Consider the following 72,089-nt stretch of genomic DNA (forward strand, 5'->3'; position numbering starts at 1 on the left):
TTACTCACACTACTGCACACAATGAAAAGAAAAAAATGAAGTTGATATTATAAGAAAAAAATCTACATGAAAAGTAACATAAAAATGCAGGGTTGATGTTGAGAAGTGACAACACTTAAAAGGATACTGTATATACAGAAAAATATTTGCTTACGTTTTATTTTCGCACTAAACACAAGTAGCCAAATTTAAGACGGGGCGAATTTAAAGAAAACAGTACAATTTCTTAAAGAGAACCTGGAGTGGGCGAAATTAAAACGGGGAAAAATTGTTTTCAAGTGTGAAAGGGCAAAAATAACACAGGGAAAAATAACCCTGTATACAGAGCAAGGGAATGTCAAAAACTTCTCTCTAAATGCAGCAGGATAAAAAAAGATTATTGCTAGATGAAAAAGTCCTTTTTCGGAATGTCAAAAAACAACCTGTAAGAGACTCTAAAGGATTCCAATGCAAGAACAGGGTGTGATTTGTCATGCATATATATATATATATATATATATATATATATATATATATATATATATATATATATAATAGTTAGAAATGAGGATGTTGCTTTAAAACTTCCAAAACTCAGAGATACACAACATTTCAAATGGTTACAGAACGTCATTTCATTTATAAATTCCGTTGAAGAGTATGCAAGAATTCCCTAAATATGAGGGGAGGGGGGGACCACGACATCTTTCAGGATGGATAATGAGTTTTACAAGCACATGGAGCAAGTGTAAACTATTAGACAAATAAAAGGCATAATTGTGTAACATCAATCTTTCCATTTAGTAGACTGGAAGTACATATAACAAAAGGATCAAAAATACAATGTGAAGAGTATATAATGATGTAAGCAGATAAAGCTTAAACACCATTGGCTTTGTTAACCTTGTTACATCTGCACTTTAGAAGTTGGCTTGAATGCAGAATGTATACACAGCACCGTTTCCAAAGGATGAAATTCTCTAAAACCACATTTCAGATCCCCAGTTGCAAAAGATATATTGAATGATCCCGTGAATGTACAAGTACTACATGTACCAAGTCCCAGTCTGTATAACAGACCGGGTTATTTTAGCGGGGTGCTAATTTTGGCTTATTTCAGCGTTTTGGTACATGTAGTAACCCGCTAAAATTTTAATCGCTAAAATATTCAGTATTCTTCTTAGTGTTCTTTTGCAACGTGTTCAAACCCTGTGTCCGCTAAAATAAATCACGCCAAAATTATTGGCATACATTTGAGCAAGCAATTAAAACGCCAAATTTTACACCCGCCAAGAAACCTGCTATACGGTATATTCAACTACATGTATTAATTAAAATGCGATATCATGTTTAAGAAACGCAAGTTTTAAAGCCTCAACAAACAATAAGTTTTACCATGTGCACAAGTCATAACATCTATGACATCAAACAGTAACAGACAGAAACAGGGAGTGCATGATTGAGAAGTACTTTTTTAACTTCCAGGGATAACAGCATGTGTAAAATAAAAGTTTTTTCCCCTTTAATAACCTTTTGCATCATATATTCTCTGTAATCTTTACAAAAGAATCCCAATTTCGAGCTCAGAAATTAAATTGAATTTCCTTTTTCTTCTGTGAGGTGGTTTAATCCAATTCAAGAAAGTAAAGATGGCAGATTCATCTTTATGCTATTTCTAGTGCGAGGACAAAACATAAAATGCAAACAAAATACTTTTTTGCTTCTTCCTGTGATATCGGTTTTTAAGTCAATGGATAAAAATGAAGACGACACAAATTTAAATATATTCAAATTTTAATTATTGACGGTAGTGAGAATATAAATTTTTTTAACTGCACTAATATTGGTCAAATAAAAAAACTTCCCATAATGTAAAGTTTTACAAAAGAACCAGTGGTCTTAACGGTCACCTGAGTGAAATACATCAATATAAAGAATGTACAGAATTATGAAAGAAAACAAATTAAATTGATTGATGAATATGCTTGCGAAATACGTAGCAACAGGGAAGAACATTTTCGAAGGCATAATACATTTTCACAATATAATCCCCGTCCTAACACTAGAGCCCTGACCCAAATGCCATGAAATCTACAATTTTTGAAGAAACATCCTTGTTTATATAACTAACCAATTAGTTTGTTAAATACCCTGGGACAGAAAATATAATTGTTAAGGAATTTATGCATTTTTGTTTATATAATCAATACAGTCGCTACGTAATACCAGAATCCCTGACCAATGGGTCATGAATTTCACAATTTTGGAGAAGGCACCCTTGCTCATCATAATCATGCACTTATTCTGTTTACTTAATACCTAGGAGCAGAGAACGAAGATTTTCAAGGAGATAATGCATTTTCACCATATTATCATACAGCCCAATCCGAACAACAAAACTCCTGACCACGAGGGGCCACATTGTATGAATTTCACAATTAAGTTTGGTTAAAGAAATCATTGTTTGTTATAATCATGCAAACAGTTTGGCTGTCTTATGTCTAGGAGTAAAGAAGATTTTTGAAAATGGTAAAAATTTTGATGGTTTTGGTCCCACCACTCAGGAGGGGCAGGGACCATGAAAATCATAATGGTTTTTTACCTTGACCCATAGATACATACACACATATACCAAAATTGTTTAACAGAGAGAAGACGATGAAAATGTTCAAAAGTTAATGACCGACGTACGACGGACAACGCAAACCGCACAACGACGGACAAAAAACAGCAATAGGTCACCTGAGTGCTTTAATGTAGCAAACATCTTTTGCTGCATATATAATTGACGAAAGATTTTTAATGCCTACACATAATCTAAAAATTTTCAAGCAATATCATTTACATCGATTTTCATGTTGTCTTTACTTTGGATAGATAAGTGTTTGTTCACTTTCAATCGGGTTATATCCCTGGGGTCTAGATGAAAAACATTTCTGGTTACAGTTTTTACTAAAAAACACTATACACAGAACAAGAAACCCGAAGACGAATATCACAAGGAACGCCACCAAAGTAGTGTATGTAGTGTACTTTATTACGAAGACGCCATGGTTCTCCGAATAATTTCCTTGCTCAGCATGAACAATGTTGGTAGTACCGTCAACAGCTGAAATGGTAATGTCATGTTGCAATTTTGAATTACCGGGTGGCAATAATTACAAAATTTTCGAAATAAAAATGGTATCAAACAAAGACTTCTGATTAATGAGAGACAATATCTTTGACATTTTCATTTATTTTCAAGTTTTATTGACCTACCTGACATCTTTAAAAAATTGCCGTCTTCTTGGTCAAATTTGGATTTGCTTTCTACGTCAGGATTAAACTTGGAGTTTGAACATCTCGGAAAACCAGTGGGTAGCTTCGGCATCTCATCTGGCTCGCCTACTTGTAGAACTACAGCCATTCCAATGGTCATGTGATTATCAATGTGACAATGCACAAACCAAAATCCTAAAAAAATATTTTTATGATATATAAATCCTTAAAATTTTCGATCAATTATGTCTGTAATATTCATTTCACAAAGGGGAAGAAACACGATACCTGGATTGTCTGTTTTGAGTCGAAGAACAACATAGCCTTTGCCAGGTACCACGACTGTGTCTTTTTGAGGTGGATTCTTAATGTTTATATCTGGGACATTACCATATTTCCAGCTCTGATTCCGCCATTTTGCTTTACTAAAGTCTTGTGAATACTCTACATCTTGGTTTGTATCTACCATTAATCCGGTGGTTTCGTTCATAACTGGATATCCATACTTTAGTACATGGAAACGGTTTCCATGGAGGTGGATGGGATGGAAAGTTCCCAATACAGCTAAAATTAAAAGTAAAAAAAATCTAAAGCTTGAAACATCTTGAAATGAACCATCTTTTACAGAGTGTATCACGTGACCTATCCTGCACCAGTAAGACAGTTGTGCGGTTTTCTTGGTATACTGACAGTATATTGTATTACAGAGTGTATCACGTGACGTACCCTCCGCCAGTAAGACAATCTGAGTAGTTTTCTTGGTAGCTAGTTTGATGACGTGAGTACAGCGACAGAATTCCCCACAGATATCCATATGTTCGTTATCACAAACAATGCTCTTGTCTTTCACTATGTCTGGATAAATCTGCAAGCAAAGTGCTAAATAATGAACGATAATAATAACATGGTTTCAACAAGCTCCTTGGACTGGTTACAATCTGGTCATGCATGCATGTAAGTATTCATTGAAATTTTTATACAGATAAATAATTCTTTTTCTTAGATTGCAGCAATGGACAAAATTAATTAATTTAACGGGGATGGGAAGGTGAACTATATATTGCATAGATTATTCATTGAAAGTACATGTATTCTGACTGTTTTGAACAATAGATGTGTACATGCAAAATACCTTCAATAGAAAAAAAGATAGTAACACACCTGAAGAGGAATAGGGGGATGTTTGTAGTGAATTGAGTTTACTGCAGGACGGACACGCTTCACTTTGGTTCCTTAAATGAAATGAAGTACTATTATAGATTTTATTATTAAAATAATATTTAAATACCGAGCTTTCTAAAAAAAAAATATATATATATATATAAAGCTATTTGATTGACACTTGTTAGGAGCATGCATGTGAATGAGGATCTGTACCTATTGGATTGAAATTTAGAAAAATCTCCTGGAAATCGTCACGTGAGGTCGGCACGGCCACAGGTGTCTCTTCAATACTTCGTGACGTTGCTTTTAGATCCGCCACCGACAGGCATTTGGTATTTGGCTCTCTCTTAGCCATTGCCACAGGACTGAAAAAGTTATGTTGGTGGTAATCGAAGCATTAATTTTTTTTACGTAAATCGGTGGTTTAAGAAAACTCTCAAGATACGCCTTCAAACAATGTACTTATTGTCAATGCTAGTGTCAGGTAAGTACTGTCATAACATTTTCTCTCAAGCTTTTACATAAATATAAATTGTTGCTTTACATTGGGCAGTAAAATGTAAGTGGGAAGAATATGATGTGCTTCTGATATACTTCATCTAAACAGACTGATTTATGAGATATTGTAATACTGTTTTTCTTCTGCTTTTTACCTCCAGTGACAGTTTGCCATTACACAAGGTTCCAGTTTCGAGCACTCCCTCTCTTCAGATTCAGGTAATTTATCGTCTGCACCTTGGTAGTGGAGTTGAGCAAAGCTTATGTTTGGTTTGACTGGATTCTAATGAAAATGAAAGCAAGGAAGGCAAAGTGTTGAAAACAGCAAAATTACTGTACAGAAACAAAATCTGATGAAAAATTTGTTGTTTTTTTTTTTGGAGACCCTAATCCTAAATTTATGACTTAAAGCATGCAGTCAGATAATATGCGGCGACAAAACTTGAATATAAATTCATCATTGAAAAAGGCGTTTTTCCTCTTTTTCTTCTTGTAACACACTTATCTGTGTATTTTTAAAAAAAATATGTTTGAAGAAATCAGTTTACATTTATATGGCATTTATACACGGAATGAATATTACTTAGATTCTAGAGTCATCATTGGGATCATTGGGATTTCATGGATTCTGGTCATCATTGGAATCTCTGTTCGTGGATTTCGGTCATATTTAGGATTTCTTTTCGTGGATTCTAGTCATTATTGGGATCTCTGTTTGTGGATTCTAGTCATAATTGGGATCTCTGTTCGTGGATTCTAGTCATCATTGGGATCTCTTTTCGTAGATTCTGGTGATCATCGGGATCTCTGTTTGTGGATTCTAGTCATAACTGGAATCTCTGTTCGTAGACTCTGAACAACATTGGGATCTCTATTCGTGGATTCTAGTCATTACTGGGATCTCTGTTCGTAGATTCTGGTCATCATCATTGGGATCTCTGTTTGTGGATTCTGGTCATCATTGGGATCTCTGTTCGTGGATTTCATTCGTTACCTTTTCCCGAATCCCCTCATTGTGTTCATTAAATCTTTTTATATACGAGCTGCTCACCAAATTACGTCTCCACGAACCAGTAAAATTTTGACTGCCCATGAACATTAATACCCCCTCCCCCACGAAATGAAATTATGTCGCAGTAGTGCATATCATTAATCTGTTTATATTTAATTTACATTCATTCAAATTATCTTACAAATCTTTATAATAATACCAATCCGACTCACAAAATGAACATCCATGACATCTGTTGTTTCTATTCTTATCCAATAGTTATCAGGGGTGCGATATGCGTGAAGAATGACGTCATAGCTTTCTCCTCCATTAATTATGAGGAAGTCTATCCAAACAGGGGTTATCTCCGCCCCATCCGTCCCTACCAGCAGAAGTTTATGCTGTGTGGAAAAACAAATCAAAATATTAACAAGTGGCTCATAGGTTATAATGAAATATAGAGATAACGAACAGTATTCAAGCTCAAAGTCCATTTAAACAATACAAATTGGGATTGGAGCAAACATGGACTCCAAAAACATCAGAGATGGGATCAGGTGCCATGGAGGACTGAGCATCCCCTGCCGACCGGTTACACCAACTGTGTGCTCCTTGTCATGATCGAGAAAAATGGAAAAATAAGTAGACATAATGGCCTAACAATTAGTATGAAAATCATCAGTCACCATTTGACTTAATGATAGATTGTATTTGCTGACAAGGTATAGTATCGACCATAAAACTTGTCAAATGATAACTTCAATCAAGACTATACCTAATTCATCCATCTTGAACTGGAAATTTTGATCAATGTGACACAAGATTTACAGATTAACAGGTTTTTTTTTTCATTATCACGTTGCATGAAGTCCATCTTTTAGATCCTTAGTACATGGCAAAAACATCACCAATTTAGCCAAATCACTACTAGTTTCATTTGTTAAAACCTTTATAGTTTTAACTCATTATATACATACAGTTTGCTGACAAAATATAATATCCATGAAAATGGCTAAAATGAAATATTATGAATTTTACAATACACATGTATTGAAAATTTTTAGATCATAGGGTATTGGACGTGGAGAAGATTCTAGAAGATTAAACTTTTTTCATTGTCAGGCAAATAGTAGAGATAACATTTTTTTTTTTAAACATTTAATAAAATTTCAGTATACTAAAACTTAAACCTATAGACCATGAATTTCATAAATCTAGAAAAAGGCTAAGTATTCATTCTAACGATTAAAATATCAAGGTGGGGATTTATGACAACACTAATTTCTGTTCCTCTTCATAGCTGCTATAAATTGAAAACGGTAAAAGTTACTTCAACAATGTCACAAGAGACGCTCAAAATACGAACAACGAACAGAACCTGCAGGAACAAATAGCGATATGACGTCATCAGAGTGACGTAGAATTTCAACGATGACGTGTGCTGCTGAACTAGGGCTTAAAATAGGAGGTATCCATATTAGCACACTAACAGTTAGTGTATATACTGAGGGTAATAAATAAACTTTTTGTAAAAGTCATTAAAATGTACATAACCATTATGGTATTTGACTGAAAATTGATTAGTATAACTTCGGATCATTTTTACTTAAGGAATATACATTAAAACTGAGTTGAAAATATTTAACCTTATCAAAGGAAATTTTGTATTCTCCAGACAGAGCCGAGTTTATCAACCGGAATCTGGTGTAGCTGTTGGGAGTTATGTTGAAGATTTCTAATGGCAGAGCTCGCTGCTGATCAGAGCTGTCACTTGAAACTAAAAATAAGTATACATGTACTTTATTTATGAGGATAACATTGCACTTGAAATCCGAACATTGTAATAAAGTGCATTCAATGTCTTTATAAACGAAGCGGCAAGAAGCCATTTGACGTCATTCGAGGTAAACATTTTATAAATAATTTTTACAAATACAAATCATTATGCGAGGTAAAATCAAGATATTAATACTGTAAACCATTTTTTATTCGCGTGCGAGAAATATCCGCGAGTTTCGCGACCATTTTTAACTCGCCAATATTAATCGCCGCGAACCATTCATTTTGCGTAGTTTGTATTTGTAGGGAATATTTCCTCAGTCACGAAAATTAATCATCGCGGATTTATTTCAAACTGACGAATCGCGAATAAAAGATGAAGCAAATAATAGTTGGTTTACAGTATTAATTCCTAAAATAGACCAGTGCATCTAAAATTAACCAATTCAAAGTGTAATAATAATGCTATATATCTGATTTTGCCAAAGTTTTGAGGTTTATTCTTTAACATAATTAGAACAAAATAGTTTTTTTTACTTACAGTACTTTGTTTTTCCGTTAACCAGGGTATTACTGTACGGCATCGTCATGCTTGAGTGAGAACCATCATAGCTAAGCTTTGCCTCCAAACACTCGTCTTTATTCATATTCTTCACAAACCTAAGACTATATCAAGAGAAGCTTTTGAGGGAATCTGATTTTAAACTTGTTGACACTAAATCTGAAAAAATACTGAAAAACCACCTGCACGTTTTGCATACCTGTGCTTTCATGTTTCTCTACACATTTGTATAAAAACTTAAGAATAGCGATTTGCTTACGTTTGCATGTACCATTCCTCGTACATAACCAACTGTACGTCACTCTCTGGAAAACTCCAGTCTTGGACCATTAATACAACGTCCTTATCAGTTTTTGGAATATCTGTTCTCTAACAAAAACAAAAGTATATCGATATCTGAATAAATCGATGCTTTTCTGTTGAAAAAAAAGTCAAGATAACCATACTGTTGAATGCATTTATTTCCTGGGGTTCCTATTTTTGTGACTTGCTTAAAACTACGGCATTGGATTGATTGATTGATTATTGTTGTTGTACGCCGAATTGGCAATATTTCACCCATATTTCTGCGGTACGACATTTGATGTTTCGAATTTTTAAAAAGAATTTTTTGTTACAACAAAATTTTATGTTGCTGGAATAATACTAATTGAACAAATCGCTCCATTCTGTTCTTGAGAGTAAAGAAAATGATTTAGATTCTTTTCTATTTATCCTTGTGATGAACCTTGCATGCTTTTTTCTGGCACCATTTTAGCGCGTGGCGCCATAATTATACAAATTCAAATGTACTCCATATTACAAGAAAATATTTTGTATAAATTTTCTCCATTCTTTGTGAGAAGTGAATGGAAAAATTTAAATCACCACATCCTTTTATAAAATTTCTTAATAACTATACTATCTGCTTTAGTCAGAGGAGACAAGACTTTACAAAGATCCATTTTGTCACGTTTGATTGAAATTAAAAAAAGAGGTTGTAAGAAAGAAGTTGAAAAATGCAAAAAGTTAAAATTTTTAAGCTAGAAACCAATCAGACAGACGGAATGTCATTCTAACCTTTTTACTTTGTCTCAGCTAAATATAAAGGTACACTTAAGGTTCATAAACCCTCTGCTCACTCACATAAAATGTTTCTTTATCTTTTATGATTTTCCAAAAGAAATGTATTTTTTAAGTAAAGTACAAACAATTATAGCATAGTTTGCGGGACAAAATTGGACAAAAAAGGTATTTTAACATTACAAATTTATAAAGGAATAATAGACATTTATGTCGTGAAGAGTTATCTCTCTTATCAGTGTACTGATGAACCTTAAAACATTTACCTCCTTTTCTTTCCGAGGAAGTACGATGAAGGCGCCTGCAAGGCCTGATGACCTCATTGTTCCGTGATGAGCATGATACCAATGTGTACCTCGGGGACTCGCAGTAAAGCTTAAAAATATTCAAGCAAAGGATTATATTTTTTTAAAATCATGATTTGCATTTAATAATTAAAATATTCAAAGATGTTCATTCATACATGTGCATGTATATTAATATTTTGTCGTGATTAAAATACAGGTATGTTTATTCAGATTATACGTGTAAAATATGTAGGAGGTGTAATGATTAAATATTTGTGAAGTTGTGACTGATATAATAAAAAAAAATGTGTAAATATATTTCTAAAATACATTCAGATTATTAAATCAACGGAGATGCACATTAAGAGCACGTGTTAAACAAACCAACACTAGATTGATGGCTTTTTAGGAAAAACAAGTAATCCTTTAAATTACTCACAGGTATGTAAACTTCTGTCCGGGAAGTATCGGACATTGTGTTACCATGGAAACACCGTCCATCCAAACAGTACCGTTCTGAGATAGTCCGTGCCAGTGAAGCGTGAAGGCTTCATTTACCAAGTCATTGTGGACATGAATTCTCACCTACATATGTATAGAAAAGCATCATAAAACGATACTGAGTTGTATAATATCATATCATTTAAAAAAGTACCTAACAATATTGGATTTGTAAAACTGATAAATTCCCTTATTCCACTATTTTTCAGTATTAAATACTTAACATACTGCGCTTAATTATATGAATATACAAAATTCGAATATACAAAATTCATTATTTAGATACACATATCTCGTTTAATGGAATTTAATCATACTTTCTATTTAAATGTTTTTTTTTGTGCAAGCAAGTTAAAAGGAAATTGTTATAATTACAACATTCATTAGAAATATACACTGTACTATCACAAGTACGCCACGCTGTTAACTTACTCTTTGATTTTCATACACGGTGAGCGTTGGTGCAGGAAACTGATTATTAATGGCGAACATAAATCTGTAGTTACCATCAGCAGTTATCACATCCTTCATTTCTAAAAATAAGATAATTCACAATGAAAAGGAGGAGTAGAAATAATATAAAGAAAAACAAAGCTATATTGTAAGCACCATTCCTTAAGGTGTTGTGGATTTCCTTCAATAAAATATTAAATGTACCTTTTCAAAATGAAATTAAAATCAACGGTATTAGGTTAACAGAATACTGCTAGTACACATTTTTGATAATCATTATCATTTAAACTGAATTAACATTTCTTTCAGGAATTCTATTATACATCAACTAAGTTTTTCCTTTTTTTTCAATTCTGTCATGCCTTCTCAACAATTACAATGAAAGATACAACTAGGCAATAAAAATACCATTAATCTATTGAATACAGATGTTTTTTGTACTATAAATATCAAGTACGATTCCTGAAGAATGTCAACAAGCTCCAACATTCTTTTGATGACATAGTTTCCAACCTAAACCCTTCTAGGGAAACGGACTCTCGATCAGCCTACCTTCTGATGACAAAGACTCCCAGTCTACCTTCTGAGGACATAGACGCCCAGGCTACCCTCTTAGGACACAGCCTCCCAGTCTATCTTCTGATGACATAGACGCCCAGCCTACCTTCTGAGGACAAGCACAAGCTAAAACATTTCTTCTGAGGATATAGAATCCAACATTTTTTTCTGATGACATAGACTCCAAGCTAAGTTCCTGGAACATATACTCCGACCTTCCTTTCGAGAACATTTTCCAATCTAAATTCTAAGAATACAGAGTGCAACCCACCCTTCGCTGAGGATAACGACTTCTTATACCTATATATACCTACTAAAGCAATATAGACGTACAACCTACCTTCTAAGGACATTAGACTCTAACCTTTCCTCTGAGGATGTAGATTTCAAATTTTCTTCGAAGGAACTAGACTCTAACCTACCTTCCGAGGATATCGACTTCCAACCTAACTTCTGGGGACATCGACTTCCAGCCTACATGTACCTTCTGAGGACATCGACTTCTAACCTACCTTCTGAGGACATCGGTCCTTCATCACAAGAATGCATCATTTCCTCATTTTCATTTGAGCTTTTCCTGATAAACATTCCATTTTTGTAGAGAACAGGATTGCCTTCATTAATGGTCCAGTTATAAGTAACCATGGTCATAATGTAGTTCACGTGTAAATCAAAGGTACACTCCTCAGCTGATGCCGGACAGGTTGGTGTCACATCGTGCTTAAAAGCAGATTCAACCCCCCGAAAGATAATAATAATGTGAAGGGAAAATATTCTCAGAACCTGACTGTAGAGGCTCATTTTGGCACTATATAACGATATAATGATAGTGCCGAAAAATTATTTTTTTTTATATGCATGGTGTAAAAAATGAACAAAGATAAATTTTAAAGTACAGGAAAATTTTTAGATTATATGAACTACGTGCAAAGATCAAAAGACATGAAAGTCAGTTTGATGTACAGCAAATAACAAAGAAGGCATTAAGCATATTAAATATGGTATCTTCATTAAATTTGTAATAATCCTTCAATTGTTAATTCTTCTTGGTATTCTAAACAGCTTCTATATACACATAATATCTTTGGAATAGTTTCTATTTAAGGTCAACAATCCCTCTGTTAACTCATATTAAATGATGCTTTAACGCTTATCAAAGGCGGATCCAGCGCCGGCGCGCCGGGCGTGCCCCCCCCCCCCGTTTGATTTTTTTAAAAAACATTTTGTTTGTATTATCCAAAAACCAAGGGGAAAACATCTATTATTTGTTAGAATTCGTCAGTTCGGACCCCCACCAGGGTTTTACCCTGGACAAGCTGGGGACTTCAATGCAGTCCCCCGGCCCCCCGCCAGGGCTTTACCCTGGACCCGCTGGGAGCTTCAATGCAGCTCTCAGATCCCCTGCCTTCTACTGCCCCCCCCCCCCCCCGTTATGAAATTCCTGGATCTGCCGCTGCTTATAATTTTCCACAAGAAATGTATTTTATAAGTAATATGCAAACAATTTTATAGCATAGCATGCGGAATAAAATTGGACAAGGAAAAGATATTTGAACTTGAAAAATTTATAAAATTAAGGAATAATAGACATTTATTCCGTAAAGAGTTATCTCTCTTACAGTGTATCAATGAACCTTAAATCGAGGAATTTATTTATTTTGTTTCTCAGTATTTCTGCTTACGGTTTTTAATATTTACATAGGATTATATGTAATCTAAAGATATCCTCCTGAACTACAAAATATCGCAATAATATAAAACTTTGCTCTAAGCTAAATTGAGGAAATAAACCCTAGAAAGTTTGTCAATTTCTCTGTGTTTGGATGAAATGAATATTGTTGGATTGCAAATATAAGTTGTGTACTAGTCTAGTATTTCCGTTTTAAAAGTTTATGAGGATATGACCCGATCTGTTTGATAAGATCTTCGTGAAATATGCTTGAGAGAAAAAAATTTCACATAATACCTTCATGAACTTTTATTGTACATCATAATTCAATAATTTTTTTTTTTTTAGATATTTGTTAAAAACTAAAATATTAATATGCTGAAAGTTAATTAAACTTTGGCTTATTTAAATTTACAGAAGTCTTTACATTTATTGATTTTTCGAAATCATAAAATGAATAAATTTTTTTAGCGTATTTTATTTACAAAACAACTATCTATAATAAAAAATGCATTGTTTTTGGCTTAATTAGATTGATATAGTTCACAATATCCAAACTGATACCACACAACAGCTTTTTGTCCCCCTGCATGTGTTTTATAATCCCATGCAGCGTAGATATATGGGACCTAATCCGGAACTCTTTTGAAGAGTGTTACGATTCTTTCAATATTGTAGCATAATTAAAAAGACACTCACTATACACAAGAAAATAATATCACTGCTCTTACATCTTCTATCTCTTTGATGAAGCATGTGAGCTATGTTTAATCTTCCTCGTGCCTTTTCTATCAGAACACTGTTTATTTAAGAAATAAAGTCCACGTTATCGTGAATGTTGCAGGATAACCTCCGAGGTCGAGAAATGTTGTCTGAAATATAAAAGCCGAGGCTTTTATATTTCAGACAACATTTCGAGACCGAGGAGGTTATCCTGCATCATTCACGACAACAAGGACTTTATTTCTATTCTACGAACGGCTCTAAAATACAGTTGATCGTTTTCTCTAAAGAGAAACGAATTAGGTCACCATGTCGCAATTCCGCTGTTCCATTTAACACCAGAGGGTCAATCGATTGCATAAAATGCAGACGATTTTAACTTTTGTTGGATTAAAAATATCCTTTAATTATTTATAAATTTGCTTGTAACATAGATTGATTAATTTTTATGAATGAAAAATAACAAAATCAGTTGTCTTTTTCATTGATTTATCAGTAAAATCACGGGAGTGTAAATGTTGTGGGGAGGTCCGTAGAACAGCCCCATTTGGCTATAAAAATGGATATTTATCAGCTGTTTCAGGCAATACACGTTTAGACTGCGGAAGACGACACATCGATGTGGTCTAAATAAGTATTAGAATATACAGTGAAATATTTATTTCAACTGTACAGATTTGACATGTGTTTCTGATCTGATAATTTTTTGATGACGTTCGTGATTTATTGGAAAATAATGTCCGCGGCTTTTCTTTGATCTCGGCAATAACCGTAGTAGAATATATATCATATATTATTATAATTATGTTCTCCAAACGAAGTTTGGGAATATATTGTTTTTACTCTGATTATTACGTCAGGGGACATATTGCTATTGTACACATGGAAACGTTGTCCGGGGACTTACTCGCAGATAACATTGGCATTGTTGCTGGAACTTTCCATAAAAGATGATGACCAGCTGTATATATGTGGAAAAAAATTTCAGTTTCAACATGGCTTCCGTTGCCATTGAAACGTACGAAAAGTGAAGAATTTTGTCCAGAAGTGTTCTCACTGATATCTTAGACAATCTTAATGAATCTTCATAGAAATGATAACCAGTAATTTTAGTTTTGTAAATCGCATTTAAAATTTTCAAACCATCCATCGTTGCCATGGAAACAGAAGAAAAGTAAAAATTGCTAAACTTTGATTTTCTCACAAACTGCTCAGGCAATTATTTTGAAACTTGTACAGATTGTTCCTTACATTCTGTCAAAAGTAATTTCTATTTTAAGAATTAGAATCTTTTGCAAACAGTTGCCATAGGAATGAAAAAAAAAAAAAAAAAAAAAAACAGAGAAAAGTTAATATTCACACAGATGTTTTCCGAGGTGGTTTGGACAATTGTGATGAAAATTTACAGAAATTATGATTAAATACTCTATTTGTTCAGTCAATATTCAAAATTTTTTAAATGCCTATCGTTTCTATGGAAACAAGAAAAATGTGATTTTTTTTAAAAAAAAAAAACAAAAGCCTGAAAGGCTTCAATGACGTCGAACAAGAAAAAGAATTTCAAAAGATAATTTTGAATTTGAAGATAGCGATAAGTCAAGTGAGTGACTCAGGAGACATAATAAAAAAATAGTTTTAAACAAAATATCACAATTACAGTCTGGGGCCTTATGTCATGGTCCGAATGGAGCAAGGTTCGAATTGACCAGACACCGTCGAACATGTTCATGCCAAATATTCTTTTCAGTCAATTATGAACTATGAAGGATTTCATGAATTTATATAATATTTTTTCTAATTGCCAATGTCAAAGCGTTGTATTAGTGATTGCATCTAAACTACAACCAAGACTCTGTTCTGTTACAATTACGATCGAGTTACGAACGGGCGTGGTATACGGTATACTGGGAAATGGAGGAAATGGAGAAATACAGTAATACTGGTCAATATCATCGGTTTTTAGGATAGAGTTGGTTAGAAGATTGTATAAGCTAAGATTTAGAAATTCAATCAATTTAGTCTTGTAGTATTCGTGTTTATGTAATTTTGTAAATATTTTACCTCCTGTTGTGTTGTTTATGTTACACGGTTATAGTTCCGAAATGTTATTCATGTCATTCAACGCACCCTTTCTGTAGAAATTCATCCGCAACAACCATTTTTCTTATGTGAGAATAAAACATAATATTGTTGTTTTGCAATAGAATTAATTGCAGATATAATTGATGCAATTTTATTTTCAAGGTATTATTCATTTTGAGCGTTTTCAAAGAAATTGGTTTATAGCTATTGCTATTTTCTATTGCGGATGCATCGACTGACACATTTGGTCGCGTACATATCCGGTCGCGATTTCAACTGGGCGCTTGCTAGATGACGTTCGAGCTCCAAGAGCTCGACGTCATAAAAATCATTTTCTCTGTAACTAACAAACTTTTCAAAACTTTATTGTTGTAATCCTTTCAATGTATCAAAGTGGTTTCTGCATAAAATGGAATTGATGGTCAGCGGAAGGAAGTCGGGACCACTAATTGTTTTTTATTCACCTTACTTTTGTCTTGGAGCGTTCTCGTAGAAGGCTTAGAAAATGTTTATGAAACTTCACAGAAATAAAGGTCAACACCTACAATTGCGGATATATATTAAATTTTCAAAGGAAGTTTATTTAAAACCTGAAAAATTCATATTTGCAGTTTCTTGATACCAGCAGCCAAAAACGTTGTATAAACGTTTATGCTTGATCGTTTAAAAGCTATACATTATTCAATGTCTTTGTCTTCCTAATTTCATTTTTCCTAATATTCCTAGGGTACGTAAAGGCTAATCTATACAGCTTATATATATTACCAGTTTCTTGTTATGATTAAGTAGAAATAAAATATCTTAGCATTTCAAAAAAAAAAAAAAAAAAAAAAAAAAACCTGGGACCAACGTTTCTAAATCACTACAAACTATTCATTTTATTTTTATTTAAGTACTTTACGGGAACTGAAACGCATCAATACACACGGAACGAAGTGTAGACTGAGTTAAAACTTCTCTGATTACATGTACAGTGAAGAGACGGAAAACCTTCCTAATGCCTTAGAAGCGAGTTTCTAGTAAATAAAAAGGGTCGTATATCGTATATATCTGGTGGGCGCATTTTATTTTTATTTCCCTCTTTTAAATATTTTCTTGGAAAATTTTGCTATAAGAGAAAACTTACATTCCTTTCAATATTCATCCATATATGAACAGCATACTCGATATTATATAGTACTTCCATGTATCGAAACACGATCAACTTAATAGCATTCAAATCATCGCATTTCTCACGATGAGGGTCTAACGCCATTATCTACATTCATGCTCTTGGCGTCATTTCTAATATATTATCTATAGGTACAAGGGTGGATATTTCAAAGGAAATATTGTATATTTGTTTTGTATGTCTTTAAAATATTAAATAAAATAATCAGAAATCAGAGCTAAATAAAACCATTCGAAAATTTAATAGATTTATTGATCCTCTGGGTCAATCTTTAATACTCTGTATGTCGAAATATAAGAAAGCGGATTTAAAAATAACCGAGAACCTCTGTTTTCTCATACAACCGCATTTGATCATACCAGCCCAAACATTTTTATCAGAACATTTATCATCAAATGCATATGGAAATATGTCCAATTTTTCTGTATCCAATGCCAATTGTAAATGCACATGGTTTGGAAAACAAAAACTTTTAGTTAGATTGCATGTCAAATGATTGTAATGCTGCTTCAAAATTTAGGAAATTCATCGTATAATTTTTTTTTCAAACAAAACATATAATGTTTTTCAAGTTTGAAACAAAGTGAGTCTCATAAATTCACGCTATATATTGTAGCCTCATGAGAATGGTTGCTTTCCGAATTTGTACAACATAACGGTTGAATAAAAGATTAATGGCTATTTTGAATGCAATTTGAACATATACTCCAAATATTTTGAACAGTTTTAAATCTGAAAGAACGAGAAACTTAAATTTCTTTGAGATGACAGGGTAAGTTTCCTATGCATAATACGAAGATGAGCTTTGACTTAGGCTATTGCACTGTCGTTAACTTTACTGATTTTGTTTTTCAAATTAAAAAAAAGAACACTGCTTAATAGGTGTGTACCTATTTTAATTTGAAATTAATTATCAGTAAACAACAGGTACCGTAATCATGATTCACACCTAAATACACGCACTCACGAAATGACAAGAAAATGAGATGACGTCATTTTTATTGACGTTAATGGGAACCTGTTATGCTTTGAATCCAAATGTCAGGAGTGCTTAGATCACATAATCTTGAATCACATCTTGCATCATTGATAGAAATAAAGAGCATTTTTTAAAAAGTGAAGTATCTGAAGAATAATAAACAAAAATATAGGTTCATTTGTTAGTACGTTTGCAGGTATATATCTGCAATATATATAGTTTCCGGATTACATTAGGTGCATATGATTTCACGTTAGATGAAGCCAAAGCTATTTAAAAAATGGAATGTTATCTTATGAATCATTGTTTACATGAGGTTTTCTTTACTGAAATTATAAAGTACAGAATATCCTGATGAAGAAATCGTCATTTACTATAGCACTTGATGTTTGTTCAAATGATGTCAACATACTTTAATCACGACTCAAGAAAAAATCCTGACCTCTGGTAGCAAGATAGGTCAAGGGTTTGTCAGAAGAATCTTGGCTGGGGAAGACGGCATTCACTAGTCATGTTTGATGAACATTTGACTTCAGTTGTTTTTAATACAATTATTGACATAGTAAGTAATTAAAAAAAATGAAGCTGTTCAAAATTTAAAGTACAATTTGCAAAGTGGTTTGCTTGATTCCCAGTTTCTTTTTTAAAAAAATAAAGAATTCACAACAATATGAAGTTAATAAAAAAGTAGCATCTTCCACCAGTGCAACTATTTTCCAATGTATAAAGGATATTTATACATGCAAATTGAATTGACAGACCCAAAGCTCCCATACAGCTACTGTAATATCTGGCTAAAAAGATTGTTTTATTTGAATTTCTTTCCTCATACAAGTACATCTGAATTTCAATTAAAAAAACCACGAACGGGTCCGGCTGAACACTTACAGTGATGTAAAAATTATATAACAGTAACTACTAAACAATCTTTCTGTTGAATAAAAAAACATTTTTATGCCAAAAAATCACCTTCATTACAATGATTTTTTTCCTCCGAGTTTTGATTCAACAAGAAAAAAATATAAAGTAATTGATTTCATCACAAGATTTTTAAATTCTCTGCCAGGTGCTTCAGGGGTACAATAAAAACTCGACATGTCTTCTTGAAAAAAAAAAAAAAAAAAAAAAAAAAAAAAAAAAAAAAAAAAAATATATATATATATATATATATATATATATATATATATATATATATATATATATATATGTATATGTATATGTATATATATATATATATATATATATATATATATGGCAATACTATTGAAAAAGTAAAATGTTTAGTCAATCAGTTAAGATTTTTTTTTACCCAAATATACAAATAAAGAAATATTGTAATCTTTTTTCCTCACCAGATATTTATCACAAAACGTTGAATACCAAAGCACTTTTGCTTTGTTGCCATCCTTATTTCATCAACTGCTATCTCTCTGAAAGACTTCACACACCTTTGACTTGTCCAAAACATGATCAGTTTCTGGCTGTATTCAAGCAGTTAGCTTCTATCTTGTAAAAGATTAAGGTTTATAAGATTGAATATGTATTTTGAAACAGATTATGTGAATTTACATATATAAAAGTGAGAAAACTAGAATTATCACATTGATATGATATCCATTTAAAATTAAATGTATTTATAAACTATATTTAGTATGTGATACATAAAGTTAAATGGTATGGTGAGGTCAATGTACTGAAATTGAAAATTTACTAGCCTAGTAGTAAACCATAATTGTCTGTCAAATGCTAGAAATACCCTTTTCAGTTTCTGTTGTCAGGGTTGTTAAGAGAATGGAAACGTTGGACTAAAAACTGTAACTCAGGGTAAAACCTCTGGGACAAAGGTTGTTCATGTTCATAGGAGTGTTGACAAATAGTCATCCAGAGAATGAAGTTGACCACTGAAGAATACGCGATAAATCAAAAGAAAATGTAAATTGATAAAGGGAAATTCTAACCATTTTCATCATGCAGATAGAAAGTACCACAGCAGTCTATAAAAGACAGCTGGCTCCGTATCTGAGCATAAATTGAAATCAATATTAGGTCGTTATTAGCGACTATACACGCATAATCATACTTTAAAAATATCATGTGTATCACACACTTTTTTTCAAAAAATAAATCTATATTTTTATTAACTTGTGTGAATGCAATATCAAGTAAATGCAATTAAAAGTTTTCTATATTTAGAATTAATTTTAAGAGATACATTTTTCAAAAATAAATAAATACATGTAAATAAATAAATAAATTTACACGTGCCCTCCACATCTTTGTCTTTTCATTGCACGTGTATTGTGGGGGAAGCAAGTGGGTCTTCACAGATAAAAGTTCTGACGCCAATGGTGCCAGCACCCTTAATACTAGTATGTTAAAAATTCGATGTGTTTGTGTTACACAACAACAACTCTCCAAAATTATGAAAAACTTGATTTTACTTTGAATATTACTTAGAGGTGGGCATCAAAGCTTATACACTTCAAAAACAACACAAAATCAGATGAACTAGTTTCAATTTAATATGTGAGTTCAAACTGGCTAACGCCTATACATTTATAGTGTACTTTTTTTTTTCATTTGAATGTGAATTAATGCACTTTAAAACAGTTTAAACTCTTCAACAATACTTACTCACCAATGTAGTCTTATCTGATGAATTTGTGTGATGTTCTCCATCGTAAAAAAATCACAAAAACTGTTGTTCAGATTATGTTTTTACTGTTTACTGCTACAGCAAAAACACGTGGTAATCTCGATTCGTATCAACTCTTACAGTGATGAGTTGTGTAAATTTATGCGAGAATTAATGCTTGTTTCAAAGTTGTTTTAATTTAAATTTCATGTCCGTATACCTCTATTTATACTTCATATATAAAAGTTATAAAACGTACAATATGAAATTTGATTGTTTCCGACGTAAAGAAGGAATATACATTTTTATAAACATTATTGTAGTGTAGAAAAAGATAAATAAATTCGTCGTATTAAAAAATACTACCATCACTTCAGGTATACAGATAATACAGATATTATTTGGTTTTTAAACCAATTTACGTTATACGATATAAAAAATTTAAAACAATTCCTGATTTTTTTTTATCGGATCCGCAAAAACAATAGAGATTTGAATAAATCATGATCAGTGTCAATTTGATCGCGTCATTAAATTTAGACAATCAACAATAATGGCGAACAATGAGAACGAGGTGTAGACCAGCGAACACAAGAAGTTCAACAGATTCAGAAAGAAAAGCGAGGAAGAGATAGGCAGATAAAGATAGAATGAAATATATGGAGATAACGAACAGTATTCAAGCTCAAAAGTCCATTAAACATTACAAAATAGGTGCAGAGCAAACAAGGACCTCCAAAACATCAGAGGTGGGATCAGGTGCAGAGAAAACAATGTTATACTAACAATATCATGTGCAATTATACCTCTTCTTCCTTTATAGCTTAAGTGCTGTATTTTCCCCGGTCACGCGCGTGGCGGATCTTATTAATATTTAAGACAATTACATTTAAGGTTAAAGTCAATTTAACTATAGAGACATGAGGTTATCTGAGTCAAAATCGTTGAAAATTTTAATTTGAACGTACATAACAGATATCAGATATCATGTATATGTACACTCAGTTTCGTATCATTATTTTATAGCGCAAATACGCCATGTATAGCTTTTAAAAAAGCAGAGAAAATATGCTTTTTAAATATATCAAACTTTCTTTATGTAATCAAACGCGGAACATCTGCCACGCGTCAGGAAAATCATCTTTGCTCTGAAAATTGCGCAATTTTCAAAAAGTCATGATTCTTTTTTTAAGAACGAAAAATCTATTCAATACCGACGCATTACGCATTGAATGTTAACAGGATTTTAAAATAGAAAATTTTTCCTAAAAGATGATATATAGATTATATACCTCGATGCTAGCATAAAAAAGTACTGAGATCCTGTTTTCGCGAAGTCGTTTTTTTTAACGCGCTATCGGTTACATTGACCTATATGTAATAGAGAAGTGGTTTACAGTTGAGAAGTTTTATGCACACTGAGCAATATGCTAAGTCAAATTCCAACCTGATCAGCACAAATTCTGAACTTTAGAATTTTTTAAAGAGAATTTTACATGTAATGCATACGAACCCAGGGGTAAAGCCAAATCTGTTTCCTCATACTTCACATAACCCACAAAGAATGCCAGGTTTTTTCCAATTGTGACCTTTAAGTTAAAAACAATTTAAGCTTTTATCATCATTTTTAATGCAAAGATGACACACAGTACTTATCATAGACAAAAAATGTTATTTGAATTTACAACATTTCATACAGAGACTCTTTGTTGCACACAACATACAATTATTATAAAGGGTTAACTTTTTTCAAAACACATTTAAGATTCTGCAAAAGAGAAAATAGGAACAACAGAATCTAAGAATTAAAGACGATTTTTCTTCTTTTTAATGCTATTGCACGCACCTAACATTGTAAAATTGTAAAAGGTAATTGTCTGCGAAGTGGGAAAATATTAAAATCAAGATGATGAATGTATAAAGATCTACACATATTCTCTGACCTTTCAAATTGTAATCTTAATCAAGAACAACGTACACTTTTTATAAACATACAATGTTTAAAGTGCAGCACTAGAATGGTTGGGAAATATACTGCAGCCTACAAATTTTGATTTTTTTTATTTTTGAGATTGTAACTAAGTTCAAGGTCTTTACAGTACGTACTATACAGTACTATATTTCTACGATCAGTCATTGGATAAAGTTTAGTTAAACTTGCCCAAGACTTCCAACTTTTTTACTGCAAACATGAAATCCATTTATAGATACCTTACATGAGAAGTATGAGAGACACTGGGGTAACGGAGAAAAAATGTCTGCATGGCCAGGAAACTTAAATAATAATTATTTCTGGCCTATAAATAAAATTTGTAAAGGGTTTACTAAATATCTTTTCAATGGAATATTTACAAGTAAAATATGAATGACATTGGGTCAGAGAGAAATAGTACACAAAGGAAGGACTCAAAATAATATGTTCTCTTCTATCCATGTATTTCCTTTCTATGATTGGTTGATTGATTGTATGTTTTTACGTCCCATTCGAGAATTTTTCACTCATATAGAGACGTCACCATATACCAGTGAAGGGCTTCAAGTTTTGACCTTTACTCGGCACTCAGGGCCATTGAGCAGTGAAGGATTTTTATCGTGCCAACGCCTACCATGACACGGGGCTTCGGTTTTTAAGGTCTCATCCGAAGGACCCGCAACTTTCACTTCAAAGTGCCGAGCGCATGGCGAAGGAACAGTTGCTACCCATTTTTTTTTATCGACTTAGGTCAGTCGCGGCCGAGTTTCGAACGGTTCCTTTCTATGAGTAAAGTATGATTAATATTGGGGCCAGGATTGGAATATTTGCTTTAGACCATTGAGGAGCATTCATAGAGTTGTACCCTAGTTATCAAGCTTTATGTCTACCATAATATAACGTAATTGCAGGTAATTGCAACTTTGATTAAAAAAATAAATAACTATTATTATCAAGTACAAAGGTGTGTTCTAGACCTGTTTTAACTGTTGTGTATTAGCCATCCCCCTACACATACTCATCATTTCAGTTAGACTTTCCTTTCTTTATTTTGTTCCTTCTATTAGATGAGTAACAAGGTTCTGCGACCACCCCAGCCCACTCTTCTTTATATTGATCGCTTACCTCCACCTCTGGATACTGGCCACTCTTCATGGGGGTGGGAGGCACCTTTGGTGGTCGACAGGTTAATTGTCTACCAGTGGATGTTATGTTACATTCACTTCTACCTATTTTTATCACGACGTCATCCTTTTTAAATCGAAGGCAGTCAAGGTTGATTCCCTGTAACATATTTATTAAATATCAAGATAATATAACGTAATTGCAGATAATTGCAACTTTGATTAAAAAAAAATTACAATTATTATCAGGTACAAAAATGTGTCCTAGACCTGTATTAGCCATCTCCCTACACATACTGATCATTTCATTTAGGCTTTCCTTTTCTTATATTGATTCCTAGTTACTAGAATTTTCAAGGGGAACAACAAAGCTTCATGTTTATTTTTTTTATCTGGGTTAGGGACATAGTAAATTCAATATCATGCAATAAAAATGAAGGAAAAAATGCATTTGTTAGCAAAATAGCCCCGAACGTGGTCAAGTTGTGATGTGAAGATTAGTTCTTTGTCAAAGTAATCATGTGATTATAAATAGATTTTTGTGGAAATGACTTACACCGTTATACCATGTCTATGTAGTGAATTCATTATCTTATCGAACTCCACATATTAATTATAGACACACAGATGAACAAAATCTTTTATCTCAGTACATGTGAAAGGGTATTAATACCAGACTTTAAGAGTTTAGCAACTACAGTTCACAAGTTCATCCCAAATACTTATGTTTTTCACTTAAATGGATAAACCTCTTAAAAAAAACTTACACTTATTGTTAAGAATTCATTGCTCCTCCAATAGAATGACTTAATTTTGTCATTCGGAAAAACACTGATATCGGGATCAGGGCAAATTTGGAAGAATTCATCATGTGTGGCGCTGAGATTGCGTATATTCTGGACATTGTCAATGATGAATCCAAAAGCCAAGCCCTGCTGGTCTTGTGAACGTGGCATCACTTGTGGAGTACTGCATTCCATTGTGACATCATCAAGGACTTCACATTCCTACAAACAGTGTTTTAAGAATTATTTAGAAAAGGAGACAGCTGTCCTAATGTTACTTTATGATTATAATAAAGTTTCTTTCAAGGCCACTTCATTGGCAATTTTGCTATCTTAATTTACAGCCTCATTCTTAAATTGCATAATTCAAAGATTCTCACTGGGTGTTGTTTGTTGAAATAAAAGGTTACTTTAAATTTTACATCGTAACGATAATTCAAACACTGCTCTTAAAGGAAACGTGATTAAAGTTTATTAAAGTTAAACTCATAAAATTGTTAAAATTGTAATCTACGTAATTCCTATGTTGACATATAAATTTAACTTAGAGGAGTACAGTACACTGACTTACTCCGTGGTAGGGATCCTTAAGTTGGTAGAAAACCATTTTAGGAGAAGAATTCTTGATTGGAAGGAAACCACTGCCTTTGACCAAGACTTTTAGTCCTCCACTAGATAATTCAACATCAATATTACATTTAATATAAATAACATTTAATTGATACACAGTAAAAGAATGAAATTACATATTACCCTTTATTTGCAGTCATGCATAGATGCCCTAACAACCTCCTGTATTAAAAGATCATTTCTTTTCACATATGAACTTAAAGTCCTCATGATGATTTCCCACATATTTATATCCATTACAACAGAGTACAATCACCAGACTAAGTGTCTCTGGTCCTTAAATGACCTTGTTTCATAGGATACACAGGGGAACAATTCATATTTATACATATACAAAGTCAGTGTCAGTAATTGTCAGTAAAACAATCAGCCCATTTGGTGAGAAGTCTTCTTACCTGACGATGGAGACTTTCCTGTCCACCTCGATAACATTAGGATCCTCCACATATTTGTAGACAAGATCACTGGTAACCAGCTGATTATCAAACATCATGTATAACTCCTCAGTAACCAGTGTCTTGTTAGCTCGAGCTGTTTCACAGGTTACCTTTGATCTTGTAATGCTATAATTAGGTCACAAAAATATAATATCTTGATCTATTTATATATTAAGTAACACACAGTGACATCTTTCATTACGTTTTACTGAATAGCTCCAAAAACATAAATCCTTTTGGTTAGGTGTGTACCTTTCATTATCAAGTGTGCATTCATATTCAGTGCGACCAAAGTATGCCTTTCTTTCAGTCCCACAATCTAAATTTTTTCCAAGTATAGTGACCTGTGTTCCACCTGACTTGGGACCTTGGGTAGGTGTGATATCTGTAATTTCTGGGTCCTGAAAAAAAAACCCCCACATATTATTTCTTTTGTTAAAATAGGATGTCTCCCTTCCTTCCCTACTATAATTCATCATACTTTTCCATGATTTTTTTTTCAAAATTTGAACATTACTTCCCTCAAATAAATTCACAAAGGGTTAGTTCCTGATTCTTCTTTAATGATTTGAAATGGTATTTACATGTCTTTACCTTGTGCTTAATCTTCTATTAATGTTTTACATTTTAAGGAATTCAATGAGTTTTTATCCTACTTGGTAAGCAGGGAAAAAGTTTAAAAAAAAAAAAAAGGAAAAAAAGTGAAAAAGTCGATGTTCTTTTATGGAAAAGCAGATTTGTATTCACAGAAAAGCAGTGTCAATTTGCTGAAAAAAAAGGATCAGGGTTCCATACATCTCACTGCAAACAAGGACATGTCACATATCTAAGCTAATCAGACATCTATAACAATTATAACGACACAGATGCAGCCTCTCCTTGCAACATTATAACATTCAAAGAAAAGTTTCTTAACAAATGCACTGATGTGGTGTTCACATTATTAACAATGAATTGGTGTAGTGTTCACATTTTGAACAATGAATTGACGTGGTGTTAACATAATGAGCAATGAATTGATGTGGTGTTCACATAATGAACAATGATTTTGATGTGGTGTTTACATAATGAACAATGAATTGATGTGGTGTTCACACTATTAACACTTATTAGTGTCCTTGACCTTTGAGATTTTGGTCCGAGAATGAATAGGTTTCTTCCTTTGGGAACCATGCATTTCGGTAGACAACATGGGACCGAAGAGTCAAAGTCTTTTAATTTTTATTCTCATGTTGTTTTTTTTAATCTCAGTGTCATCAAGATCAAAACTGGTAAATTCTTGACAGGTAAAACAGGTGAATTCTTGATCATTGCATCAAATATTGATATTCTTCACTACATGTTGTGGAGCCGCAAAAAAGCCAAAAAAAAAATCATTCAGTTTTAAATTTACTCAGAAATATAGCACTGCTTGACTTCAGTTGTATTTATTGCAAGCGCATAATCAAATTATCTTATTGCTAGATGACATACATGTATTTACGTATTTTACCTATAGTTACTTATCTATAAATGTAGTTTTTACAGTACTAAATAATGTTCTTAATGTTTTAGATTCATTTTTACTCATTTGCAGCACTTCAAGATGCAAAATACAATCATTCAATGTTAAAATTGAAACTGTTAATTTCAATGTTACCTTCTTTTGATCTACTTTTAAGTGATAACGCAGTGTATAGATATCCTGAGAGTACTTACCACGTAGGTAAATTGTTGTGTAGACACAGCCGTTAGTTTTAATGCTATAGTCACTCTCACTTTGTCTGATCTCTCCTCCTTCCCAATAAAACGACCAGTTGTACACACAATTCTGTTAAAACAAAGACATCATTACATATATAAAACTGTGCTTTACTGAAGTCTTTGTTTTAGGGGGAGATTAGACAAGACTTACTTTTTGGAAACCACATATTCTTCAGGGATAGTAGTGCACTGAACTCCTGCTATGTCTACATTGGTGACGATGTCGTCGTAGGATTTTCCCAAATCTCTACCTTCTATAGTCAATAGAGTTCCACCTTCTTTAGGGCCAGTAAGTGGATAAATCTGATAAAAAGTTGTACAGCTCCTTTCAATTTTGACATGATTCAGAGCACAACATGTAATATTCTACTACATCTTAATTTATACAGTCTTTTTCACTTAATTTGTATTCCAAGGAGTGTTAAGGCTACATAAAGGGGAAGGGTCCTAATTTATACGGGAAATGTTTTCTGTGACATCAAACAAAAATATCAATTCCTCAATATATCAGAAAATAAAATAACATGCGATTTTAAACTTCATAAGAGTAATGAACGTCATGAAAACTTACCATTGCATTCATTTTTGTCGCTAGTTAAATCCAACACAGAAAAACATAAACAACGTTATTGTATTTTATAATTTTACAGAATAGTATTATTTATAGATGTTTAATAAATCATTAAGACCAATTTGAAACCTTTTTAATTGCCATTATTCAATAGCTTTTGGGAGAATGTATTGAATTAATTTGACCGTGTTTTGTGTATATGTTTGGTATGTTTCACATTGAGGTTCTACTCCTTTATAAATGTGAAATGTTACAAATATCCCCTAAAACACAGAACCTTGAATTTCACAGTGAATTAGTAGAAAGGTTAACTGGCTAATATTATCCTGTTTATGAGTTAAAAAGGAGGCTTCTGAAAATTACATTTATTTTGAAAGTTTTGCCACATCTCATTCCAAATTGTTGTTCCCCTTTTAATATCAAATAATGATTCAAGTTGGTTCAGCTGTTCATAAGCAACTAAGCTGACCTGAAATCCTTTGTCAAACATGAGACCAAGAGAAAATTGAAAGGAGTTGTGGTTAAAAGGTGATACCACTGTAATGCTTAAAAAATAATGTATTTTTTTGGGAAAGTAGAGATGAAATTGGAGATAGTTACGGAGACAGATTAGTGTAAATAAATGAATACAGGTGGTCACTAAATCTAACGACAATTTGCAAATTAAAATATTTCTGTAATCAAATAATCATCCTGATTGAGATTAGTTTAGCACTGTGTGACATACCCTTGTTATAATTGGGTTTGGACAGTTGGAGGTGCTTGTTAACCAACTACTATTTGGAGACACACATGAAGACTGTAAGCTGCACTGGTTCGTCTTTTTGCACCATCCACAGGTGTATTCTTCCTTCTGGGTTAGACATTCTCCACATGTATCAGCCAAATTCTCGCATATGTACATGATAACTGCAATTCAAAACAGACATTGTAATATCAAAATAATGCCAACATTTTAAACAAATCATAGCTTTGAATCAATTTCTACCACAAGGGTTTTATGCATAGGAATCTTTAAAGTCCTTCTTTTACAGTCCTTTTTTCTTCTATTTATTTAAAAAAAGGATTTACTTTTATTGCGATCTTATCCTGGTTTGAATTAAATTGTTACATTAAGGGGAAGAAGGACCTTGAGGTGAAAAAATACCTGTCATTCAATTTTTTTCATATTGTGTATATTTCTTATTAAGTATGTCCCACATATCTTAAAGCAGTTATATCATTAGGTTTCTAACCTTATTTTAGAGATATTGATTGACAAATACTATGCCCCACAGTATCTAAATAGAGTTTTAGTTTACGGGCCCATTACTCTGTCCATAATGGGATTTTTTAAGCAAAGATAAAAAATATGTAAGTGGACATGTATCTTTTAAAATATTTCATAGTATGAATAGGGTTTAAAATTCGAAAAAGCAAGTTTCTTCTATCACATTGCATCTAGATAGCGAAAATTACTTACTTTTTAAGACAACTTTAACAACAAAAAACGTAATTTACCAAAAATTCTATCATTCAATATTTTTAAATTTACGTTGAAATGTAAGTCCTTCAAATTACTGATTAACTGTAAAAATTTCGAATGGTGAAGCTGACCTCAATATTGCACAGGACATCGTTAAAGAGGACATAAGCATGACAAAAACGTGTCATGTTTACATTTCTCGAGTGCGGGAAAAACGAACTATGACGTCACATGTAGCTAAATAAGCGAAATAAGATATACCTACATAAGATTTCCGTCATCAGCCATGGAAAAATAATTTTTGTATTCCCCGTGTCTCAGAATATTTTATCATATAATGATTAAGACCTGTTTTCACAAAGTAATACCGCCCCTGTATTCACTGAGTATGATCTGGCTGTACTAACAGATCGTGTATGACGTCACCGACTTGTTGGACGCGCAGTTTAGGGAAACAGAGGAGTGGATCAATCTTTTTCATAATTTGTTAATGTTTACAAGAATTTTAAAACTTTTTATTTTTTTAATATAAGATGGTTATCAAAGTTCAAAAAAATGTTAAAAAATTATACAAGAACTCATGCTTTACACGTTTTGCACTAATATAAACGGAGACTATGACGTAGTTAAACAGAGTCATGTGACCATGTGTCCTTCATCCCCTTAAAAGGAGGCTCGTGGCCACAAAATTCACCAGTATAACGTTAGCCTACTGTCTTCAGGCCTATAAGAGACCAGACAGTCACAGAAATAGACATTGAAGCTCTCCAGTATTTACCTTGTACATTATGGGGATTGTCCAGAGGTTTGGGATACTTGTCACCCCACAAAATCTTCAATGGCACATTGTAACTCTCCGAATCTCCTGGATAAAAAAAACTGTTAAAACACAAATTAATGACGTGTTACATGTATCTCAAGACAATAATTTAAAAAGTAAAGCTGTGTGATCATACGAAATACACAGTAACTATGTACTTACCCTGGTCTTTCTACATCTGATCATCACAACCACTGGCATGACAAACACTTCAGCAATCTCTCCTTGGGTCTCTGTCTGGGAATGGAATGCAAAAGCACACTTGATGGGCCTCTGATAAGACTTTAAAAACAAAACAATTTTTTCAGAAGTCATGTCTTTCAAGTCTATCTATTCTACTCAATCAGTTCATACTTTGGTACAGAAAACTTTTTTTCCACAGATGAGCATAGAAATTTACTTTAAGTTACTGTAAGCAAACTGATAAAATGAAAAGCTTGCCAGACTTTCTTTTTCCTCCAGTAATCTTACAGTAACTTTGAATAATCTTGGGCCAGGTTAAAGATATCATTAAAACTTGTGTCAGTTATAAGCTGACAAAGTGTCCTTTTTTATCAGTGGATATGGCTATGTATGGATATAGCGAAGTTTTTTAGGGTTCCTTTCCAAAGTTCTTAACAATTCCTTATAAAATTTAATGGTTATAACAAACTTTGATATAATGAATTTATGGATTATTCTCTCAGATGAAAAATCAATCTTTAAATAATGATTCATTGTCGAAAACCACGGCCAAAATGTACGATACTCTCCCATTCTGGCCGTGGTTGAATGAGAAGAGAATATTTCGTAGCTCATTAAAATATTGACGTAGCGAGTAGAACATACCGGTAGTCGGATAATGAATTTTGAGGCGACCTTTCAATATCCAATCGCAGTTTACGAAGTATTTTATGTTTGCTGACGATGTCAATTGTTGATCTCAGTTGCGATGGAAATGAATATTGCCATGAGCTTAACATGACTTCACAGGATAGAGGTGTAAATATTTAAGATTACGACAATTTATGTGTCAAGCAGCCACGGGTAGGAGAGAGCTATATGCGGACTCCGAACCGTGGCCTGAGACGATGATCATGAATCGGCTTCAAATTTTCTGTATTTGTTATAACATGAAAATAATATTTTTCCATCTTCAAGTCTTGCAGCTTTCATCCAATAATGAATCTTCTAACTGACATGTTTGGTTCAGGTAGGGCCTTTAGCTACATGGTCATGGACCTGCTCCAAAAAATTAATCTGGTATAACATATGTAGAAAATGTAGGTCAGACACAACATCTGAAGCAGGTCTTGTAATGTCCATTCTAAGATGCATCATCCACGCATTAATTATACGAACATGGGAATGGACTTCCTAAAAGTTTTACTTAGGATGTCTATGCCAACTCGGAAGGGGGGGGGGGGGGGGGGTTCAGCATAAGCTCATCTCGACTTTGTCAAGATGAGCTTAAGAAGTCTTTACTCCGTTTTGTAACAAAAGTTTAAAGTCATGAAAATTGTATTTACAAATGATTTCTTAGCGGTATTTATGAATAAGCGCATCGTTGTCCGCGCCAAAGCCGCTAAAATATGAAGCCTACTTTTTCAAGTATACATACAGTATGTTGCAAAACCCTGACAATTATGTTTTGACTGATTGTCTGATTTCAAATTCCCCCTTTATAAACTAAAAGAGATTTGACCACTTCTTGCATTGTCTCTCCATATATCAAGTATATTGTCTGTGTTGATTCCAAAGGTAGACAACTTTGTTGAGAATAGGATCTTTTAGGTCAACTAAAATACATCTAACTTTTGTGGGCTGAAAAGTGACTTCTGTCATGAATTATCTATCAAATAATTTGTAGTCATGCTATGCATACGATTTAAATATTTAGCTTCCTGTAATGGGTACCGGTATGTGGAGTATAATACATCTGATAATGGTTACCCTTAACTTGATTAGGTTAATTGTAATCGTCTTCTCTATTCCTGATGGCACAAGTATGTTCTGCTGATTGCTGGGGTCTATACTTGGACAAAAGTTTGGTCCACTTTCATGAGGTATAGATATTCCAGCATTCTGCAAAAAAATTGAAATTCACATATCAACTAATTTTGCAACAACCTGCCACTTATACTATTTCAAAATCATTATGAGCAATGGAGGATACTGTCATTAATGACATGGACTCTACATTACCATTTAATTAAAGTAATTTAAAAGCTCTCTATTGTTTTGCATCTGGAACATTTTATTTCATAAACAGTATAAACAATATTTTCAAAATGAGTTGACCATATTTTGAATATACAGTATACACTTTTCGTTTCTAATTAATACTACGTTTCTACCGTCATATTTTACTAGATAAAGAGCAATTGATTCTTTTTATAACATTTTACAGAATATCGAATCCGAACCACAACAACAACCAAGAAAAAAAAAAGAAAAAAAAATAAAAATAAAGAAAGAAAGAAATCTGCAATACGCACAGTACAAACCAGACTCAACCTGAAACCAAACCAGTCTCCGGGACTGCTCTCGAACACTGTGGGACTGCTCTGGGATTGCTCAGGGGCCGCAACGGGACTGCTCTAGAAAGCAAACCCCGCAGTCCCCGGGACTGCTTTGTTCGACCATGAAAAAGATCTGAGTGAAAAGAAAGCCCCACCCATTGAGTATTCCGAATTTGCTGGTTTCGTCTTGTAGGTTTGTTTACTTTCAGCAGAGAAAAGTAGAAACAACGAGAGTTTTTTTCTACTAAGAACAAGGTACAACAGGACTCACTTTCAATTACTGATTTCATCATTATTTCTATATTATGTTTTTAGAGGTTAAACTAGAAGTACTTCGACAAGCTCACAAAATTATATACCCTGCTGCATTTTTTAAAAGGTGTCTATACAATTTTCTAATAGAGACCTTTAACTTGTCAAAATGAATGAAATATGGATATCATATCTGTGTGAAGCATGAACTTCCAATTTTTTCCATTAGAAAAGAAAAGACGGGACAGAAGTTAAACTTTTTTCTGCCAGTGACCTTGAACTTGCCACAATGACCTAGGATAAAGGTTGTAATATATATTCAGTCACAAATATCTTTTATTCAGCTTTTTTATCTTTTATTTTCAACTTCCAATACGTATGCATTTGAGAATAATGAACTGGACACAAATTTTATACTTTTTTGCCAGTGGCCTTGAACTTGCAAGATTAACCTTGAATCAAGGTCATACCACATCTTCAGAACATTATTTATTTAAGGAATGAATTTAATAGCTATCCATTTTATACGCATTTTTTTTAAACCGCGAAGCGGTTTATAAAAAAGCGTAAACTGTTCCAACCCAGTTTATACCGTATAAATTGGGTATCTATTAGATTCATTCCTTATAAATTAATTTTCATTCATTTAGTGTAAGAAAAAAAAAATGACTACAATTTGTACAAAATTCGAATTTAACATCAGGCGGATCGATACGTTTTTGACGCAACTCATTGTGACTTAGGCAACCCATTTTATACGATATAAACTTAAGTAAATTTTTCATCCAATCAAATACAGCGTTACAACCAGAATTAATAACATTTGTGTGAAGTATGAGCATCCAATGTTATTCCACTAGAAAATTACGCACTGGACATAAATTTAACACTTTATTTGTCAGTCATCTCGAACTTTTAGGAAAGACCTTGCTTTGGGGTTAACACATCCTCAGGTCATAAATAATCTTTGTACCAAGTATGAGCTTCCAAAGATTCTCCATTACGAAGACATAGCCCAGACACCATTGCACAAAGAGCAAGATGAATGGACAGACAGACAGGCAGACAAGGTTACTCCAATATATTCATCCCCGCAAAAAAAAAAAAAAAAAAAAAAAAAAAAAAAAAAAAAAAAAAAAAAAAAAACTTGTTAGCAGGGGTATAATAATACAACTACAGTTATGGGGTAAATCAATATAAATATGTCATTATTACATGAAGTTATGTAAATGGAGTCACTTACATTTTGTCCTGATATGAAGTCATCATTAGAGCTACAGTCTATGACAGGATGGTGAGTACACAGGTGGTTTTTAATGCACCAAGTACAGTTGAAACTGCTTGAAGTGCATCTATAGCATCTGTAATAATTAAAAGTTACCGTAGTGCCTATATATCATTGATAATCTTGTATGCACGGAAGTCCAATTTATTTTTAGATGTATACTTGAATACTTAAAGTCGCAGTAGGTTTACAGAATATCAGCAAATGATTGTTGTATTGTATATTAAAAATTAAATGCCTCTCATATTATGAAAGAATTTCTCTCCATTCTTTATCTTATTTGATATAAAAGCCATGCTTTACGTAGAAAAAGAAAGGGGGATTAAAAAGGCAATAAAATTACAAAGTTTATTAATATGTAGGAAACTGAAAAATTTCTTCTCGGTTGCATTTAAATGTTTCGTAGATTTTTTTTTTAAAGTCAATCTACTGCCTGCATATTCAAGTTATCAACAAAACAGTTTAATAAACATTTTCAAAGAGAAAGACCATATCTGTTTATTTTTGGTTTTTCAAACTCAAAAATTAAAACAAAATAATATGAAACTATTAATTTACTTAGAAATTGAAAATATCTAAAAAAAAAAAAAAAAAAAAAAAGAAAAAAAAATTAAATTAAGTTACTAGTTGACTATTAATTAAAACATTTAATTATTAAATCACAAGAATTGATAGGAATGCGAGAATTAGAGAACATTCAGGATGCATAGTCAAAACCTACCAGGTATGCAAGAATAGCGAAATATTTTAGGGCAAATTGACGTAATTTTGACCGTGACGTTATTGTATCCAATTGTGACGACAATCAAGATTACTGTGAAGCGTCTGAAACAACGTTGCGTAAAAACGTATGCACAGACCATATAGGTTGGGCATCGGTAAGCTTAATTATTGTCAACAAATAACGACAAGAAAGAGGCTCCAGACCCATATGAATGTGGCAATATTTGAAAAAAAAATTGCAACTTCTTGTGTATTATCAAAATGCATAGTTTGCTTGTAGCATGCTCCGGATAAGAAACTATACTCAAATATTCATTTTTCAGTATTAAACACTGAATGACTGGGTGACAGAGGTGACTGAATGACTAAGGTGTCTGAGTCACAGGTATCTGAATGACACAGGTGACTGAGTGACACAGGTGACTGAGCAACTCAGGTGACTGAGTTATACAAGTGACTGAGTGACACAGGTGACTGAGTGACATAGGTGACTGAGTGACATAGGTGACTCAGTGACTCAAGTGACTCAGGTGACTCAGTGACACAGGTGACTGAGGGACACAAGTGACTGAGTGACTCAGGTGACAGAGTGACTCAGGTGACTGAGTAATACAGGTGACTGAGTGACACAGGTGACTGAGTGACTCAGGTGACTCAGTGACACAGGTGAGTGAATGACTAAGGTGTCTGAGTGACAGGTGTCTGAATGACACAGGTGACTGAGTGATACAAGTGACTGAGTGACATAGGTGACATAGAGCAGGTGATTCAGTGACTCAAGTGACTCAGGTGACTCAGTGACACAGGTGACTGAGGGACACAAGTGACTGAGTGACTCAGGTGACGGAGTGACACTGGTGAATGAGTATCACAGGTCATTGAGTGACTCAGGTGACTGAGTGACTTAGGTGACTCAGTGACTGAGGTTGATTCAGTGACACATGTGACTGAGGGACACAAGTGATGGAGTGACTCAGGTGAGTGAGTGACACAGGTGACTGAGTGACTCAGTGATTCTGGTGATTCAGTGACACATTTGACTGAGAGAAACAAGTGACTGAGTGACTCAGGTGACTCAGTTGACTGAGTAACACAGGGGCCTGAGTGACACAGGTGAGTGATGCAGGCAAGTAAGTGACTCAGTTGATTGAGTGACACATGTGACTGGGTGACATAGGTGATATACAAACTCCTTTAGAGTTTGTCAGTCCTTTCAAAAAGTCGAATTGAATCTCATACACTGTATAAAATGCATGTCCACAAATGAGGCAAAAGAATAAAACAACTTCAAGATCCCCTCCCAAACAAAGGCAGAATTACAATCTGATTTCTCTTAGAGTCACTCAAACTTAGAACCTACCAAAAGGCCACAATCTAAGTCTTTATATAACCTATTGCTTACCTGTCAAATTTGTGAAAACATGAAAATGTAAAATATGTGAGATAATGTTACTGAGAATTAATAAGCAAAATCTTTAAACATATAACATCTCTCCATTCTAATTTTGTGACCAAAAAGACTTGGAATAAAGAATAGGGATCCATTTAAGTCATATGGGGTTATCAACTTATCATGAAATGTATACATGTACATGTAAATGTATGAAGATACTTATATCATTATAACTGTGCCCCTGCTGCTATAAAGAAATATTTTTTCTACATATGAATAATTAAAATTTAGACAGTCAGATGGATACTCTTTAATTGAGAAAGTTCACTTTAGCCTTTTATTAAGGTGAGCTAAAGGCTCTGTTTAATAACGATTCACTCTAGGAAAGAAGCTGTTGAATTAACAGATTCATGTTGCAAAAACTTACGAGTGTTTGGTGTGTACTTTACAATCAAAAAATGTGAAGTTGGCGGACACAAATTTTCGTCCCATGATGATGACTGACAGCCTCATGGTAATGTGATCTAGAAAACAAAAACACAATGATTAAATCCGATTACAATCCTGCTTAACTTCAAAGTTATTAATGTCTTCCAACAATCACATGGTTTCTTTTCTGTGTTAATGAATTCTATATATATTCTATTTTGCTGTGAAAACAGGATATGATTTACAATATTTAACTTAATTGTGACGAAGTTAATTATCTGAAACAATATTCAATCTGAGTCATTCTCCATTAAATTATCATTAATCAGGACGAACATAGCTGATTGTGATCAGTTCTATGAACCAAGTCATTTTGTAACAAAGTTATCTTGCATGCATATGAGTTTTCCTAATGCTCCAGAGAGCGCTCTTCTGACAGCTTCTGTGGTTGGACATACTAGTTCCAACAGAATAAAAATGTAAATACTACTCTTTCAAGATAATGTCATTGGCACAACAGATAAAACACCATCAAAATAAAAAAAAAATTTTTTTTTTAAATGTCAAACTGACAAATGTGTATGATCAAATATTTTTTATCAAAGAAAAAGTTTTGTAATCCCTGCATATACTCTCATTTTTAGACCTCCTTGTGTGATTCATAATATGTTTAACATAAAAAGCAGATTGATGATTGGTTTATTATATATCATAATTCAAAAGCTTTTCAGTAACTACATGAAGCCAGCACAGTATTGACATATGTTTCCAATGTACTCTGATTATTATAACTAGTCAGACTTTATACCTGTTCCCGTTAGAAATGGCGGCAATTCATTAGCCATGGGAGTGTCGCATTTCACAACGTAAGAACTATTTCTGGTTGCGACAGTCTCTATCTTTTTTTTATAGCCTTCAAACGCGCACTTGTATGATCCATTATAGGTTGGAAGATTGGCAATGTGTAACGTAAGCTAAAAGAAAAAATGAAGGAAGATCTTTCAAAGGAAAAAAAAAATATATACTCATTGTAATGTCACAGTGTATTAAAATTTTTCTATATGTATTAATGCATTAAAAAAACCCAGGAGGTACTCTCTGGTAATGTTTATCATTTTACATCACTCTGCAAAAAACTTACAGTGGTAGGTTTTATCAATTTGTTGTCTTTCTGAATTTTGTCAGGATAAACTTTTGTAATTTTTGTACAAGTCACCCCGTTGTAGCCCATCCATCGTAAGGGAGAAGTGTATTCAGAACATTCCTTTGATAACGTACATCTGAAAGATAACAAATAAAATCAAGTTAGTTGTTAAGGACTACATTTTACCTACAGCACATTCACAAAATTTTATTTCTGAGAAAAAGATTTAATTACTTAACCGTTTAACAATCTTTTAGGCTGTAAAAAGTTAATTTTATGTTTAATAACACCCACGCGGGATATTTGCACATTGAAAAATCACAAACAAATCGGTACTTTTTACAGTTTCTTTACTGGTTTGATTTCATATTTAGCATCCTAAAACTTCCATAAATATAGACAAGTTGAACATTTAGCTCCTCTTTGAGGAATATTTAACCTGAGTTTATCAATTAACTGACAGATTTTCTGAAAATGATTATTAAACAATAAACCTACATGATGCAAAAATATTGATAGTATTTCAATTCATGTTGATGAGTTTATACTCATTTGCTTGAAATGTCTGTTTAATTTCTTTCTTCTTCCCTTATAGGATCTGTAGTTTATAGGTGACATTAAACGTTGAATTAATTTCAGTAAACAAAAAGATCTATATAATTTAAAGAGATATCTTTTAATTTCAATTTAAATCTTAAATAAATTAGGAAATATCTCTTAACAGAGACATCTCTCTAAAAGAAAAAAAGAAAAAAAAAAGAGCCACCGTATAACTTCGAGACAAGAGGCTTTGGTAGTCACGTGATTATCAAGTATATGTATAATTACCAGCTATGTGTAAATGGTTACTTTTTGTATGTAGATAAAAGTAGAAGAGCTAGGACCAACCCTATCCCATTCCGATCTTTGAATATCATTATTAGGTAAGGATTCTATGTTCCTTTTAAAATTCATGAATATCCTACATGTTCTCATGTGAGACTTTTTTATTTATGGGACTAATCTGAGAATTCTTCTAGGCTGACAGAAGGATGGAAAGACAAACAGATAGTGACCAGACAGTGGCTCCTTGTTTTTGCCATACTTTGTAGACAAAACTATTATTCTTTTAGGGAATATATATCCTATATACAAATGCACACTTTAAACAAAGACCAATGAAACTGGTTGAAAATTCCACAAATTCTAGACCTTTCTGGAAATATAACCTATCGTTGGGTCTTTTTTTGTCTGATATTTTCAACACTTGTATGGTCATTGCTTTTGGACTGCGGAGTACTCTGAATATCTTATCAAAAGGCGACACTGCGGGTGCGACAGGTCCGCAGGGAATGCTTAGTCCTTCATGGCACCTGATCCCACCTCCGGTCATTTATGAGACCTAAGATTTTCTCTCTGATATACAGGAATTTATTCCATTTTCGGCTTTAAGCTTGACATGGCAGAGCACAAATGGAAAATCTCACTAATCTATAGTTAAAGACCTTAAGATGTCCCAGTTAAGACCAGACATAACACACAATTCAATCATCACAAAACTTTTATCACCTTTGGTGAGCTAAACAGATTTACTGTGTTCACGGTTGTTCATAGCCTCTTCCTACATTTGAATGAATGGTTAGTTGTCAATATCAGTTACTAGACATCAATCAATTTCCCTTTTATAATAGTGTTTCCTCGATAAAGCTTCTTTACATTAATTAGGATTTATATATGATTTAGTCTTATAGCTCTGGTTCCTTTATGACAGGGCTGGAAATTACAAACTAGACGGTAAATGCTTGGTTCCCAAAAAATACTGTACGGACGTGTGCATAAATTGGCATTCAAATTTTAGTGAAATCACTCGGTATGATGTTGTTGGCGTAATCATGAATTAGCGCTATACATGTCCGTGCCGTGTATCGTATTTATATATGATTTCTTAGAGATTTTCTTGAATAAGCGCATCGTTGTCTGCGCCAAAGCCGCTAAAATATGAAGCCCGCTTTTTCAAGTACACTTACAGTACATGGAAAGACTTTCAAGAAAAAAGACTACTTCTTCATTTCCTGTGTAACATCGAAACAATTAAATAAATCTCACTTGTTCTCTAACGAGCACCATCCACAGTTCGGGTCCTTAGCTCCCGTGCATTCCTCACATGTCGTATACTGACTGCAGTTCTGAACCACCAGCTTCAGTAGCTGTAAGGGGAATTTCCATAATACATAGAAATGATTTACACTGAATTTTATACTGAGCAACAGGGCAATAGGCCACCACGATAAAATGTTGCTTTCAATGGATAACAACTTTATATCTATTTTTTAAAATCCTGTTCCTTTTTGAAATAATGATTGTCCATGGCACCTGATCCCACCTCTGATGTTTTGGAGGTCCGTGTTTGCTCTTCTCCTATTTTGTATTGTTTAATAGATTTTTGAGCTTGAATACTGTTCGTTATCTCCGTATATTTCATTTAGTAATCTACCCAATGTGCAATAAGGACCAGTAATGTTTTATAATAGTTTGCTGTGTGAGAATACTTAAATATTTGAGAATTTAGTGTTTTTTTAATGAGAGCAACAGTGAAAAAATAACTATTCACTCTATTTACCTTCTTTGGTGTCAAAACAAAGAGATGTCTCTTGTCGTCATCAAAAAACATGTCCTTAAGAATCTGTGATCCTGAATCAACTACCATATCTTTGTACTCATTTGCATCAATACTAGACTCGATTGCAATCTTCAAAACAATTAAACTGTCAGATAACTCTTACATGGCAGGCCTGTCAAAATACTCAGAGATTTTCAGCGTTCTGCTCATTCATGCGATATGACTTGGGCTGCCAATTTTCTTCTAAATATCAAAGGTATTTCTCAATTTGATGTTCAACTGTATCTTTTTCCCTTCATTCTTTTTTATGACACAATGTGTTGTAGACCTTTTCATTATATATAGCAGTGTTAGAACATACCGGTAATTCCATGATCGGTGTTTGGCAGTGGCTAGCAACTAGCATACAATGACCCAGTCTCAGACAAGTCCATATGATGTATAATTTTGTTTTAGTAGAAAAAAAAAACATACAATGTAAGTGTGTTACCTTTTTTATATGCCCAGTCTTGGTACCAACAAATGCTACTGTGTATCCAGCATTCGTAGTAGTCACTATAAGTGACGAGGCTGTGGCTTTAATACTGATGGTTCTGACAGCCCTGACTGCTTCTGGACCATTGATTGGATTGTTAAAATCATATTGTCCACAGTAATCATCTCCAATGTCTAAAGCCTGCACAAAAAGGAAGCTGGAATCAGTGAAGATGATATGAGAAGATTGTGAGCATACAAGGTGATAAGGCTCCATTTTTTAACATCTTGGATTATGGATCTGCCAACCCTTACATCTGGGAAATCACACAAAAAATCCCCAAAAGCGCTAAGAACCACAAAGTCACCTGGTCCACTATATCTGGCTGTTTTTCATAAGCAGAATTCCCCATACTATCCTATGTAAAACTTTGATAGTCCATTGTGGTCCAACCCTAACCCCAGTGGCAATGATACTTGAAGATAATTCCATATAAATATGGCTAAATATGGTTTTACTGTTCATGAAAAAAATCCTGATACCTAAGGATGCATTAATATGAATAATCATGGCTTTGCTGTCCTTGAAAAAAAGAAGTTAACTAATATTGTAATGTCACGCTTTGATCATCCACGCACTGTGACCTCACCATAACCCCGGGGGTCACGATTTGAAAAACAATTGAATATACACTACCTAAGAAAGCTTCATCTATATGAATAACACCAGTCATGGCTTTGCTGTTCTAATTATTTTGAAATCCCATTGATTCAATTCAACATGCCAAACCGAAAATGAAATGCATTTCAAAAGTTATGTATAAAATTGTGAAACCCAAACATTATGTGTTCATGTAAAGAAGGAAAGTCCTGATGGTATTTCTTTGACCTCTCAATATCCTTGCTGGCAGAATATATTCAATAGTAACTTTAATACCGTATAATTCCAATCTTGATTTTATTTATTGATTTCCTGTATTTTGATAGGACGAAAACAAATTCAAGAAAAAGTTTACACATCGATAAATTTCTCAACCAGAACTACTTTCTTGGCCTAGCTTTTACTGTAAAAATAATCGTTATTTCAAGTCTGTTTTAGCTAAACGATTACAGAAACTTTAAATTAAATAAAAACAAAACTGACGACATACGGGACTGATAGACGGGAATGTTATGTTTACGTCACTTTTAGATCACGAGTGTGAATTTTTATTTGAATTTCTCATAGGATACCATCATCGTTCCTAACGCTAAGCAAATCAGCTCAGTTCTCGGTAGCTGATAGGAAAGAGAAACGTACCTCAGACTCTTGCCTTATTAGCATCAAATTCATATTTCTACTTCCTATATATTCTGTCCCGTCTTTAAACAAACCTGAGCAAACCAAAGGTGTCGTCCGTTTGCTACTAGCTACTTTCATTTTAGAACGTTTGTCGTTAATGTCAACATGGTCAAGGACGGATTCTTCTGACGTCTACTTGTATTTACGATATTCGTTGACTTAAACAATATTTTTATTATAGTTTTTATAAGTTTGTTTTATTGAATGTTTTGACAATTTAAGTTAAAGTTTATCGATGTTCATCTCGATTACGTTTCATTTCCACATCGCGACATAAAGTATTCCTACGTATACAGAAATGACGGATTGTATGGAGGTTTCAAAGAGAAATAATTTTAAAACTTCGTAATTGGAATTATAAGAATTAAACGTTTTTTTTTCTTGAAAATTTTATTGATGTGTTAACTCTTGACATTTTACTCACAAACTTAACATAAAAGTGCTTCGCACTTTTATTTAATTTGTGAGTAAAATGTCAAGAGATTACACATCGCTAAAATTTTCAAAAAGAACGTTTAATCCTATAATATACTCAACTTTATGTTGTCAGCCTATAAATCGGTTGTGTTTTTTAAAGCTCATATTGGTGGAGGATAAGTAGTCTTCAGTGTCTGGAAGTCTTGGGGCAAATTGTACACAAATATCTAATTTTTTATTATATATTTGCAGCAATCAATATGTTACTTTTAGTCAGAAATACTGTAGATTCCTCATTTTAGTAGAGTACTTACTATTTCATAATGACTTGCTATTGTGAAAACTTGAGAATATTAATTTGTAAGTGGAGAATTAGTTTTTACTAGTGTTGTCAACAAGTACACGGAAAACCGTTGAACGATGCGAGTACCGGTTAGTAAAACTGCTACTCGGTTACTTAGATATATAGAATTTTATATAGTATAAAAATGCCCTCATTTCATATACTGTTGTTTAACCTTAGATCTAGACCTAGCGTCTCATACATACGATCGATGTGTTTTCATTAGTATTTTACAGTCTATCTTATCGCTTATTTTATAGCTTTGATTGCCAAGGGTATACACGTTTTGAAAGCTTGAGTTAATTATAATTACTTTACATAAACCCGTCCTTGGCCCAGTGCATGATTAAAGAAGATGTTTGAGGTCTCAAGAAAAACCATCCAAGTAACTGGTTACTCGTACGGAAAAGTAAGTCCGTAACCGGTTACTAAAAATCGTCCGATTTGACAATTAACATTTATTTAGTTTTTATTTGTATTTCAGCAATATAGAAATGAAAGTAATTTCATTTTGCAAGTAATACTTATTTAGAATCTACAGCAAGTAAATGAATATAAGAAATAATGCAGATATCAGGCCTGATGCATGTAAATTAAAACTAAGCACCAAATACCGGTAAGGAAAGATAAGAAAATTTCAAATTCTTTTTCTCCATTTTTCGTTTGAGTGTGAAAAACTGGGTCCAAAAACTGAGAAAGAGCATTGACAACTTTGACTAGAAACTTCAACTTATTGTATTTAAAGCAATAAGTTGTATTTGTGAAAAACTATAGATCAAGTCTAATATTAAATTACAGTAAAATAAAATTGGGACGTGTAAATATACACTTTTGAACAAAATAACACTTTATCTGCTCGCATCATTTGACGATAAACCGGTTAACTGCTAGTGGGTACTTGTTGACACTACTTTAAAATGTTACTCTTGTAACTGCTTGTATATTTCTACCTTTAATTTTCTATTCTAAAATAGTATAATGAGTAATAATGCTATAAAGGTACCGTTTTCTGACAATTATTGGGTGTTGTAATGATGCTAGACACATACATTTGTTTTCTGACAATTATTCTATGTTGTAATGATACTTGATACATATCGTTGTTTTCTGACAATTATTTTGTATAATAATTTGTTATTATTGTTGACAATTATTGGGTGAAGCAATATGAGTAATGACGTAAGATTCATACCGTTTTCTGACAATTATTGGGTGTAGCAATATGTTTAGGCCCAGTCCTGCCAATGCCCTCAAAACAAGTCCGTATATTTCGAGTGAATACTTGTTTTACGTAACGCATTGGATAGATACACAAAACAGATTCCCCATAGCTTTTTATGAGGTCATTTGGGTTTCCATGTCCAAACATTCCAAATAATACATCTTCGTCTTTTGGAATTTGTAGAGTTGCAGCCAAATGAATTCCAGGTTTGCTTACATAAGCTGTTTGCAACAAATTGTAACTAAAACCATTATGAACACATTCTAAGGCAGCTTCTGCATAGGAGTAAAATTGCTCATCAAAAAGACATACCCTTATCAGTTTAGAAATGTAACTCTCAGCAGCAACACTAGGTTTTTGAATTGTCCCAACATAACTAAAATTTCCCGATGCAAAGCCATAAATGTACCGAATAGGGAAGGAGTCCTTATTTATTTCATCCAACATAGTGTAAGACCTGGTTGCAATGCTAAAGTGAGTGAATTGAAAGTCTTCAGTGTTTCTGCTGCTAAATGCTGGAACAAGACCACGTATGGCTCGTAATCCTGTGTTAGCCCAGGACGCCCCCACATACAAGGCTGTGGTATCTTTGGGTCCTGGTGCCAAGAAGGCCACAGTTGTGGCTGTCTTATTGTTAGTCACTACAGGATTTATTATTCGTTGAAAAGATTTTGGAAGCAATTGAAGGGTTGATGCATTCCTCTTGTCACAACTTCCATGAAATAAAGTTGTGCAGATAATGATTTCATCTTGCTGCGGTTCCTTTTTCTTATTTATAAGGAGAGCCTTGGCGTAACTATTATACAATGTCTTGCTACATGTCACTTTCTCTAGATTCAGACAGTCTGGATTGTCCAATTTAGGTCCTATTTTTTCTGATATTTCTATACTTAAATTCCCAGAAAAGACTCTATGAATATAGTTTATCCCACCTACAATGATCATGTCCGATCCATACTTTGACATGAGGGAAAAATCATCTTTAGGATTAGGATTCTCTAGTTCTTTTATCACAGAGGCTTCTGATGTGATGGAGATTGTCAAACTTATTACATTCAATAAAATCAACATTATCGCATTCTTCATCTTCCAATTTCTTCACTCCCTGCAACAAAGAAAAACAAATTAAATAAAATGATTCACAACTATTTATGAATTACATATAAATATGTCTCTTTTTATGGAACATTGAAAGTGATCTCTCAGAGATTCCATTTTTTCCAGTAAAAAATGATTGTGCAACAATATGATTTCAGTGTTTTCTATGAATAATGAAATTTCCTACTTTACTTAGCAGTCATACCAAAATCCACAAGTCCGAGACCCGAGACCAATACAATTGGCTGGGGACAGTAACGTTGAAAATTTAATAAGTGCGATGGGCCTGTAGGATTTTTAAAGGCCAATTTTCAAAGCTCAAAAGCAGGAACTTTCCCAACTTTTGCTCCAAAATTTCCAATAAATGAAAAATATCAAAGCTGTATCACTACTTTGATCGTTAATCTCCTTTATATAATACATTTCGCAGTACGACTTATTTTTTCCTTTAAGCGATTTTTTTTATTTCTTAATCCAAATTTCCTCTATTCCTCTTTCCATTCCAAATACATGAAGATATGTTGTAAGATTATTTCAAATTACTCAATCAATTAAGAGTGATTGTAAAAGAGGTATTTCAGATACGAAAATATATTAACATTTGCATTTGAAAAAAAAAATCCTACAAAATAAAACAATAACAAATTTGTTGAGTAATTTTCATTTTTAAGGAGCTACAATGTAATCTCCTTCACATTTCCTTTCATAAAACAGTACTTTTAAATTGAAGACATACTTTTGATCACACTACTGGAGTCGCTTGATTATATCACTTCTCATCTCATTTGATTGATAAACAATAGAAAGTTGAACATCAGATAAATTATAATTGATAATATTTATAAAGAACCTTTCTCTCTGTAAATGTTTGTAAATGAAATATATGGAGATAACGAACAGTATTCAAGCTCAAAAGTCCATAAAGAGATTTAGAAAACAGAGGGGCCTCCTAAGTTCCCAGGGTTCTGTAGTTTTTATTGAGTTGCATGTCTGACGGGCCAATGAAGCAAAGTAGTTTTGGTAAAGACTGACTTAGTGAAGAAGTAAAACTACATTTGAGCCTTTCTTTCTTTAAAACTGATAATTAAGAGATCATTTAATATATACAAAGAAGGCGGAACTTGACCTTTGTTTCAATCACAACATGCACGGATAATTTACTATTGCTTCAAGTATCAAAACAATGTTAGGGACTCAAAACAACAGACTTATGAGCCACAATGACGAACATAAGTTACTAATATCATCTCTGTGGTTAAAAACTTCGTATAAAATAGCAAGAAATAAAAAGACCCATGGGCAAAAACCCTCACCTGCGGCTACATTATCTTTATGGAAAATTAATATGTTAATGCACATGAAATAAATTTCTTATTTCCACCTCTTATTAAAAGTTTTTGACTTTCATGAATTTTATAGATAGCTTTTAAATTTTTTATCCTCCTATTCATGACCGAAACTTGAATCTCCAGGGATGCTTTGTGGCAATCTTGGGTTTGACGTAGGGTTACATGTAGGGTAAGTTACATGTAGGGTAAGTGATAGGGTAAAGACTAGAAAGAAATACATGGTATGCCTGCAAGATGAACTATTTTGAAGTAAGCCATGGTTAAGACCCCTGTGTCGGCTTAGGGAGTGGGGTTGAAATTGTCCAAATGGTTCTGGAGAAGAAGAAAAAATGTGTGAGGTTTACATATACAGATAAATACATACAAACATTTAAGGATCTTTTCAACAAATGATTCTTTAGTTTCACATATGATCATTCAGATTTGTTCAAAATAAACCAACCATTCACGGTAGCTCAGTCTATAAAGCGCTCGCTTCGTGATCGGGAGGTCGTGAGTTCGTATCTCGGCTGCAACTGAACTAAGTCGATAAAAAATGGGTAGTAACTGTTCCTTCGCCATGCGCTCGGCACTTTGAAGTGAAAGTTGCGGGTCCTTGGAATGAGACCTTAAAAACCGAGGCTTCGTGTCACGGCAGGCGTTGGCACGATAAAAATCCCTCACTGCTGAGTGCCGAGTAAAGGACAAAATTTGAGAAAAACAATTTTTTATAAAATAAAAGGTCACTTATATTTCAAGGTAAAACTTTTATTACCTTGTAGTCAGACTTTCAAATATCTCCTCTTGAAAGAGTGTTGTACCCAACAAACATGAATTCCCTACTCCCAAGAATGATTTGTGGTACGTTTCGTTGAAATTTGCTAAGTGGTTCTCGAGAAAAATTCGAAAATGATCAAAGTTTACAGAAGAAAAAGCAATATAATAGTTTGTCTTTTAGATTTTTATGCAGCAAAATGGCTAATCTGTTGCCAGAGGACAAAGTACTGTCAGTCAGATCAAAGATTCGTTATTGTAAGATGCCATAAGGCCATAAAACAGTTGATAAGAGTCATACGGTAAAAGTAAATAGTTAACAAGTAGCTAAATTATTTGGTTTGTATAGCCCAGTAGCCAAAGTGAAAAGAGTTGGTAACAATAATAACCAAGTGGCCAAGTTGTTTGTTTAGCCAAGAGGAAGGTGGTTCTACCAAGTTTAAGGAAGTGGCAAGCTGCCAAATTTTTTTCGTAGCCGAGGGACAGCGTCTTACCTTGAGTAAATTCAGGAGCTAAAGATTTCTTTCTCTTTGCTAGATTATATTACTTGGCAAGTGACAAAAACATCTTCATATATTAAATGCATTATACACTAAGCAAATATCATCTACATTTGTATATTTTGCTTTTATTTGTATATTTTGCATTCATTATCTTTCTTGTAAGACCTGGACAAACCAAGTAGGACCCTAAGGAGATCGCTCGGGTCTCGCTCATTACATTCACTTTTTCAACCATTTTACCAACATTAATGTCTAATAACTAAGGGTGCTTGGATAATGATTTGACTAATATAGCAAAGCTCTTGTTGAGATTTTACCAATACCTTTAAAGGTGATTAGACACAGATCTGAAGTTAATATTTTCTCAAATTTTCTGTATAATATCACGACTTATATATTGCAATAGCATTTTACACGAAAATATAATTAAAAACTTATTTTATCTGGAAATTATTGGAACTACGAATTCCTGGACGCGTTTGATTAACACATCCTTGCACTTTCACAAATTTTATCTTTATCCTTAATATTTAAGAAAAGAAGCGATTTTGTTGTGTATTAATGAAAAACATTATATTTATAATCCAGAAAATTCAGAGTAGAAATGTGCGAAAGCAAACCCCCTCACTAATATCGTCAGCCCGTGCTCAGTGTTGTGAACAGAGTTTAACAAATTGAATACACCCGTGAAACGTAAACTGTTTTTGTAAACAGGGCACGAGCTCTGTTATTGTAAATGTTTACGATTCACCGGGTGTGTTCAATTGTTAAAGTCTGCACACACCACTGAGCACGGACTGACTATACTTTGAGTGGATTTTGCTTTCGAACATTTCTACCTTAAATTTTCTGAATTATAGTTTTAATATTTTTCATTAATACACAACAAAATTGCCACTTTTCTTCAGTATTAAGAATAAAATTAAAATTTGTGAAAGTGCAAGGATGTGTCAATCAAACGCGTCCAGAAATTTGAAGTTTCAATAACTTCGAGATAAAATAAGATTTTTATTATATTTTATTATGAAATGCTATAGCAACATATAAATCATGAAATTATGCAGAAAATTTGAGAAAATATTATTTTCAAATCTGTGTACAAGCACCTTTAAGTAAAATCTTTATCCCCTAACATAGACAAGATAGTAGACATCAAAGAAAACCATCAATAATGCCCATTCTTTAAGATACCAATGCAAGTGGAATCAAACGAAATCCGAAGATATTTGCTCTGAATGAGGACTAAGATCGAATTCTATCAAGTCACAACTATTCGGCAAATAAATGTAAATTTTGCTAAAAGATCTCATAAAGAATATTGAATTAAAAGATATTTCTCTTTATATTGTCGTATTTTAATAAAAAATAAAAGGGCCTCTTTTTTTTGGATTTCCAAAATCATTGAAATGGAAAGTTTGAAAACCCATGATTATTTTCTAAATAATTTTTTTAAAAGAAATAACACAGAAAGAGAACGGTAATTTCAATTATATAGTGAAGACAAAAGGAAAAAGCCCATTGAATCTGTGAAAAGAAAAAAAAACCTATTCACTCTGCGTGACATTCTTAAATTAAATTCTAAAAAGACGGCAAGTGTGTACCATAAAATATTCTCGATTTTATTTAGAGCACCATATATCATGAGTATATTACATGACGTTTGTTTCAATGGTAAAATATTTGTTAAAATTATCATTAAATTTATTTTTACATTTTGATCAATAAGTATGCTCATTTTTTTATATAAACAAAATCACCGGGGGTTAATTATTATACCTAGACACTGAGTAGAACATATTTTATAATTATATTAAGCGATGCAAATTTGCTTTTTTCTGAGTATGCTCTGCAATTTCGATAACTGTATGTTTCGTTTCCTGTCTTGGCTTTCTTTTTAAAACACTTTGAATTTGGGTGTTTTATTTCTAAATATTGGCAGAACAGTAATAATATTTTTAAAATACATCCTATTTATGTTTGCAGACTTGCAGACTTCAACATTAAAAATGGAACATATTGAGAAATATTTGTACGGAGCCAACATTAAATATCATTTCATATACACCTAATATTTTCAGTTTTATGTTTGGACAATAGATAACTGCTCTTTTTGTTTACTGTGTCCAATGCTCTTTTTTATTATTATATTTTGATTTAAAATTATGTTTTGAAAAGTAAGCACCCATTCATATTTTTTTTTCAATTTAATGAAATGAATTCTTTCTGATTTTCAATTAATATAAGTACATGTAACTTCAAAGTATGATTAAACAGAGCAGAGAATTATTACATCTTAAGATTTTATTTCCTGTAAATATATGCATGCATTATCTAAATCTAAATCTCTGATTTTATTCTAAACCTTACCCCGGGCTTCAGAACTCTAGAAAAAAGCTAGGAATGACTATATAATGATGATATTGCCGAATAGTTTCTAGGATTTTTTTTATCTATATATTCCATTGTGATATGTAAAACCACTAATCTGGCAACATTCTTACTTAATCTAACCTGAGATGAAAGGTGCATATTAACATGACCCTGTTATTCCTCAGCATAAGTTGCTAAACATCTTTCACTCTGTAATCTCATATAAAACTTTTGATACCTAGCCCTCTTGGCTATAACGATAACTCACGAGAATTGCCACAGCAAGAGGATGTTTGCACATTTATCATGTCTTTCTTATCCCTGAGATGATTTTTTTTAGATTGTTCCCTATATATTCACACGTAAATGTTTGATTCCATATTGTGATCAAACCTTAAGGGCAATAATTAGTACATATTCGAGTCAGCACTACTTAAAGATACTGTATATTAAAAAGTCTTATCATGGCCCTGTTATTCTTGTGATAAAAGGCTCTTGATTTAAACAAACTTGATTTGCACAACCTGGTAATAATAACTTATTATCATGACTTGATTTCTCTGTATAATATTCATGTATTGCTTTGTTTCCCTATTATTATCAAATAAGGAGATAACGAAAAGTATTCAAGCTCAAAGTCCATAGAAAAAAAAATAAATCATGAGCAGAGCAAACACGAACCTCTTAAAATATCAGAGGAGGAATCAAGTGCCATGGAGGAGCATTCCCTATCAACCGGTCACACCCCTGTGTACTCTTTGTCATGATCGCAAAATGGAGAAATCCGTAGACAATTCAATGTTTAAATAATGGCCTAACAATTAGTATGAAAAACGTCAGTAAGCATTCGACTTAATGATAGGTTGTATTTGCTGATAAGGTCATTGTATCGACCATTGAACTTGCAAAATGAAGATATAAACGAAACTGTTGATATTCCTGTTTCATCAATTTGTCAGTGGATTGCCTCGTTTTAGAAATTGTTCGAGGAGCATGCTCTTGCGTATCGGCATAAACCCCATATGCAGGTGCTTAGTGTACATTGCTACTTAAGAAAGGAAAGCTGACGAATGAAAAAAATTTAAATCATCACGTTTATCATAAAGCTTTGTTGTTAAGTTACCATTAACGTCTTTTTCTAGTAAAATATCCAAATGTTAAACAAATGTTTCAGACTCTGTGGTTTCTTTTATTATCTAAGTTCACTGGAATATATCGAGTCGAGTCGACATTTGACTGGAAGTAACTTTTGTTAACTGATAATACGTCGTCGATATATCAGAATGTCGAGTTGAAGGCCTCAGCAAGTGTTTCTTCTCAGGTATAATATTTGAAATGAATTCTGCTTCATCTGAATACAAAAAGATTTAAGTCTGCTAATAATGGGGCTTAATTGTTACCCTGGGAATTCGCACAAATTGTTGGAAGATATGGTCTCCAAAAACCACATAGATATTGTCAATAAGAAACCCAAGCATCTTTTTAATATCTTCTTCGTAATAATTGTGTATATATGCAATCAAAATAATTTAACAAAATAATTTTTGCAAATTTACGATTTCCAGTTTTAATGGAAAAGCAGCTGTCAATGATGTCAAAAAGCCTGGACTTTAATTAATCGTGCGAAATGGTTGCATATAGAGTTGAGAGTTCGTATGTTTTATGTTATTGAATTTAGTAAAATTCTGTGATTTCAAATTTTCCAAAAGTTCCTTGGAATTTTTAAGTATCCGCATCTGATTTACACCATTTCTCAAATATATTGTTGAACATTACTCCTGAAGTTTCTCCTTCACAGTTGTTAATATTTCAGTGAGGAGTAAAGAGAGATGCTTGGTAGAAATTTTACACTAACCCGCTTAGTATCTTTGTTTGTAAGGATTTTTATGAAGTTATAAAATCCAGTATAGGTATGGTAATTCAAACTCATTTTTTTTTCATTTCTAAATTATTGGAGACAGGAGGATCTGGAGACATGAATTTTGTTCCGGAAATATATATATCTCTCTCTTTCTGTTGAGTTTTAAGTTTGCAAAATAATGTCTTAGTCAAGTAAAACTGAGAGACTTGATTCACTGAATTTCCTTCCTTATGTGATGGAAATACACACATAAATGACACAAGTTCCATTATTTAGTAGTACTGAAAACAGTGCTAGGAGCAAAATACATTTTCTTTTCTAAGTTATATATTATTATCGAGAAATAATAGAATACGTTCACAAATATAAACACTATTTATACCAAGCACTTGATCAAATTGTACATAGATAAGGCATTGTGAAATAGAATGCCAAGAACAGAATTTGAATTGAAAGATAAATTCTCTTTCTTGACTCTACAATTATATATGCAATTCAAGACACGTATAACACTCAAAAATTATAAATCATAAGTATGTAAATAAGTATATACATATGAACACATAGTTAAATTTATGAATAACTAAAAAAGAGAAATTTTTTAAAGTAAACTAATCACTTAAGATTTCAATGATTTAAATCAGAAATAGCTATCTGGGTTGTTTTTTTCAGTGCGTGTGAATTTTTATTTATGATGGTCCTGTGAAACCGAGACGCTTATTACATTTAGAAAGAAATGAGATGATCTTTTTCAGAAGTGTTATATCAATGAAAAAAGGCGAATATAAACAGTTATCAATCTCAAAAATTCTATAAACGATACAAATCTGTTAATAGGGCATGAACACGGACCCCTTGAAATTCCACAGGTAGGATGAGGTGCCCATGAAAAGTAAGCAACCCCTGTCGACCGGTTGCAATCGCCCTAAGCCCTGTGTATTGATCAGGTAGACGGAACATTCCGTTGTCAAATTCGGTATAAAAACAAAGGCTTAAAATTGGTAAACTAGTTAGCCAAAATATGACCATAATGATAATCTGTATTTGCTAACAAGAGCATTATAAAGACCATAAACTTTACGAAATGCTGACTTTAACGAGGTTGTTGAAATCCCTGTAACATCTTCTTATTTGTTTGTACCCTGCTTTGGTTTAAAAATTGAGCGTACTCTGAGCATGCTCCTAAGTATCGAATAAGTTTGGAGATATTAACACCATATGCAGGTGAAACGGGATATTTCTTCATAAATAAGGAAAGTTAAAGATAGAAAATTTAAAATTCTCTCCTTTATCTTACAATTTAGTTGCTAGTTGGCCCTTATCGTCTACAGTCAGTAAAATATTAAAATATGTAACAAATGTGTCAGACTCAGTGGTGTCCTTAATTTCAAGTTCACTAGGGTATATCGATTCGACATATGAAAACTGAAGATCATGTAAACAATACAATTTTGTTTGAGAAATTTATTAATAAGTAAGGTGAATGAAATAGACAGGCTATTTATTATTCTAAATTTAGAGACGCTTTTGAGAATAGTCACTCAAGAAAAGTAGGGTAAATCAGATGTAGATACTAAAAATCTTTCTACTCTCTTTACAACCATAATAATAAAATTGTGTAAATATGGAAAGAAACAAAGCACGACCAAGCTCTACTTAGTCTCGTTATACACACAGAAAACAAAACACGGAGAATAAGAGACTTTCGTTGCAAACTACAATCATAAATGTTAGTCGTATCTGACAAGGAAAAATATTTTTACCTGATTGGGTTTCTTCACCAGCAGGCTAGTGACTTTTCTATCATTAGGTCAAAAGCTGACTGACACCACACGAAAGTAAATATCAAATCGATGACACAAAAGTTAATTTCAAACTGACGGCACGTAAATATTCAATTAAGTCAACTGCAGAAAAGAAAAAAAAATCAAGTGGACTCCTCACACAGTGTTATATCAAATGGACTCCTCACAAAAGTAAAAGTCAAAGAGACTCCACTGTTATTACAAATGGACTCTTTATATCGTAAATATCAAATGGACTCTTCATAAACGGACTTCTTACAAAAGTAAATATCAAGCGAACAGTATACATGTATCAATTCGACTGCATTATGAAAAAAAGATAATGAACAGTGCTTATATAAATTAAAACAAGAGTGTGTTGTAGCGGCAATAAAATTGTGTCTCGATTTTTCGTGCTTTTTTTTACAACAATATGTATAGTACCATTTTCCTGTCATTTGTCACATGACACCAGTACTGATTAATGTGCATGCGGGGGAAAAGACTCTTAACATGGAAAAGAATGAATGCAATTCTTGTAATTATGCATTAATTCTTTATTGCCACTTTTATTGGAACAAAAAAAAAATCTTAATTCAGAATCAAAAATTAATTGTTTTGGCTTAGGGAGATGTGATATATAATGTAATCTATATTTAAAAATTATATTAATGAAGTTAATTGTTATGAAAATATTCTATAATGGATATATCAGAACATGTATAAATGGCTTTCTTTCAGGGCAACTTAATATAGTAAAATAAACATGCAGTTTGTTTTCATTTTACTCCCTGACAGGCAGTGTAGTGTCAGCAACACTTGCCAAATCAGCCTCCAATAAAAGTTTAATTCGTGGATATCTAACCTTCAAGTCCTAACAAACCTACACAGCTAAAATCCGAGAGTGATTGACAGAAGTTCATTCCTTATACATTAAAAACGCTTCCTATAACACAAATGAGTAATGTAAATGTTGAATATATATTGATAAACAAGAGATAAACGTTATTTTTGATTTTTTTCAGTATACTTTTATAACATATAGAATCTGATATACACTGAACCAGAGTTCTACTTCAACCAAATTTATTTCGGATGTATGAATTAAATCAAACAACTAGTAAAGTTTTTCTTAATAGCTAATGATAACTGTTTCATTTAATTTTGCGGGTATCTCAGGTATCTCACAAGAATTCGAAGTAATGACCCCGAGCATGACTCACCCTCAAAATCAAAATTCACTAAACAATAAATATGACCTAAAACCTCTTGTTCTAAGTACTGTAAGACAGCATAGCCTCATGGATACGGAGTATCTAAATGGCAGGCTGAACTATTTGCTGCAACACCTGTTGTAGCTCGCTGATGAAATGTGAAGATAATGAACAGTAATTAAGCTTAAAAGTCCTTTGAAACAATACAAATTGGAAACAGGGAAACAGAGCAAACACGGGCCTCTAAACAAACATCAAAGATGGGACCAGGTGCCATGGAAGAGTAATCATCCTCTGTCAGCCGGTCACACCCGCCTTGTGCTCCTTGTCATCCGTAAACAATTCAGTGGTAATTCAATGTGTAAATAATGGCCTTATAATTAGTACAATGTCGGTCAACATTCGAATCTACAATAGATTGTATATGTCTCCAAAAATAAATAAACAGATAAATAAAAATACACTAAAGTTCGAGTTTATCGTACAACTGAAAAATAAACGTAATTGTAAGACAATTTTTTACAGTTCACATAATACAGACCAGCAGGGTATCATTACCTAATTCTCATAAATATATCCCAACTATACCTAATACACAGAAATATTCATAAAACAATGTCTTTTTAAAAGTGATTCCATATATACTAGAATGTAGTTCTTATGAGAAATTTGTAAGCATAAATTGATACTTGCATATAACAGTTACATGAAACATAAAATCCATCTTTTAATCAGAGTACCTTTTTTTTGCAATTTGTTGACATTTACTCTCTAACCAATTTTTTGTTAACTGATATGGATTGATCGTGATGCTTATTCTCAAGATATGTTATTATTCTGTAGTTCTCAGCCCCATTAACATTACAGTTTTTGGAACTCTATTTTTCATTTTCCTTTATACTTTAGAAGGATAGTCTCACTCTTTTTTAATGAGTGAGAAAATATCGTGCAAGACCAATTAAGTTAATTGTGTTGTTTTAGATTCATCCCTTAAAATGCGAATACATCGAGCAGTGACCAAGCTAATTACCATAATAAAATTTTAAAAAGTTTAGAAATAAGATAAGGGGCAAAAATGTCAACATTAGTGGTGTAATAGAGGAGTCAGCATTCCTGGACTGCCCATCAAACTCACTGAAAGCCCTTTATATTCGTTTGCACATATTCATAGGCATCATCGATATTATTGTTGCTTACTCAATTTAGTTAAGAATTTCAGATTTAAATGGCTGACAATATCATCAACACGAACTGCAAGTTCAGGACAGTTTGGAAGTTTAGCCCTTTTCTTTGACTCTGATAAATAAATACATACATCAATGCATGTTTATTTGTAACCAAGGCTGATCAAAAAGTAATAACTCAAGACTTATTTTATGGTTCATCGTGGGATTTCATTATAAAAGTAAATCAATGAAACTAATTCTGTGCCATTTTAAAGGTAAAAACTAAGTTCTTAGGTAAAATTAAATCTATCTCTCTCTCTCTCTCTCTCTCTCTCTGGGCCGGTAAAAAAAGACATTTATACAAAAGAAATAATTGATTTGCAAAAATAAACTAGAATATAAATAAAACAGCTGAAAATAAAATCAACAGATTCAATTGCAAAACCATCAAAATAATTTAGCAATAAATAATATTCCTGTTCAATTTTTAAACGAAACTGCTTTTGACTGTTTTTTTTTAAACTATAATCATTTATGGTTTGGCGTTAAGAAACGAAACAGTTTCGATGACAATTCAAAGAACACCATGAGTATTAACATAAAGTGTCAGCATTCTTGAGAAGAATTATTTAAAAATATTTACACCTGTATATTCCAGAGTAAAGCTTTGATCATCTATTGTGGTCCACCCTAATTCAAGGGGGTGGGGTCATTATTTGAATAAAATTAAGTCTCCACTACGTTTCGTTGCCATATTGATATGACACATGGGGACTTCACTTTTCTTGAGGAATGTTTAAAGATTAATTTCTATATATTTGGTTTCTATGGAAAAATATGATCGACTATTGTGGCCTCAATCTACCCCAGGGATCATGATTTGAACAAACTTGAATCTACAGCACAGGAATCCTAACCCTAACTCTGATCAGGACTGTAGTGTTTTTGAGATTTTCAAATATTAAATCATATCAATTCCTGTGTGATAAAAAATGATTTGTTTTCACGAAAATTAATATTCCATGGAAACGTATTGGACATATAATTGAGGCTAAAAATTTAACCGATATATTAATTGGCATTATATAATCTTTCTTAACGTTTAAAAAAGACGTATACAAAATTTTAATTATGAACCAAAAAAAAAAAACTGGTATCGTAAATCATACTTGTAGATCATAGCATTCAACGATGTGGCTGAAATTTAATTTTTCAAAGATCTTTTAAAAAATATCAATGTTTGATAGAACAATGACAAAATAATGAATGATTTATTTGGATTTTGCAGATTTTAAATTTTATCATTCAGTCATGATAATATAAAATTTAAATCGACACAGTATGACACAGAATAATTTGAAACACGAAAATTTGTTGGGTGGTACTGAGATTGTTTCTCCGAATAATTCTCTCTTTTTTTTCTGAAAATGATGTGTACGCAGTTGCGTATTTGCGTATAGGCAGCTACGCGCCTGGGATTTTATCATTCATAAATGTGTTACTGTATGGTCATAGGGCGTACAAACAAAAAATAGACTTTTTTTTCAGAAAATACTCGAGTACTCTTTAATAACGAAAACATAAAATTAAAATGAAAAGTTGCATTAAAAATGAATACGTTTGAAGTTACCATGTCTATTTTTTGTCATTTTGAGAATTTCGTTGCACTTCCGAAATTTATGGCATTTCCCGGACATTTGAAATGAAATTGTAGTTCATACATGTAATACACGTAAAATAGTGACGTTTGACGACAATCCTGCGCACCACAGATTGTCAGGAAAGAAGCCACTATAGACTTTTAAACATGAGTGATGCGAAGCATCAAATTGGTCGCCAAATAATTTTCCAACGAAAACACAAGATTTCCAAAGTATTTGAATTTCAAAACGGAACCTGAAGTTTAAAAAAACAAACAAGATAAACGGAAATGGCACATATACCACATTACTCAATGTAAATTACTTAATCGAAATATAGTTCACTAATTATGATAAATATGTTATATCATCAAAGAGAAACTTTTTTTATATAACCACAATAGATATGAAAAGAGATTTCAGATGATAAAAATGATCGAATGAATTATTGCTAACTAATCGTTTTGTTATCATATTATCATATCTTACACACTCCCATGTTGGGGAGTACCTATTATAAACCCTTCTAACAAAATCATGAAGTAATGATTATCTGTTGAGAAGGGAAAATTACATTGAAACATAACAACATCTAGGACTTTCATATAGTTCCAAACCAGTTTTAACATTTTACTCATAATTTTCATATATTTAAAATAACGTTCCGTTTCTCCATGTGCAATTTCTAACACAACTACAAATAGATAGGCGATAATGAGTATAGAAGACGATAAAATAATCTTAATATCGTATACATATTGATTATGAGATTTTTAACTTGGACGTTTTCGGATCGTTACTATTTGTTATTAAACAAAAATATACGAAAAACAGCTACTGGCAGTAGTAAATGGCTATCATTACAGACCGTCGAAAAAAAAATTATAGACCACATGTCGAACGACATATTACCATACCCCTCTCCCCCCAAATACCATGTTCAAATGCCCGATCTATGAAGTTATATTCTATATAAACATCCTTTCAAAAAAACAAATATGATAGACAGGCAAAATTATCGGTAGCAGTTATATCCGTTAATAATAATAATAATACATTCAGGATACATGGCCGTAGGAACCGGGGAGGGGGTGGCCATGCCCCCCCCCCCCAATAATTTCGCCGATATATAGAACACTATATAAAACAAAGCTACTATATGCTTGTGTCCCGTCAATATTAAAACGTCTGATCCTCACCCCCTTTTTTTCTGCTTGTCAAGGAATTTTGGTAGTTGATAGTGTCCCCAACTGAAAATGTATGGCTGTGCCCCCCCTCCCCTCAACTGAAATTGCTACCTACGGGCCTGGGATCTATAATAAATTTATGCAATGACCGAGTCATGAAAAATCAATCTTTTTCTAAATAAAATTTTATCAAGGAAATGAAAACTGCTATGGAATTTATTTTTTATACTATATATACAAGGATTAATATAATTGGCATTGTTATTTATTCACTTTACTACTTTCTTGTTTAAATGGCAGTAGTATTTGGTCGAACTGTCCCACGTATTAAATGAGTGATGGTGGGAATCCCGAAACCCCCCTCCCCCAATAACCCCTGTCTTTTTTTTCTTTTTGTAAATGTAATAGTGTTTTGTTTTTGTTTTTTTTTTTTTTTTGTTTTTTTTGTTTTTTTTTTTTTTGCTTCTTATTTTATATCAAGGCTCGAATCCCCCCTTTATGAATTTATACTACTACATGTATAAACATGCTTGCTAATCTTGGTTGCCCTCTCTCCCTTGGGCTTGTTACATTTAAGCGGAGTAACTCAAAATAGAAAGAGATAGCAAGTAGCCTCCCTTTGACATTTTTTTTTTCATGTGTTGGCTAGGTCACAGCATGCATGCGATACTGAAATTACTTAAAACTTTAAAGAGTTGTCACTGCCTTGGTAGTAAGTTATTCGTTTATATAATATAGGACATTTTTCTTATAGAGGCCTATCACAAAAATTACACGCGATCTGTGAAATCATTCTATTGTTTATTTGATTTGTCAACTCGAATTTTCTAGGTTCAGTACTTCGTAACATAATTCATGTTAAGAGGTCTCGGATCAGTAAAGGTTTTCGCTAATAAATATTAATTAATCTTTTGTCTTAAAATGCCACTGGCGATTTCTGAAACGCATGTTGGGTATCATGGGTATGGTTATAATTATAATACATGTAGTTATAATAGACTCTATTGCGTAACATTAACCATTTGTATGCTGTCGATGCAGACTTCACGACATTTATGTTTCGTAAGGAGGCTAAATAATCATTATAAATACGTCTTGGTAGTCGCATCCGATGTAATTTGTTTAATATTCTAGGCTATTCTGACACGGCCACTCAGGAGAAAATAAAGATGTAGCCTAGCCTACATGTTTCTCGGGTGATCTCCCTTTGATTACATAGTGACCATGGTGACGAGGAGCCGGGAGTTGGAAAACAAATTCAAAGCATAAATAAATAGGCTGTCAGAGGAAAAGAAAACACATTATTTTTTTTTTTAAACATTTCAGCATAATGATGAGTTAAATATAGATCAGCTACTTGAAGGAAAAGTCTTGGGTCAGGACTGAGGCACGTAGTACACAAAATGTCGACATTATTGCATCTACATGCAGTCATGCTTAGCGAGAGTTTTTCGTACTTTTTTGCACCACAACACAAATAACTTATAATAAATATAACAATCGCATTTCGAAACTTTTTAATATTTACAAAAGCAATATAGAATATTTTTCTTTTCTATTAATGTAGGGTAATCCCCGCTATTTTCACTGTGTGAGTCGGTGCTAAGATATTTGAATCGAACGAAAAGTATTAATTTCGATGTGGCCACACCCCTCGAACAAAATAAAAATATACTTTGTTTATTCATATTTTAATCCTCTTTTCAATGGTATCAATTTTATTTTGTTCGAAGGGTGTGGCCACAGCAAAAATTTGAACCAAAGACGAAAAAAATGCATTATTTTGATAAAAACTAGCAAAGTGCACGTGTTTAGACGTTTTCTGTACAAATATGACGTCATCAAATAAAAAATTGGCATAAACTATTTAAGTTTGATACCCAAGGATAATATTTCTATTGTTAATTTTCTTCTTCCCCTCAGTTTAATTTTCCTGAAAAAATAGGCCGATTTAGCCCCTTCGTGGATTTAGCTCTTTGCATTTGAGCTGAAAAAAGTTAACTTCATTTGCCAAAGAAAAAACATGGGTAAAGAGATCTCGTTATAGAAGATATCAGATTTTTTTCTTTGTAAAGCATGCAAAATGATAGCTTTCAAAAACTTTCTACATTTTGTTTCTCTTATCATTGTCAGTAAAATTCGACTAAAAAACCCCATACAAGAAAATGGTCTTACTTACATCAGATTAATAAATAAATAAATATAGAAGTTTAATTGCCAAACTTACAGAAAGGTTTAGTTAGGAACTCATCTTGGAAAGGTTAGTGATTACTCAATGTTGCTAATATGATTCATTGGTTCACAAGTAATATATCCAAGAATTTACATTTAACAGCTCCTCTTAATATGAATAATTTCGCTTGTGTGACATCATATTCTAGAAGCCATATTTTAGATTCTGCTAGTTATCTTAGTAAAAGAACTATATCTGGAGTTCTGGGACAGAAAATTTGAATATCCTCTGATATGTCGAATTTATCTGCAGAATTGTAGCTCTCTTGGACAGAAAATTCGTAAAGACATGACAGATTAATATTGAGATTTATGAAATATATGGACATAACGAACAGTGTTCAAACTCAAAAATCCATCCAAACAATACAAATCAGGAGCAGAGCAAACACGGACCTCTAAAACATCAGAGGTGGGATAATGTGCCATGGAGGAGTGAGCATCCCCTGCCGATCGATCACTCCCGCCGTGTGTTCCTTGTCATGATCGGGAAATAACGGAAAATCCGTCGACAATTCAGTAAGTAAATAATGGCCTAACAATTAGCATTTGACTTAATGATATATTGTATTTGCTGACAAGGTCATAGTTTCGACCATAGAACTTACGAAATGATGACTTTAAACTTGTTTGTCAATAACTTATCTTGTTTTAGAAATTATTCATACGTAGAGCTTGCTCTGGCGTATCCAGTCAACTGAGAGATTTAAACCCCGTATGCAGGTGGCAAGAGTATATTGCTGCATAAGTAAGGGAAGTTGACGATTGAAAAGTGATAGTCATCACGATTGTCATAAAGCTTTGTTGTCATTAACGTCTTTTTCTAATAAAATATCCAAATATGAAACAGATTTTCAGACTCTGTGGTATTTTTTATCTCAAACTCACCGGGATATATCGTGTCGAAATTAGAATGGAAATAACCATTGTTAATTTACAATACGTCGTCGATATATCTAAATGTCGGGTTGAAGGCAACAGGATGTGTTTTCTTCTTTTTATGTAAAAGAAAGGGAGATATGGGTATAAGTTGGATTACCGCCTGTAGAATTAAATCCCTTTTCCTCTAAAATATAATTGATATAATTAGCCTTACAAAGACAATGTTGTTAACTGCTTTGTAAGCAGGGACCAGTACGTACTGATCTTGTAATCTATCTAATTCTTTTTTCACTTCTGAGTTATTGAAAACAGAAGTATAGATGGTTTTCATGTCTGCCCCTCAATCGCTTAATGCGAGATTTTAACATACATCTGATACATTGAATCCATTCTGACAAAGTGTCAAGGTGTTCTTTTTCATGTCTGACCCAACGTCGGGCGTTGAGAATGATTTATCACATTATTCATTATCAATAATCTAGTCTTTAAAATCAAGATTAAATAAAAAAGTGTGTTGACGATTCCTCTTCCTCAGCACCCATGAACAGAAATATAATCGATAGATGGATTTTTGTGCATATTTTTCATCAATTTATGTCTTGCATAGCTACATTTTTTGAGTTTATATAAGAAATGTTTATAATACAGCTATTTACTGATGATTTTAGCCAAAATCTGTGCGGGAGTAAAAAGCGAATAACTTTTGTACTTGCATCATTACGAAAATCTTGAGGAGTTGTACCCCCCCCCCCTCCCACACACTCACACACACAATAAAAGAATTGAAAGGACTATACTATTGCAGCTAAATGTGCATATATTTATCCTTGAGGGCATAAAGCGTACACCAAGTATAATTGGTCTACTTAGTGATATTTTGCATGCAAAAACATATCTATAAATACTAGCAAAACAAGGAAATCCAAATACATAAAAAATATCCTTTTCCTGAAAAAAAAATCCTGTTTCATACATTATTTCACTTTTTTTATATAAATAATTTTAATGAAAGACCCGTTTCTATCAGTTAATACGATCATATGAAATCATAAGTACTATGAATATACCAATAAATATAGCTAAATTTTATAATTCTGAGATATCCAAAACACATATCAATATCAAATCAAAACGGTTTCAATCAGAAAGAGCATTTTAAAGTTTGGTAGCACATTAAACTTTTTTTAAAGTCGTTCATACATCATATTTTTAAGTGTTTTATGCAAATGAATTGATTTACTGATTTACGCAGTTGTATTGTTGCTATAGAAATTCTTTGAGGTTTAATTTGTTTCTGTTGACAAGGAAATATTAAAATATAGCAAACGCAAGAATCCCTGTTCATCTAAATACATCAAGTGACTGGGATGATCGCTAGAAAACAGGATAACGGTACTTAGAAATATTATTTCAAACTGCAGTTTGACTTACACTGGAAACTATACAAAGTTATCTTTTATGTAAATGTGTGTAAAGTTCACATTTTGTACCAAAGAAAAAAAAAATAAGGATAAAGAGATCTCGTCAAAGAAGGTGCGATAATTTAACAGATTATTTTTTCTTAGAGGTAAAGTGACTACTTTTTCAAATATCATGTTTTTCAAAGAAAAAAAGGTCGTAAAAGCATACTGGACTAAATTTTAGCATCCATGTTTTAGATGCTGCTAGTGATTTAAGGTTGAGTGACCTAAGATCAGGGAAGCTTTAAGAACAATACATTTTTATGATGACCAATGGGTCGTATCATAACTTGCCGATATTTTCAAAGTATGCAAATTATCACCGACTTTCAGTTGGTACTGAACAAATTACAACGGTAATCTACTGTCCATCGTTCGAGAAGCGGCCACTTCTCATCAGACTGACGGCTTCAGCGACATTTCTTTTTTAATTCATTCAAGTGATGGCGTTTGAGAGAACGTCTTTTCTTAAAGGAGATAGAGGGTGGATTTTCTGTAACCTCCTGCTGGGATGGTTCTTCCTAGTGTATCAGATGACAATCTGCCGTTGTTGCCAGACTGATTTATCATCGCTCGACGATAAAATAGTCTCTGGCCTGCATTCGATGATCGAGCGTGGATCCACCAGCTTGGAAGCTTTTACGACGTCAAATACCATCGATGCTATGAAAAATTAATGTGACAGCTCCATGTGTCACAGCGTTCGATTTTTGTGTCAAGCTAGTGTGTTTTTCGACCAACCAAACAAAAATTCCCAGTTGCCCGAAAATCGGCTCAAATGTGAACAGTATTTGTGAACAAATCTGGTATGAAGTTACACCCTCTGCTTTAATCGAAACTGATTTACATTCTAGATAGGAATTTTACGGCAGAAAACACTCTCTTGTGCATTTATTCATTATAATCCTTCAGAATGATACGGTCAGTCGTATTAGGTCTAGAGCATGTCACGTGCAGGGAAACAATTTGTGATGTCTCTTTCACGTGCAGAGTTACAGCTATGTTGTCTCCCCTTAGATAGCAATAAAAAAGGACAAGCCAGCATGCAAGGTTATAACTGTGTTGTCTCTATTTACTTGACTATAAAATGGCGTATGCGAGATAACATTGCGAGACCTGGCAATTCTTGAGGTCTCCCTTCTAAACAATCCACAATTGTATATTGTTTCCCGCTTTCGCAAAGCACAGGGACATTAAATTCTATTCGTCTAACCATTCGTTCGTCTATCCGTCTGCCCGTCCGTCCTTATCTTTGTCTGTCCATATGTCATACAGATATTCACTTTGTATGCTGGTGCTAATGGTTTATTGGTACATAAATAAGGGAAGTTGACGAAAGAAAAATTAAAGTCATCACGTTTAGCATAAAGTTAATTGTTAGTTCGTCATCTCTAGTTCAATATTCAAATATAAAATAGATGTGTCAGACACTATGTTGACGTTTATTTCTATTTCAAAGGGATACATGGATATATCGTATCAAAGTATGAATTAAAAAGGACCATTGTCGATATATCTAAATGTCGAATTGAAGGCAACAACAATGGACTTCTTCTTTTACCTGTACAATGCAAAATTATTTTTAACCACTTGACCTTGGTGTTTGATATACTTTTCAACATTTTGGTAATAACTTTGACATGTTTGGATGACAGAAGATAGGGATTTTTTTATATATTTGCATTATCTATGATAAAACTATGATAAACCCTTTTCAAATGTACTTTCATTTTTGACCCCCTAATCCTGAGCTTGAAGTGTGACCTACTTAAAAATATCTTTAGCAATATTTTTTAATGAGAGAAGATATTGCTTTTTATCTCATACGTGTGGTGGATATTACCCATTAGATATGCTTTATCCACGGGTATGCTTTATCAATAGCACTTCCGGTTTTGGCACAATCCCTCAATTCAAGATTTCAATTTATCAAAACTTCTATTTGTGAAAGTTTAGCACTATCAAATGAATGCTAAAGAGCAAATACGTTCGTTAAAACAAGAAAAGACTCATCTTACTTCAATGAAATGTCTTCTTTTTTAATTGGCTACAGCAAAAACGGATGTTAACACCCCACCCCTTGTTCTCATAGAAAACTTTAGGCCTAGCAGTGAAGTTTGAGGTGCAAGATTCATTTGACCGTGCAGGAAACTCTAGCCACTTTTAGCGGTGTTTTCTTACATTATACTACATAACTTACCATGGATCTTCAAGTAACCTAGCTAGCGTTGACGCCGTACACAGAAAGATTTCAGAGAAGGATTCATGTCCTTTCAACACTGTACATCTTCCAGTCAAAAGTTTGCATAAAACGAATTGTCACAGATTGTCACATATGTTTTAAAGACGCTGCAGATATCATTCCAATATTTCATATTTTGTATCTACAGATAACTTTCTTTCGGCATGTCAACGTCGAAAGTGCGATGTCATCAATTTACGCGTCATTGATTTGGGTAGAAATCAATCAACATAGTTCCACAGGGATTATCTCGAAGTTTTGTTAAAAACGAAAATCGTATGAGAGAAATAGAACATCTATAATTGTGTGATTTGATATTTGCTTTATCCAACTCGTTGAAATGGTGTATATTAGCGAGGCTTGCCGAGCGAATATGCACCATTTCAACGAGTTGGATAAAGCAAATATCAAATCACACAATATAGATATCCTCTATATTTCACTCATGCATTACCTATGAGATGATCTTTTTGAATATACTGTGATTTTCTACCTCTTGGCATTGACCTTGAAATATGACTTTCATCCTGAAAATTTAAATTCAATAAAACATGTACACGGCTTTCTTGTTTCTTAGGTGTATTACCTGTGATAAGACCTCTCTCAGCTCCAAATGTACTCTGATTTTTTTTTTTACATTATGACAAAATAGTTTGACCTACTTTTCAAAAAAAAAATAACTTGGCTGTATCATTAGCACCAAAACATAAAGATTAAATTCTGGTTGAACGCCGTATTTGATTGGATAAAAAATTTACTTTATATTGTATAAAAAGGGTTGCCTACATCACAATGACTTGCGTCAAAAACGTATCGATCCGCATGACGTTACATTCAAATTTTGTACAAATTGAAGTCACTTTTTAAGGACAATCATCTTTTTTCTTACTCCAAATGAATGAAAATTAGTTATAAGGAATGAATTTAATAGCTACCCAATTTATACGGTATAAACTGGGTTGGAATAGTTTACGCTTTTTTTATAAACCGCGAAGCGTTAACTACCCCAACCCAGTTTATACCGTATAGAATGGGTAGCTCTTAAATTCATTCCTTAAATATCATAAAATGATGTTACTTCTTTTCAGCGTGATTGACAGACAAGACATTTACAATAATCCAGTTGGTTCATTACAAGCCAAAAAGACCAACATTTTAATTTTTTCTTAAAGATATTAAGCTAAATTATATAATTATCCTTTTAAAATTCCAACACAAATTTCCCATTCTTAGATGATTAAACAATTTCATAAAAGAAAAGCATGAAACTGTTGTTGTTCAAAATGTTGAGAATGTTCTAGTTGTGCATGTTATTTTTAAAATTCAGCACGTGACTATGTTGAAAGCGCTGCAGAACTGTGAAGATCATGCTATATACAACAATTTATTCATGATCTAATGGAGTTAACTACACTTTCAACAGTGAAATACTGTAATTTATTTACTGAAAAAAAAGTGATATTCTGACAAAGTGTGAAAGGTTATCAAAATGGTATTCTCACAGTGTGAGAATATCAGAAGTGCAGCAAAACTTATAATTTTCCTTCCCTTCATGAAATTTTGTTGTTGTTGTTGTTGTTGTTTTTTTACCGGCCACTTATAAGATAGACTTAATGAGCCATCCTGACAGAGACTAATAGTTATATTGCCAAAGTTATTCCAAATATGCCATTAAAATCCATGTTTACAATGTTTTTCAATCTCGCAATTGCTTAGCTATGACGTCTCAACTGCTCAACTATGACGTCACAGCCTAAGCTACTGCGTTACGAAAAGACAGAGGGAAAGGGAAAATCTAAGAAAATGTAATAAACAGAAAATTCAATGTTTTGCTCATGATTTGCACTCGTGAAAATATAAAAAATCCTGTCCCACTCGTGAAATAAATTCCATATTCATCTACAAAACACTGAATATCCTATATAACTTACTTTAACTATTCATTAAAAGGTAAAATCATTGATTGACCACTGTTTCATTGTTGCTTTCCAGTAGAGATTATAAAACATTCTAAAGTTTGTATTTATTCTGTTGACACGGAAGTATTAAGAAAGACAAAAACAATAATTCACTGCATCTGATATCTGATATATATGTAGGACTCCAAAGTGCGATGGGACTCCAAAGCCCGATGGTCACGCCAAAGTCCGATGGTCTGCGCCAAACCCCGATGGTTCACACGACAAAGTCCGATGGCGCAAAAAAAAAAAGTATTGTTTATGACGTCATAGTACTTCTGCGCCAAATTGCGATGCCGCACCACGCTAAGGTAAAACGGTTTAAAATAAATTAAATGAATTTTTTAAAGTATTTAAACGCCAAGTTATAAGGTTCACTAAAAAACGAAAAAATTATATTGTACCACTATCAATAATTTCTTAAGTGCCTTTCCTCTCGGATTGGGTCGTCCGCGTGGCGCAGTGGTTAGAGCGTCTGCTCTAGAGTCGCGAAGTAAGGAGTTGATCCTTACGTCGCGGGTTCGAATCCCACTGATAAGGGTTAGTCCTTGTGCACATTTACACTGATTATAGGATGGGTTGCACTCACCCAAGACATTAATGGTTAATCTTTGTACATGTACACTATTCGATTGAATAATTTTAGTTTCGCACCCCAAAAGAGGTTTGACTGATTAGGGTTAGTTTTTCTCGAATCCAGGATGGTACAGACTTTTTGACCGATTAGGGTTAGCCTCCCACACATCCGAAAGATTAGGGTTAGCCTCGCACCCATCCCAGAGATTAGCGTCAGCCTCGAACCCATCCGAAAGATTAGGGTTAGCATCGCACCCATCCCAGAGATTAGGGTTAGCCTCGCACCCATCCAAGATATTAGGGTTAGCCTCGCACCCATCCGAGAGAGTAGGGTTAGCATCGCACCCATCCAAGATATTAGGGTCAGCCTCGCACCCATCCGAAAGATTAGGGTTAGCATCGCACCCATCTGAGAGATTAGGGTTAGCCTCGCATCCATCAGAGAGATTAAGGTTAGCCTCGCACCCATCCGAGAGGATTTTTGTTTGTTTGTTTGTTGTTTAACTCCCTCTCGAGAATTTTTACTCATATGGAGACGCCACCACTTGTCGGTGGACAGCTGCAAATTTTGTCCTATACTCGGCACTTACCGCCATTGAGCAGTGAGGGATCCTTTTCGTGCCAGCACCTACTGCGACACGGGACCTCGGTTTATACGGTCTCATCCGAAGGACCGGTCTCCACGTCCCACAGTGGAATTCGAACCCGCGACTTAAGGATCAACTCCTTACTTCGCGACTCTAGAGCAGACGCTCTAACCACTGCGCCACGCGGGCACGATAACTAGAAGTAAAAGAATCTTATTACTTCTTTTAATATAGACGGTCTTTTATTAGCTGGTCTTGTTAATTTCATTGATAACAAGAAAAAGAAATGGTGCACATCCCGAACAAGCATTGATCAGTTGATTTGAATTGCACTTAACAGGGTTGTGGATAACCATTCGCCCACGCAGCTAGGTAAAGGACTCCGACCCATATCTACGTCAGCCTATGCAGAGGTTCGGGAAAGCTATTATGACGTCACGTTAAAACAATTCAAATGAATCTCGATGAATAAATACTATATGTTCTGTTTAAAACACACTAAAATACATTCGTTTTTCATAAATATTATAAAAATAAATGGATGTGCAACTTATCTTGCCAGAATAGCACTTTGAGTATGTAAAATGAAAGCCAGCTTGATCTTGCTGTACTTACTGAGATGACGTCATTTCGGAGTTTGACACGTAGTCTCTTTGTACTTGAGGCGTGGATCAAACTATTATCGTAGCTTGTGAAAATAAAAATGAATACGAAACAAGCTTAATCGGACCAAAATAAATACATATTCTAAAATATATTAACCAACATTTTATTGTCAAACTAAATTGATAATGTGTAGACCTTATATATAGCCGTAGGGAGCACATGTGTACATTAATTTGCTAGAATGAGGGGTCAAGCCCCTCGAAAATATCAAAAGTTCACCGATATCCGCTTCACTGTAAATCCTAATTTTTTTAACACGTGTAGATTTTATTCTTACTATTCTGGAAAGTGCTGGGAGCTGGTTGTGCATTGTTTATTTATTCCGCAATGTACATGTAACATTATTCCAGTGCGTATTACATCTATATCTGGAGTTTATAGAAAGACGGCTAAAATTTTACACAATTCCCGAGCATGAGGAAGTTGCTAACAGCACTTTTCATGTTAAGAAATTTGTCTTAAACAGAATAAATTTTATAGCGGAAAGATACTGCCAGAATTCGTAATTCATTGCAGAAACCACTATGTAATTGAAAAATTCTCAGTGCGCTGACAATTTCTGAGAGGGCAACAATGGCGTACTTTTGTTCAAATCAGTTTCCGTTTCTGTTTATAAAACAAACTGACTCTTGAAAACAGTGTTCTGTTGATTTAGATACGGCGAAAAACTTTTCATGTATCTACAGATCAAATAAAGTATCATCAATGAAATGTGAAAATAACGAACAGAAATCATGCTCAAAATCCAATTTTAACAATTCAAAATATGAGCAGAGCAAACATGGTTCTCTAAAAAAAGAAAACAGAGGTGGGATACGGTGCCATGGAGGAGAAAGCATACCCTGTCGGCCGGTCAAACCTGAATATTTTGTCATGATCAGGTAAATGGAAAAAAATGCTCTAACAAAGACATCAGTCAACATTCGACTTAACGATAGATTGTATTTGCAAACAAGGTCATTGTATCAACTAATGATTTTGCAAAATGTTGGCTTTAAACGAGATGGTTGATATCCTTTTGTCATCAACTTATTTGTATACTCTCTCTCTCTCTCTCTCTCTCTCTCTCTCTCTCTCTCGATAACTTTTTTATATTTAGATTTGCATATTATACAGAAAATGTTATTTTACTAGCATTTTTACGCTTAACCCTAGATTAAAAAAAAAAAAATAAAATAAACTTTGCTGTACCTATTGAGAAAACTTTGACAAAACATTTGTCTAAGAACAAAATAAATGCAGATTAACCTGGGCTTAGATTCAGAAAACTTTCGAAGTTTTTCATAAAAATTGCACCTAAGTACTTTAAATATTCTTAACTAAGAAAAAAAATGGTATTTAACCATTCAAAAAATTATTCTTAGAAAATCAGAACACTTGAGTTAAATCTCCTTAACAACATTCTTTCACAAAAGTGCGCTCGTTTTTGATGGAAGTGTTCAGTTCACATCATATTTATCAAAATCATTGTTACGGCCAATCCGGAATTTTCCGGTTTATTCAACTACAGTTTTTTTTGGATATCTTGGAAGTCGAATCTTGGAAAGCATGATTTTTTTGTAGCCTATTGTCTTTGACTCTGTAAGAGTATACCACTGTCTAACAAATTTGGTATGTATATATTTAACCTAAACACTGTCTTGAGTAAATTTTGCATAAGTATTTTTGCTTTATTTTGGAATAATTGAAATGTAAACATACCCATGTGGGTACAGTGTACAGTACGTAACGAAAGTAATTCTTAATCTTGCTATATTGTATATTTTTATCTTTAAAAGTCTTATTAAACTTTATAATTTAGAGAATAGGAATTATAGTAAACATATTTATGTTTTAATTCAAGAAAGATAACTGATGTTCAAAGAATGCATGTATTATATTGTTATTTCATTTATTGTAGTCAATCTCATCAAAATAATAAACATGTTGGAATTTGGATGTGAATATGACTTATACTGGTATAAATCTGGAAGGCTACAATCATTGTGTAAATAGATATTGATAGAGCTATGCGTTATCATCGCACATTGTCAATACATGTGTATGTTTCATTTTATTAACGGATTTATGAGATTGATCAATTCGATATCAGAGAGTCTGACACATCTGTTTCATAATAGGATATTTTACTAGGAAATGGTGTTATAACTGTACCCTAACAATAAACCTTTATGATAAACGTGATGACTTCAACTTTTCTATCGCCAGCTTTGTTTGCTTATGTAACGAGTATACCCTTATCAACTGCATATGGGATTTATGTCCACCAGTTGATTCGATACGCAAGAGCATGCTCTACGTACGATCAATTTTTAAACGAGGCAAGCTATAAACCAACAAGTTGATGAAACAAGGATATCAACAGTCTCGTTTGAAGTAATCTTTTCGCAAGTTCTATGGTCGATACAATGACCTTCGCAGCAAATACAATAAATCATTAGGACTAATGCTGACTAGTTAGGCCATTATTTACACACTGAAATTTCTAGGTATTTTTCCGTTTACCCGATCATGACAAGGAGCACACAACGGGTGT

General features: G+C 33.2%; 2 protein-coding genes across 5 annotated transcripts; both read right to left on the bottom strand.

Moving 5' to 3' along the window:
* Positions 1-1,755: 1,755 nt before the first annotated feature.
* Positions 1,756-20,585, bottom strand: LOC133202090 (uncharacterized). Of its 4 annotated transcripts, none has more exons than XM_061337871.1 (17): positions 19,476-20,585; positions 19,072-19,221; positions 11,608-11,815; positions 10,517-10,617; positions 10,023-10,168; positions 9,563-9,671; positions 8,494-8,603; positions 8,214-8,338; positions 7,540-7,670; positions 6,127-6,294; positions 5,058-5,185; positions 4,618-4,769; positions 4,402-4,472; positions 3,967-4,105; positions 3,529-3,804; positions 3,241-3,435; positions 1,756-3,088 (listed from the first exon to the last, which is right to left on the bottom strand). In XM_061337871.1, exons 3-17 carry the CDS (start codon positions 11,744-11,746, stop codon positions 2,844-2,846), a joined length of 2,235 nt encoding a protein of 744 aa, XP_061193855.1. In that variant the 5' UTR covers positions 11,747-11,815; positions 19,072-19,221; positions 19,476-20,585; the 3' UTR covers positions 1,756-2,843. The 4 variants fall into 4 exon arrangements, with proteins under 4 accessions (XP_061193855.1, XP_061193854.1, XP_061193853.1 ...); XM_061337870.1 differs by having other exon boundaries at positions 19,072-19,225; XM_061337869.1 differs by lacking the exons at positions 19,072-19,221; positions 19,476-20,585 and having other exon boundaries at positions 11,608-11,936.
* A 200-nt stretch (positions 20,586-20,785) lies between these two features.
* Positions 20,786-45,126, bottom strand: LOC133202128 (plexin-A4-like). Its single transcript, XM_061337906.1, has 20 exons — positions 43,996-45,126; positions 40,718-40,903; positions 40,228-40,356; positions 39,714-39,814; positions 37,626-37,764; positions 37,293-37,458; positions 36,483-36,579; positions 33,898-34,015; positions 31,834-31,965; positions 30,053-30,183; positions 29,860-29,960; positions 28,344-28,525; positions 27,197-27,348; positions 27,001-27,112; positions 25,555-25,703; positions 25,261-25,428; positions 24,807-24,906; positions 24,218-24,457; positions 23,452-23,610; positions 20,786-21,943 (listed from the first exon to the last, which is right to left on the bottom strand). Exons 1-20 carry the CDS (start codon positions 45,109-45,111, stop codon positions 21,806-21,808), a joined length of 3,816 nt encoding a protein of 1,271 aa, XP_061193890.1. The 5' UTR covers positions 45,112-45,126; the 3' UTR covers positions 20,786-21,805.
* Positions 45,127-72,089: the final 26,963 nt, after the last annotated feature.

The sequence above is a fragment of the Saccostrea echinata genome, unplaced genomic scaffold (genome assembly GCF_033153115.1).
Source record: "Saccostrea echinata isolate AGI-Se365-2 ecotype Australia unplaced genomic scaffold, CSIRO_AGI_Sech_v1 ptg000046l, whole genome shotgun sequence".
Lineage (NCBI taxonomy): Eukaryota > Metazoa > Mollusca > Bivalvia > Ostreida > Ostreidae > Saccostrea > Saccostrea echinata.

Bases quoted from the DNA above. Each gene is read 5' to 3' on its own strand.
- LOC133202090 (XM_061337869.1), bottom strand. From the start codon at position 11,896: ATGAGCCTCTACAGTCAGGTTCTGAGAATATTTTCCCTTCACATTATT. The intron at 10,169-10,516 runs GTAAGTTAACAG...ATACATATGTAG, and splicing joins CCGTGTATGAAAATCAAAGA to GTGAGAATTCATGTCCACAA. The intron at 6,295-7,539 runs GTTAAATATTTT...TTTTCCACACAG, and splicing joins ACAAAATTTCCTTTGATAAG to CATAAACTTCTGCTGGTAGG.
- LOC133202128 (XM_061337906.1), bottom strand. From the start codon at position 45,111: ATGAAGAATGCGATAATGTTGATTTTATTGAATGTAATAAGTTTGACA. The intron at 27,349-28,343 runs GTATGTCACACA...ACTTTTTATCAG, and splicing joins CAAACCCAATTATAACAAGG to ATTTATCCACTTACTGGCCC. The intron at 25,429-25,554 runs GTACACACCTAA...ACCTAATTATAG, and splicing joins TGCACACTTGATAATGAAAG to CATTACAAGATCAAAGGTAA.